Raw genomic sequence first — 71520 nt, forward strand, 5'->3', positions numbered from 1 at the left:
CCAGTTGTTGTATCTCCTGTGCTTTCTCCATCCACCACCTGTTCTTTAGGTCCCGGGGTTTTTGTTGGACCTGAGCCTTGAGCTGTCTGTAATGTTCTTTGCAGCTCCCGAGTTGGGTTGTTGCTTGAGGCTCAGAAATGTTCTACGCTTGCGATCTATTAGTTCTTGGATCTCCTGATCATTCTCATCAAACCAGTCCTGATGTTCTCTGGTTGAGTGACCAAGCGTCTCTTCACAGGCACTGGTTATAGAGGCCTGGAGGGCAGACCGAGCGCTGTGGGCATTCAGCATCTCAGGGTCATCAAGGCACGCCAGGTTAGCTGTGAGGTGCTGGCTGTATAGGGCTCTCTTAGCTGGGTCTCTAAGTACCCCGGCATTAACTTTTTAGCGGCACTGCTTCTGCTGTCCCCTCTGCTTTGGGGCGATGTTAATGTCAATGATGGATCGGATTAGGCGCTGGTCCGTCCAGCAGTTGTCAGCTCCTGTCATGGTGCGGGTGATGCGCACATCCTTGTGATCCCTGGCTCGGACGATGACATAGTCGAGCAGGTGCCAGTGTTTGGAGCGAGGGTGTTGCCACGATGCCTGGTATTTGTCCCTCTGGTGGAACAGGGTGTTGGTGATGAGAAGTTCATGTTCTAGACATTTTGTCAGGAGTAGGGTACCACTGGAGTTGGCTTTCCCTGCCCCCTCTCTGCCAATCACACCTCCCCAGAGGGCTGTGTCTTTGCCGACCCTGGCATTAAATCACCCAGGAGGATCAGTTTGTCGCCCGCGGGGACAGGGGACAAGGATGTCTCGAGGTTGGAATAAAACCCTCTTTAGCCTCATCCGTTGCATCGAGTGTTGGGGCGTACGCACTGATGACTGTGGCACATTGGTTCCGGGATAGGGTGAGACGGAGAGTCATGAGGCGTTCGTTGACCCCACAGGGGCAGTATTTGAGGCGGTTGACCAGCTCATTCTTGACGGCAAAGCCGACTCCATGAAGGCGGCGTTCTGCCTCTGGTTTCCCTTTCCAGAAAAAGGTGTAACCTCCACCTTGTTCCTTCAACTGGCCTTCCCCTGCCCGCCGGGTCTCGCTTAGGGCGGCGATGTCGATGTCAAAACATCTGAGTTCCCGGGCAGCTATGATGGTGCGGCGTTCCGGCCTGTCGCTGTTGGAGTTGTCCATGAGGGTCCTGACATTCCAGGTCCTGAACTTCATATTAGTGAAGTGGAAGATGCCTGTGCGTGAGTTCTTTTAACGTGGGAAGGCCGCTACACACCGGCAGCTACACGGGCTGAGCTGAGCAAGGTCTTGGTCCAGTGGCAAGGGGATCCAAGGCGACTGGAGACCAGGCACAGCTCTATGAGCCGAATTGCCTACGGCAAAGTGTTGGCCGCAAGCTCTGCGCCGTGTAGCACCATTGATGGGAGATGGCCCGAGGTCGGGAGACGGGCATTAGGAAGGTCAGCTGCCCGCTGGGGTTCCTAGGGATGTTTTGAAAAATTTCTTCCAAGGTTCAAAATTTCCCCAGAGGTTTCCAAGTTGTTTTAAAAGTTGCTAAGAGTTTAAAAGTATTTCCAAATTATTTTTTTTTTAAAGTTACACAGGTTGATTGAAGGTTTAATAGACAGATTAAGAGTTGGTTAAAAGCTATCGAAAAAAGTTCTACAAGTTGATTTAAAAAATGTAAAACTTTTCTCGAATTGTTTTAAGAAGTTTAAAAGTTGATTAAAAGTTTAAAAATTGAGTCCCTTCGGCCGGTTCAGGGCCGGGCCCCGGGCAGAATGTTTCACAGTACTGCCCATACACACAGCCCCATGCGCACGCACAGCCCCACAGCCCCATGCGCGCGCACAGCCTCATGCGCGCACACAGCCATCCCCATGCGCGCACACAGCCATCCCCATGCGCGCACACAGCCATCCCCATGCGCGCGCACAGCCACCCCCATGCGCGCGCACAGCCACCCCCATGCGCGCGCACAGCCACCCCCATGCGCGCGCACAGCCACCCCCATGCGCGCGCACAGCCACCCCCATGCGCGCGCACAGCCACCCCCATGCGCGCGCACAGCCACCCCCATGCGCGCACACAGCCATCCCCATGCGCGCGCACAGCCATCCCCATGCGCGCACACAGCCAGCCCCATGCGCGCACACAGCCATCCCCATGCGCGCGCACAGCCATCCCCATGCGCGCGCACAGCCATCCCCATGCGCGCGCACAGCCATCCCCATGCGCGCACACAGCCAGCCCCATGCGCGCACACACACACACATATGCACACTCTCACACACACACATGTTGGCACTTGGAAAAATACGGGTTAATAATTGAAAGCCAGCACAGATTAGTTAAAGACAAATCATGGTTGACTAAGTTGATTGCAATCTTTGATGAAGTAACGGGGAGGTAGGATGTAGGCGGTGTGGTTGATGTTATGTATATGGACTTTCAACAGACATTTGCTAAAGTACCACATAATAGGCTTGTTAGCGGGATTACAGGGGCGGTGGCTGTGTGGATACTAACTTGTCGAAGGGCCCGATAACAGAGTAACGGTGAAGGGTTGTTTTTCAGACTGGAGGGAGGTATACAGTGGTATTCCCCAGGGGTCAGTACTAGGACCACGGCTTTTTTTGATATATATTGATGACCCCTGGAGTACAGGGCATAATTTCAAAGTTAGCAGATGACACATAAGAACATCAGAAACAGGAGCAGGAGTCGGCCATTCGGCCCCTCGAGCCTGCTCCGCCATTCAATAAGATCACGGCTGATCTGATCATGGACTCAGCTCCACTTCCCCGCCCGCTCCCCATAACCCTTCACTCCCTTATCGCTCAAAAATCTGTCTATCTCCACCTTAAATATATTCAATGACCCAGCCTCCATGGCTCTCTGGGGCAGAGAATTCCACAGATTTACAACCCTCCGAGAGAAGAAATTCCTCCTCATCTCAGTTTTAAATGGGCCGCCCCTTATTCTGAGACTATGTCCCCTAGTTCTAGTCTCCCCCACGAGGGGAAACATCCTCTCTGCATCCACCCTGTCAAGCCCCCTCAGAATCTTATATGTTCCAATAAGATCACCTCTCATTCTTCGAAACTCCAATGAGTAGAGGCCCAACCTGCTCAACATTTCCTCATAAGTCAAACCCCTTCATCTCAGGAAACAACCTAGACACGAAACTCAGAAATGTAATAAACAATGAGGAGGATAGTGACAGACTTCAGGAGGACGTAGGTGAAACGGGCAGATACATGGTATAAGAAATTTAATGCAGAGAAGTGTGGAGTGATTTTGGTAGGAAGAATATTAATAATATTATTTTTTAACATCATTTTAAAAGGGATGCAGGAACAGAGAGACCTGGGGGTGTATGTACACACGTCATTGAACGTGGCAAGACACGTTGAGAAGGCTGTTAAAAAGGCAAATGGGTTACTTGGTTTTATAAATCGAGGCATAGAGTACAAATGCAAGAAAGTTAGCCAAGTCCCGCTCACCCATCACCCACTGTGCTCGCTGCCCCGTGTCCTAACTCGCACCGAGTCCCACTCACCCATCACCCCCTGTGCTCACTGCCCCGTGTCCTAACTCGCACCGAGTCCCACTCACCCATCACCCCCTGTGCTCGCTGCCCCGTGTCCTAACTCGCACCAAGTCCCGCTCACCCATCACCCCCTGTGCTCACTGCCCCGTGTCCTAACTCACACCCAGTCCCGCTCATCCATCACCCCCTGTGCTCGCTGCCCCGTGTCCTAACTCGCACCGAGTCCCACTCACCCATTACCCCCTGTGCTCACTGCCCCCGTGTCCTAACTTGCACCGAGTCCCACTCACCCATCACCCCCTGTGCTCACTGCCCCGTGTCCTAACTCACACCCAGTCCCACTCACCCATCACCCCCTGTGCTCACTGCCCCGTGTCCTAACTCGCACCCAGTCCCACTCACGCATCACCCCCTGTGCTCACTGCCCCGTGTCCTAACTCGCACCAAGTCCCGCTCACCCATCACCCCCTGTGCTCACTGCCCCGTGTCCTAACTCACACCGAGTCCCGCTCACCCATCACCCCACTGTGCTCGCTGCCCCGTGTCCTAACTCGCACCAAGTCCCACTCACCCATCACCCCCTGTGCTCACTGCCCCATGTCCTAACTCGCACCGAGTCCCGCTCACCCATCACTCCCTGTGCTCGCTGCCCCGTGTCCTAACTCGCACCGAGTCCCGCTCACCCATCACCCCCTGTGCTCGCTGCCCCGTGTCCTAACTCGCACCGAGTCCCACTCGCCCATCACCCCCTGTGCTCGCTACCCTGTGTCCTAACTCACACCAAGTCCCACTCACCCATCACCCCCTGTGCTCACTGCCCCGTGTCCTAACTCACACCAAGTCCCACTCACCCATCGCCCCCTGTGCTCGCTGACCTACATTGGCTCCCGACTAAGCAACGCCTCAATTTCAAAATTCTCATCCTTGTTTACAAATCCCTCCATGGCCCTCGCCCCCTCCCTATCTCTGTAATCTCCTCCAGCCCCACAACCCCCCGAGATGTCTGCACTCCTCTAATTCTGCCCTCCTGACCATCCCTGATTATAATCGCTCCACCATCGGTGGCCGTGCCTTCTGTTGCCTGGGCCCCGAGCTCTGGAACTCCCTCCCTAAATCTCTCGAACTCTCTCTCCTCCTTTAAGACAATCTTTAAAACCTACCTCTTTGACCAAGCTTATGGTCACCTGTCCTTGTATCTCATTAGTCTACTCGGAGCTACGTCTCAGGATAAGGGCTCGGCCATTTAGGGCTGAGATGAGGAGAAACTTCTTCACTCAGAGGGTGGTGAATCTTTGGAATTCTCTGCCCCAGAGGGCAGTGGAGGCTCAGTCGTTGAGTATATTCAAGGCAGAGATTAATAGATTGTTGGATATTAAGGGAATCGAGGGATATGGGGACAGTGCAAGAAAGTGGAATTGAGGTAGAAGATCAGCCGTGATCTCATTGAATGGCGGAGCAGGCTCGAGGGGCCGAATGGCCGACTCCTGCTCCTATTTCTTATGTCCTTGCGTATAACACAGCTCGGGAGGGAAAACTGGGGTTTGAGTGGGTGACGGGATACAGTTCAATCGGACCTCGTGTGTCAGGCCGCCCCTGGCTCCATGGGGGAAGGGGAGCCCGGGGACGCGGAGAGGCCTTCTCCTTGTGATCCCACTGTTACTAATAGCTGCCCTGCTCATTCCTTCTCATTTCAAGTGTCCTTCCCGTCCAGCAAAAGGCCCGGGGATGGCTTGGCCCACCTTGCTATTGGTGCCCTTGAGTGTGCTGATCTCCTCCGCCATTGGCTGCAACAAGGCTCTGTGCGCCAGTGATGTCAGCAAGTGCCTGTTACAGGTAAGGCTTTCGGCGCGAGTCTTTCCTCACTCCCCACCTCCTTCCCCGATGTTTCAGCTATGATAGTTCCCCCCCCCCCGCCCTCCCTCCCCTCCTTGACCGAGCCACATGGATGACAAGCGAGAACTGTTGGACCTCTTCTCAGGCAGTTCCCCCGAGTTGAGGATGACTTGCTCCCACACTAACACCAGTTCTCAGGTGACTGATGAGCCCAATGTGGGACCTCCAGTCTCTGTCACAGGTGGGGCAGACGGTGGTTGGAGGGACGGGTGGGTGGGGGGGGGGGCTTGGGTTGCCGTGCGCTCCTTCCGCTGTTTGCGCTTGGCTTCCGTGTGGAAGAGTCTCGAGGTGTTCGGTGCCCTCCCGGATGCTTCTCCACTTTGAGCGGTCACGGGCCAGGGATTCCCGGGTGTCGGTGGGGATGTTAAATTTTTTTCCAAGGAGGCTTTGAGGGTGTGCTTGAAACGTTTCCTCTGCCCTCCTGGGGCTCGCTTGCCGTGTAGGGGTCCCGAGTAGAACGCTTGTTTCGGGTGTCCAGCATCGGGCATGTGGCCCGCCCATCGGAACTGCTCGAGTGTGGTCAGTGCTTTGGTCGATGCTGGGGATGTTGGCCTGCGCGACAACACTGGCGTTGTGCGGTCTGTCCTGTCAACGGTTGTACCGAGCTCTGGTTACGCCCCACCTGGAAAACTGTGTTCAGTTCTGGCCACCGCCCCTCAGGAGGGTTATATTGGCCTCGAAGGGCTGCAGTGCAGACTCACCAGAATGATACTGGGGCTAAAAGGGTTCAATTATGAGGACGGTTTGCATAGCCTGGGCTTGTATACCCTTTCAAGTCTGCCATCGTCAGCCCCTCCTGAACAAATCCCCACCCTTGACCCCTCCGTCCTTGCAAACTATCGCCCCGTCTCCAACCTCCCTTTCCTCTCCCAAGTCCTTGGACGTGTTGTCTCCCAAATCCAGGCCCTTCTTTCCCGCAACTCTATGTTTGAGTCCTTCCAGTTCGCAAGTGACACCCTGTGTGACTGTGAGCGGGGTAACCTATCCCTCCTGGACCTGTCTGCAGCCTGTGACACGGTTGACCACTCTATCCTCCTCCAACACCTCTCCACCATGGTCCTGGGTGGGCCTGCACTCGCCTGGTTCCATTCTTATCCATCTCATCGTAGCCCGAGAATCTCCTGCAACAGCTTCTGTTCCCGCCCCCCGCACCGTTACCTCTGGTGTCCCCCCAGGATCTATCCTCGGCCCCCTCCTATCTCCCATCGACATGTTGCCCCTCGGTGACATCATCCGAAAACACAGCCTCAGTTTCCACATGTACCCTGACAAGAACACAAGAAATAGGAGCAGGAGTCGGCCATTCGGCCCCTCGAGCCTGCTCCGCCATTCAATACGATCACGGCTGATCTGATCATGGACTCAGCTCCACTTCCCCGCCCGCTCCCCATAACCCTTCACTCCCTTATCGCTCAAACATCTGTCTATCTCCACCTTAAATATATTCAATGACCCAGCCTCCACAGCTCTCTGGGGCAGAGAATTCCACAGATTTACAACCCTCTGAGAGAAGAAATTCCTCCTCATCTCAGTTTTAAATGGGCGGCCCCTTATTCTGAGACTATGTCCCCTAGTTCTAGTTTCCCCTATGAGTGGGAATATCCCCTCTGCATCCATCTTGTCAAACCCCCTCATTATCTTATCTGTTTCGATAAGATCACCTTTTGGAAAAGCAGAATCGGTCAGGCAGAGTCAGCATGGATTTATGAAGGGAAATCATGTTTGACAAATTTGCTGGAATGCTTTGAGGATGTAACGAACAGGGTGGATAAAGGGGAACCAGTGGATGTGGTGTATTTGGATTTCCAGAAGGCATTTGACAAGGTGCCACATAAAAGGTTACTGCACAAGATAAAAGTTCACGGGGTTGGGGGTAATATATTAGCATGGATAGAGGATTGGCTAACTCACAGAAAACAGAGAGTCGGGATAAATGGGTCATTCTTGGGTTGGCAAACTGTAACTAGTAGGGTGCCGCAGGGATCAGTGCTGGGACCCCAACTATTTACAATCTATATTAACAACTTGGAAGAGGGGACTGAGTGGAACGTAGCCAAGTTTACTGATGGTACAAAGGTGGGAGGAAGGGTAATGTGTGAGGAGGACATAAAGAGGCTGCAAAAGGACATAGGCAGGCCTCATAATCTTATACATTTCGATAAGATCACCTCTCATTCTTCTGAATTCTAATAAGTAGAGGCCCAACCTACTCAACCTTTCCTCATAAGTCAACCCCCTCATCTCTGCAATCAACCGCGTGAACCTTCTCTGAACTGCCTCCAAAGCAAGTATATCCTTTCGTAAATATGGAAACCCAAGCTGTCCGCAGTACTCCAGGTGTGGCCTCACCAATACCCTGTCTAACTGGAGCAAGACTTCCCTGCTTTTATACTCCATCCCCTTTGCAATAAAGGCCAAGATTCCATTGGCCTTCCTGATCACTTGCTGTACCTGCATACTAACCTTTTGTGTTTCATGCACAAGGACTCCCAGGTCCCGCTGTACTGCAGCACTTTGCAAACTTTCTCCATTTAAATAATGCTCTTTGATTTTTTTTCTGCCAAAGTGGATGACCTCACATTTTCCCACATTATACTCCATCTGACAAATTTTTGCCCACTCACTGAGCCTGTCTCTATCTCTTTGCAGATTTTTTGTGTCCTCCTCACAACTTGCTTTCCCACCCATCTTTGTACCATCAGCAAACTTAGCTACGTTACACTCGGTCCCTTCATCCAAATCATTAATATAGACTGTAAATAGTTGAGGTCCCAGCACTGATCCCTGCGGCACCCCACTAGTCACTGTTTGCCAACCTGAAAATGAACCATTTCCCGACTCACTGTTTTCTGTTAGTTAGCCAATCCTCTATCCATGCTAATATATTACCCCCAACCCCGTGAACTTTTATCTTGTGCAGTAACCTTTTATGTGGCAACTTATCGAATGTCTTCTGGAAATCCAAATACACCACATCCACTGGTTCCCCCTTTATCCACCCTGCTCGTTACATCCTCAAAGAACTCCAGTAAATTTGTCAAACATGATTTCCCTTTCATAAATCCATGCTGACTCTGCTCTATTGAATTATGCTTTTCCAAATGTCCAGCTACTGCTTCCTTAATAATGGACTCCAGCATTTTCCCAACGACAGATGTTAGACTAACTACTCTATAGGTTCCTGCTTTCTGTCTGCCTCCTTGTTTAAATAGTGGCGTTACATTTGTGGTTTTCCAATCCGTTGGGACCTCCCCAGAATCCAGGGAATTTTGGGAGATTACAACCAATGCATCCACTATCTCTGCAGCCACTTCTCTTAAGACCCTAGGATGTAAGCCATCAGGTCCAGGGGACTTGTCCACCTTTAGTCCATTATTTTACCGAGTACTACTTCATTCGTGATAGTGATTGTTTTAAGTTCCTCCCTCCCTAATAGCCCCTTGATTATCTATTATTGGGATGTTTTTAGTGTCTTCCACTGTGAAGACCGACACAAAATATTTATTCAACGTCTCTGCCGTTTCCCTGTTCCCTCGACAACACCCAGCTCTACCTCATCACCCCTTCTCTCGACCCCTCCACTGTCTCGAAATTGTCAGGCGGCTTGTTCCACATCCAGTACTGGATGAGCAGAAATTTCCTCCCAACTAAATATTGGGAAGACCGAAGCAAACGTCATCAGTCCCTGCCACAATGCTCCGTTCCCTAGCCACCGACTCCATCCCTCTCCCTGGCAACTGCCTGAGGCTGAATCAGACCCTTCGCAACCTAGCTTCTGTATTTGACCCTGAGATGAGCTTCCGGCCACATATCCATACCGTCACCAAGACTGCTTACTTTCACCTCCACGAAATCATCTGTCACCACCCTGCCTCAACTCCCCTGCTGCGTAAACCCTCATCCATACCTTTGTTACCTCTAGGCTTGACTATTCCAACGCTCTCCTGGCCGGCCTCCCAGCTCCCACACTTGAGCTCATCCAAAACTTGGCTGCCCCATGTCCTAACTCGCACCAAGTCCCACTCACCCATCACCCCCTGTGCTCACTGCCCCCGTGTCCTAACTCGCACCGAGTCCCGCTCACCCATCACCCCCTGTGCTCACTGCCCCCGTGTCCTAACTCGCACCGAGTCCCGCTCACCCATCACCCCCTGTGCTCACTGCCCCATGTCCTAACTCGCACCAAGTCCCACTCACCCATCACCCCCTGTGCTCACTGCCCCCGTGTCCTAACTCGCACCGAGTCCCGCTCACCCATCACCCCCTGTGCTCACTGCCCCCGTGTCCTAACTCGCACCGAGTCCCGCTCACCCATCACCCCCTGTGCTCACTGCCCCGTGTCCTAACTCGCACCAATCCCGCTCACCCATCATCCCCTGTGTTCGCTGCCCCGTGTCCTAACTCGCACCAAGTCCCGCTCACCCATCACCCCCTGTGCTCGCTGCCCCGTGTCCTAACTCACACCGAGTCCCGCTCACCCATCACCCCCTGTGCTCACTGCCCCGTGTCCTAACTCGCACCAAGTCCCGCTCACCCATCACCCCCTGTGCTCACTGACCCCGTGTCCTAACTCGCACCAAGTCCCGCTCACCCATCACCCCCTGTGCTCACTGCCCCGTGTCCTAACTCACACCCAGTCCTGCTCACCCATCACCCCCTGTGCTCACTGCCCCGTGTCCTAACTCGCACCCAGTCCCGCTCACCCATCACCCCCTGTGCTCACTGCCCCCGTGTCCTAACTCGCACCGAGTCCCGCTCACCCATCACCCCCTGTGCTCGCTGACCCGTGTCCTAACTCGCACCAAGTCCCACTCACCCATCACTCCCTGTGCTCACTGCCCCGTGTCCTAACTCGCACCAATCCCGCTCACCCATCACCCCCTGTGCTCGCTGCCCCGTGTCCTAACTCGCACCAAGTCCCGCTCACCCATCACCCCCTGTGCTCTCTGCCCCGTGTCCTAACTCGCACCGAGTCCCGCTCACCCATCACCCCCTGTGCTCGCTGCCCCGTGTCCTAACTCACACCAAGTCCCGCTCACCCATCACCCCCTGTGCTCACTGCCCCGTGTCCTAACTCGCACCGAGTCCCACTCACCCATCACCCCCTGTGCTCACTGCCCCGTGTCCTAACTCGCACCAAGTCCCACTCACCCATCACCCCCTGTGCTCGCTGACCCGTGTCCTAACTCACATCAAGTCCCGCTCACCCATCACCCCCTGTGCTCACTGCCCCGTGTCCTAACTCGCACCAAGTCCCGCTCACCCATCACCCCCTGTGCTCACTGCCCCGTGTCCTAACTCGCACCAAGTCCCGCTCACCCATCACCCCCCTGTGCTCACTGCCCCGTGTCCTAACTCGCACCCAGTCCCACTCACCCATCACCCCCTGTGCTCGCTGCCCCGTGTCCTAACTCGGTGTTTAAGATGGTTACAGGGGTCGATAGGGCAGAGCGAGAGAAACCATTCCCTCTGGTGGGGGGAGTCCAGAACAAGGGGCTATAACCTTAACGTTCGAGCCCGGCCGTTCAGGGGTGATGTCAGGAAGCGCTTCTTCACACAAAGGGCAGTGGGAATCTGGAACTCCCTCCCCCCCCCCCCCCACCCCAAGAAGCTGTTGAGGCTGGGGGGGGGCGTGTCAGTAGAAAATGTCAAAAATGAGATTGATCGATTTTTGAGAGATTAGAGTATTAAGGGTTACGGAACTGAGACTGGTAATTGGGAATACGAAACAGATCAGCCATGATCTAATTGACCGGTGCAACATGCTCGAGGGGCTGAATGGCCTCCTCCTGTTCCTGTGTAACAGGCTCGAGGGGCTGAATGGCCTCCTCCTGTTCCTGTGTAACAGGCCCAAGGGGCTGAATGGCCTCCTCCTGTTCTTGTGTAACAGGCTCGAGGGGCTGAATGGCCTCCTCCTGTTCCTATGTAACAGGCCCAAGGGGCTGAATGGCCTCATCCTGTTCCTATGTAACAGACTCGAGGGACTGAATGGCCTCCTCCTGTTCTTGTGTAACAGACTCGAGGGACTGAATGGCCTCCTCCTGTTCCTATGTAACAGGCCCAAGGGGCTGAACGGCCTCCTCCTGTTCTTGTGTAACAGGCTCGAGGGGCTGAATGGCCTCCTCCTGTTCCTGGGTAACAGGCTCGAGGGGCTGAATGGCCTCCTCCTGTTCTTGTGTAACAGGCTCGATGGGCTGAATGGCCTCCTCCTGTTCCTATGTAACAGGCTCGAGGGGCTGAATGGCGTCCTCCTGTTCCTGTGTAACAGGCTCGAGGGGCTGAATGGCCTCCTCCTGTTCCTGGGTAACAGGCCCGAGGGGCTAACTGGCCTCCTCCTGTTCCTGGGTAAGATCACCCAGTTGCCTGTCCTGGGGCTCACAGTTCTGTGTGCGGTTTGTCTCTCTGTGGGGATGTCTGGTAGGGCAGGCATTTCACCTGGAACACAACAGTGGAAGGAGAGGATGTCAGGACATTCTGCTGACCATCCGGATTCTCCTGACCCCTTTGTCGTCTCCTTCCCATCGATCCTCATCTCATCTCCGGGGTCACCTTGTCCTTCCTTTCACCTTTCATCCTTCACTCTGTCCTCATCTCCACCCGACCCACCTCCATCTTCCTCAGCCTCCACCTGACTCGTTGTCCTCCTGCCTCTCCCTCTTCTATCTCCATCGTCCTTGCCTCCCTCTTCATCATGTTCCAATGCTCCCAGGCCACAGGAGTTGTGCCAGAGGATTGGAGAACCACGAATGTTGTACCATTGTTTAAAACGGGAGGAAGGGATAGACCGAGTAATTACAGGCCAGTTCACTTAACCTCGGTGGTGGAAAAATGACTGGAATCAATTCTGAGGGACGGAATAAACCTTCATTTAGAAAGACACGGATTAATCAGGGACAGTCAGCACGGATTTGTTATGGGAAGGTCGTGTCTGACGAACTTGATTGAGTTCTCTGAGGAGGTAACCAGGAGGCTCGATGAGGGCAGTGCGTTTGATGCAGTTTACACGGATTTTAGCAAGGCTTTTGACAAGGTTCCACATGGCAGGCTGAGCAAAAAAGTAAAAGCCCATGGGATCCAAGGGAGAGGGGCAAATTGGATCCAAAATTGTGTGAGCAGCAAGAAGCAGAGGGTAACGGTTGAGGGGAGCTTTTGTGACTGGAAGGCTGTTTCCCGTGGGGTTCTGCAGGGCTCAGTACTCAGTCCTTTGCTGTTTGTGGTATATATCAATGATTTGGACTTAAATGTAGGGGGTATGATAAAGACATTTGCAGATGATACAGAAATTGGCCGTGTGGTTGACAGTGAGGGAGAAGCTCCAAGACGACAGGAAGATATCGATGTACTGGTCAGGTGGGCAGAAAAGTGGCAAATTTAATTCAATCCGGAGAAGTGCGAGGTAATGTATTTGGGGAGGGCTAACAAGGTGAGGGAATACACGTTAAATGGTAGGTCACTGAGAAGTGTAGAGGAACAGAGGGACCTTGGAGTGCAGGTCCACAGATCTCTGAAGGTAGTAGGCCAGGTGTATAAGGTGGTTAAAAAGGCTTACGGAATACATAAGAACATAAGAAAGAGGACCAGGAGTAGGCCATAAGGCCCCTCAAGCCTGCTCCGCCATTTAATATCATGGCTGATCTGATCATGGACTCAGGTCCACTTCCCCGCCCGCTCCCCATAACCCCTTAATCCCTTACCGGTTAAGAAACTGTCCATCTCTGTCTTAAATTTATTCAATGACCCAACCTCCACAGCTCTCTGAGGCAGCGAATTCCATGAATGCTTGCCTTTATTAGTCGAGGCATAGAATACAAGAGCAGGGGGGTTATGCTTGAACTGTATAAAACACTTGTTAGGTCACAGCTGGAGTACTGCGTGCACAGTTCTGGTCACCACATTACAGGAAGGATGTGATTGCACTGGAGAGGGTACGGAGGAGATTTACCAGGATGTTGCCTGGACTGGAGAACTTTAGCTACGAGGAAAGATTGGATAGGCTGGGGTTGTTTTCTCATCTTCCTTGTCTCCATCATCATAATCTTGCTCATCACCCTCCATCCTACTCATCATCTTCTTGAAGTCCAGAACCAGGGCTCACAGTCTAAGGATAAGGGGTAAGCCATTTAGGACTGAGATGAGGAGAAACTTCTTCACTCAGAGAATTGTGAACCTGTGGAATTCCCTGCCGCAGAGAGTTGTTGAGGCCAGTTCATTGGATATATTCGAGAGGGAGTTAGATATGGCCCTTACGGCTAAAGGGATCAAGGGGTATGGAGAGAAAGCAGGAAAGGGGTACTGAGGGAATGATCAGCCATGATCTTATAGAATGGTGGTGCAGGCTCGAAGGGCCGAATGGCCTACTCCTGCACCTAATTTCTATGTTTCTATGTTTCCTCACCTCTGACCTCCTCCTCATCCTCCTCATCGTTCAGTGCCATTGGCAACTCCTCAGACAATGAATCAGTCCGTGCCCACATGCAGCAAGACCCGGACAACGTTCAGGCTTGGGCTGATAAGTGGTAAGTAACATTCGCACCACACAAGTGCCAGGCAACGACCATCTCCAACAAGCGAGAGTCTAACCACCGCCCCTTGACATTCAACGGCATTCCCATCGCCGAATCCCCACCATCAACATCCTGGGGGTCACCATTGACCAGAAACTTAACCGGACCAGCCATAAATACTGTGGCTACAGGAGCGGGTCAGAGGCTGGGTATTCTGTGGTGAGTGTCTCACCTCCTGACTCCCCAAAGCCTTCCCACCATCTACAAGACACAAGTCAGGAGTGTGATGGAATACTCTCCACTTGCCTGGATGGGTGGAGCTCCAACAACACTCGAGAAGCTCGACACCATCCAGGACAAAGCAGCCCCGCTCGATCGACACGCTACCCACCACCTTCAACACTCACTCCCTCCACCACCGGCGCCCCCTGGCTGCAGTGTGCACCGTCTACAAGATGCACCGCGGCAACTCGCCAAGGCTTCTTCGGCAACACCTCCCAAACCCGCGACCTCTACCGCCTAGAAGGACCAGGGCAGCAGGTCCATGGGAACACCACCACCTCCACGTTCCCCTCCCAGTCACACACCATCCCGACTTGGGAATATATCGGCCGTTCCTTCATCGTCACTGGGTCACAATCCTGGAACTCCCTCCCTAACAGCACTGTGGGAGCACCTTCACCACACGGACTGCAGCGGTTCAAGAAGGAGGCTCACACCTTCGCAAGGGGCAATTAGGGGATGGGCAATAAATGCCAGGGGGCCTTGCCAGCGACGCCCACATCCCAGGAACGAATATTGAAAAAAGTGAGTATGCAGGTACAGCAAGTGATCAGGAAGGCCAATGCAATGTTGGCCTTTATTGCAAAGGGGGATGGAGTATAAAAGCAGAGAAGTCCTGCTACAACTGTACAGGGTATTGGTGAGGCCACACCTGGAGTACTGCGTGCAGTTTTGGTCTCCGTATTTAAGGAAGGATATACTTGCTTTGGAGGCAGTTCAGAGAAGGTTCACTCGGTTGATTCCGGAGATGAGGGGATTGACTTATGAGGAAAAGTTGAGCAGGTTGGGCCTCTACTCATTGGAATTCAGAAGAATGAGAGGTGATCTTATTGAAACTTACAAGTTAATGAGGGGGCTTGACAGGGTAGATGCAGAGAGGATGTTTCCCCTCGTGGGGGAATCTAGAACTAGGGGGCATAGTCTCAGAATAAGGGGCCGCCCATTTAAAACTGAGATGAGGAGGAATTTCTTCTCTCAGAGGGTTGTAAATCTGTGGAATTCTCTGCCCCAGAGAGCTGTGGAGGCTGGGTCATTGAATATATTTAAGGTGGAGATAGACAGATTTTTGAGCGATAAGGGAGTGAAGGGTTATGGGGAGCGGGCGGGGAAGTGGAGCTGAGTCCATGATCAGATCAGCCATGGTCTTATTGAATGGCGGAGCAGGCTCGAGGGGCCGAATGGCCGACTCCTGCTCCTATTTCTGATGTTCTCACCTCCATCTTCCTCCATCGTCTCCATCCAATTCCTCTGTCCCTATGAGTGAATGAGGAGCAGTTTGGCGGGGTTGGTTGCCGGGGGAGGGTGGGGTGAATGAGGTTGTGTCCCAAAGGTGTTTAATCCATTTCTATCGTTGTGCTAGGAGCTATGCCAGTGTCGGCCAATGGGGTCGGACTGCCCATGCTGTCGGGAATGTATGCTCTGCCTCGGGGTCCTGTGGGAACAGTGCTGTGGATGTATCGGTAAGTTATTGTTCGCCCTCCCTCCTACACCCCCTCCCCGTAACCCCGACACCCCCTCCCCGTAACCCCGACACCCCCTCCCCGTAACCCCGACACCCCCTCCCCGTAACCCCGACACCCCCTTCCCCATCCCCTCACCTCGCCTATTCCTTTCCCCACCCCTCCCTAGCCCCATGCCATTATCACATCCTCAACACACCTTCCTTACCCCATCCCTTCCTCATTCCCTAACCCCCCCCCCCTTTCCCTGATTCTATGTGTATTTGTGAGTGGGAGAGTAAGGCAGAGAGAACAATGAAGAAGCCACAAGGTCGCTGAGGTAACGAGGAGGGGCGATGAGGGTGGTGTGTTTGATGTAATATACATAGATTTTAGCAAAGCTTTTGATAAGGTCCCACATGGAAGTAAAAGCCCCTGGGATCCAGGGCAAAGTGGCAAGTTGCATCCAAAATTGGCTCAGTGGCAGGAAGCAAAGAGTAATGACCGATGGATATGTTTTTGACTGGAAGGCTGTTTCCAGTGGGGTTCTGCAGGGCTCAGAACTAGGTCCCTTGCTTTTTATGGTTTATATCAAAGTAGGGGGCATGATTAAGAAGTTTGCAGATGAGTCTAACATCGGGCGTGTGGTTGATAATGAAAAAAGCTGCGGACTGCAGGAAGATATCACTCAACTGGTCAGGTGGGCAGAGCAGTGGCAAATGGAGTTTAATCCGGAGAAGTGCGAGGTAATGCATTTGGTGAGGGCTCACAAGGCGAGGGAACACACATTAAATGGTAGGACACTGAAGTGTAGAGGAACAGAGGGACTGGCTGGAGAAGCTGTGGGGTTGATCTCCTTGGAGCAGAGGAGGTTGAGAGGAGATTTGATCGAGCTGTTCAAAATCATAAGGGGTCCGGACAGAGTAGATAGAGAGAGAGAAACTGTTCCCATTGGTGGAAGGGTCGAGAACCAGAGGACACAGATTTAAGGTGATTGGCAGAAGAACCAATCATCATCATCATCACAGGCAGTCCCTCGGAGTCGAGGAAGACTTGTTTCCACTCTAAAAGTGAGTTCTCAGGTGACTGAACAGTCCAATACAGGAATTACAGTCTCTGTCACAGGTGGGACAGACAGTGGTTGAGGGAAGGGGAGGGTGGGACCGGTTTGCCGCACGCTCCTTCCGCTGCCTGCGCTTGGTTTCTGCACGCTCTCGGCGACGAGACTCGAGGTGCTCAGCGCCCCTCCCGGATGCACTTCCTCCACTTAGGGGCGGTATAAGAAAAGCTTTTTTTACACAGCGAGCGGTTGGGATCTGCACTGCACGGCCTGAGAGGGTGGTGGAGCCAGACTCGATCTTGTTTTTCAAAAGGGAGTTAGATAAGTATCTGAAGGAAATTAATTCGCAGGGTTATGGGGAAAGGGCGGGGGGAGTGGGACTGGCTGAGGGGCTCTTGCAGAGAGCCGGCACGGGCTCAACGGGCCGAATGGCCTCCTTCTGTGCTGTAACTGTTCTCTGATTCCATGAACTTGGAGTGCAGGTCCACAGAACTCTTTTGGGAGGAACCAAAACATTAATTCTTAACTCGTGTCCCCCCGATCTGGGGGGCACACCAAACATTTACAAGGCCCTTTTTTTGTGTTTTTTTGGGGGGGGTTTTGTGTTTTTGTTTTTTCTTTAAAGTTTTTTGGGCACAAAATCATATTTTTTTCCTCCAAGTGCCCCCTATAAAAGGGGAGGGGGACATTAAAAACACCGGCAATTAAAACAAATTAAACTTTAAAACATAAAATCAAATTAAAATTGGGTTGCCGGGGGTTACGATGCACTCCAGTCCCTCCGGCGCCCACCTCTCGCGGAAGGCCGCGAGCGTACCGGTGGACACCGCGTGCTCCATCTCCAGGGACACCCTGGCTCGGATGTAACCGCGGAAGAGAGGCAGGCAGTCGGGGCTGAACGACCCCCTCGACCGCCCGCTGCCTGGACCGGCTGATGGCCCGCCTTGGCCGTGCCCAGGAGCAGTCCTATGAGGAGGCCCTCGGACCTACCCGCTCCCCTCCGCACAGGGTGCCCAAAGATCAGGAGAGTGGGACTGAAGTGCAGCCAGAATTTCAGGAGCAGCCCCTTTAAATAATAAAACAGGGGCTGCAACCTTGTGCATTCCATAAAAACATGGAACACGGACTCCTCCAGACCGCAGAAATTGCAGGCGGCCTGGGAGCCCGTGAACCGGCTTAAAAATTTGTTGCACGGCACTGCTCCGTGCACCACCCTCCAGGCCAAGTCCCCGATAAATAGTGGGAGGACTCCCGCGTAGAGTGCCCTCCATCGGGGACCCCCGCCCCCTCCGGACGGCAAGATGGTGCGCCATGGCGTGTCCGGACGGCCGGCGAGGATGGCAAAGTTGAGGGTGTGCAGGAGCAGCCCGTACAGGAAACCCCTCCGCGCGGAACTGAAAGGCACGGAGGGGATTTCCCCGAGGCGGCTCAAGTTGTGAGGCGCCGGCCCCCGAGGGAGGTTCCGGGGTTTGGCGCCGATGAGGAATTCCGTCCGGACGGGGGTCAGTTCGGACGGGATCTCCCCACGTGCTTGAGCCTCCTCGATGCACCGAACGGAGTCAGGGCCCAGAGCTGTTTTTAGCGACTCGATGGCATCGGCCGCGTGGCGGACGTTGGCAGAATTTAGGCGCCGCGCCAGCGTGTCTGGCGCCATCCAGCCCGCAATCCGCCATCGAGCAGGTCCCTGACCCTGGTCACCTCACCAGCCACAGCCCTCTCTTCCGACCGCCACATAAAGCCTCGGTCGTGGAGGTACGGATTCCCGAGCAGCGGCTCCTGCAGGACGGCCGCCACTCCAGCCGGTGGAGAGCTGCGCTTGGTGGAGACTTTGTTCCAGACCCTGGTGAGTTCCCTGTAAAAGACAGGCAGCTCCCGGAGGGCGGTCCTGGCACCCCCCAAGCTCACAAACAGGAGCTGCGTGTCGTAGTTGAGGCCGTGCTGCTGGCGGAAGAAATACCTCGCCAGAGCACACCACCTAGGAGGGGGCTCGACGTAAAGGTATCTCTGCAGGGTCTGAAGACGGAAAGTCGCGAGCTGGGCGATGACGCACACCAACGACTGACCGCCCTCCTCAAGCGGGAGACTCAAGACCGCAGCAGAGACCGAGTGCTTCCTGTTGTTCCAGAAGAAGTCCACCAGCTTCTGTATCTTGGCGACAAACGCAGGGGGAGGGGTCAAAGTGACCAGCCGGTACCACAGCATTGCGGCCACCAGCTGGTTTATGACTAGCGCTCGACCCCTGTAGGACAGCACTCGGAGCAGTCCTGTCCAGCGCCCTAGGCGAGCGGCGACCTTGGCCTCCAGCTCCTGCCAGTTCGCCGGCCAGGCTCCCTCGTCGGGGCTAAGGTAGACTCCCAGATAGAGGAGATGGGTCGTGCTCCAGGCAAAAGGCCTGAGCTCCTCCGGCAGGGAGTCCACCCGCCACTGACCCACCAGGAGTCCGGAACATTTCTCCCAGTTGATCCTGGCGGAGGACGCGGCCGAGTAAATCTCCTGGCACTCACGCATCCTCCGCAGGTCAGCGGGATCCTCTACCGCGAGGAGCACGTCATCGGCGTAAGCCGAGAGGACGACCTCCACGCCCGGCCCTTGCAGAGCCAGTCCCGTCAACCTCGTCCGCATGAGGCGCAGGAAAGGCTCCACGCAGACGGCATATAACTGGCCGGACATGGGGCATCCCTGGCGCACCCCTCTCCTAAAGCGAAGGGGCGCCATCAAGGACCCGTTAACCTTAATCAGACACTCCGCGGCGGCGTACAAAAGTCGGATCCGGGCGACGAAATGCGTCCCGAACCCGAAAGCGCGCAGAGTTCCGAGCAGATAGTCGTGATCCACCCTGTCGAACGCCTTCTCTTGGTCGAGGGATAGGAAGGCGACCGACAGACCAGCCTCCTGGGAATGATGGATGAGGTCCCGGACCAGATGGATGTTATCGTGGATTGTCCGGCCCGGGACCGTGTAGGACTGGTCGGGGTGGATCATGTGGTCCAGCACGGCACCAAGGCGAGCAGACATCGTCCGTGCTGAGGAGGGAGACTGGGCGCCAGTTCTTAAGGAGGCGGAGATCGCCCTTCTTAGGCAGCAGGACGATGACTGCCCTGCGCCAAGAGAGGGGCATCTCCCCGGTCGCCAGACTCTCCCCCAGGACCCGCGCGTAGTCGCCCCCCAGGACGTCCCAGAACGCCCTGTGGAACTCCACGGTCAGCCCGTCCAGCCCCGGGGATTTTCCCCTCGAGAGCCGGTCGAGGGCGCCGGTCAGCTCCGCCAGGCTTAGCGGAGCTTCCAGATTTTCGGCAGGTCCTCCCACAAAACTCTACGCGCTTCCTCGCTGGACGGCTCCGGAGAGAACAGAGCCCCGCCCACACCAGGTGGTGGTCCGAACACGGCACCGGCCGCATGGAGGCCGCCGGGACGCAGGAAACGTACGCCCGAGACACGTAAAGGCGGTCGACTCTGGACCATCCTACTCCAGGCCTCACCCAAGTAAAGGCGCTGGAGTCGGGGTGGAGATTTCGCCAGACGTCCACCAAGTCGAAGGACCCGACCAGGTCCCTCAACTTCTCCATCGCCGTCATGCACTGCGGGGCACCGGAGCGGTCCCTCGCCTCGAGGGTGCAGTTAAAATCCCCCCCGAGGACAATGCAGTCGCCGACGTCGACGGAGCCAAGAAGAGCGGACACTTCTTCGAAGAAGCGCGTTTGCTGCGGGCCGGGATGAGGGGCGTACACGTTCACGAGATGGAGCGGCACGTCCCCCAGGCGAACCGTTACGTGCAGCAAGCGGCCTGGCACGGGCTCCTCGACCCCCAAGATCTCCGGCTGAAAATGCGGGCCCAGCAAGATGGCCACCCCACAAGAAATGGCGGTGAGGTGGCTCATGCGGACCTCTCCTTGCCATTCCAGGAGCCACGTGGCTTCGTCTCCCGGAACGGTGTGGGTTTCTTGCAGGAAGCACACCGCATATTTCCCCTCCCGCAGGAGCGAAAAATTGTCAAATCTACGGCGTGCCCCTCTGCCGCCGTTGATGTTGAGGCTGGCTCTGGTTATCTTCATGACTAGAGCATAGTGCAACCTCTACCTAACCTATTGTGGCGAGGGGAGTGGAGTCGTTTGTTGACCTCCACTCCCTCAGCAGCCCAGCGAGGAACCTTTTGAGCCGGCGCAGCTCAAGGCCTTGCGCCTTTGATAAGGGACCGCCCGCGGCCATGGTTTTAGCGGCGGTGCGGACGGACGCGATGAGCAGCCCCGGCTCGGACCATTTTTCCCGGGCCAGATGGGCTCGGTCGCGGTGACCCTGGCTCTGGACCAAAAAGTCCCGGAGTTCCTTTGCAGGAATGAGGGGGGACTCAGCGGCGGGCACGAGGAGATCCACCGCCTCACTGGCGATGGACTTGAGATCTTCTCCCTCGTCCCCCACCGAGTCCCCGTCCCGCACCGGGAGTTCACTGCCAGCAGCCGGCCCGTCGACCGCACGAGGTACGGCAAACGGCCCGGCCGCTCCATTCGACCCTGGCTCTGTCCCGATCCCACCCCCAGGATCGTCGGCAGAGGAGTCCCCACTGGGCTCTTTTAAAAGCGGTGCTGGGTCAGGAAGCGACAGCGGAAGGGGTTCCTCCTCCGCCCCAGGAGCCGGGGAACACGGAGAGACCCGGTCAAAGAAAAGTTCCAGGTCCTCCAAGTACCCCAGCTCCAGAGTAGGGGGCGAGGGTTGTTGTTCTTCCCCCTCCCCGCCGCCACCCCCCGGCCCAGCGTGTACAGAATCGTTAAAATTGTTAACATTTTCAGTTTCCGCCGGGCCGAGCGACTCCCGGGGGAAGTTGGTTAATAGCTGGACGGGCTCAGGTTCGGCCTTTTCGGCCCCGCCCGCCTCAGTCCCCGGGACGCTCGACCCGGCCGCTACGCATTCTTCCACTGGCCCCACGCCCCCCACGACAGGCAGATCTTCCACGCCATCCCCGGGAGGCAGAGGCTGGGCAGCCTCGACTGCCCCACCCTCCCCGGGGACAGACTCCTCTCGCCTACGGCGCAGTTTGGGGGCGCTGGTGGGGGACGCGGGACACGCGGCGGGCACCGACTCCTCCGCGGAGGGATGTTGTTCCCCCTCCGCCTCATTGGAGCGGCGCCTCCTTTTGTTCCTGGGGGGGGCGCGGAGGGAGGGAGACCTCCATGTCTGCCGAGGCCTCCCGCTCCGCCCCCCCCTTTTTCTTATCTTGCCCGCGCCCGAGCCCCTCTGTGATATTGGTCAAGGGCTCGGGCACGGGCTCAGGGCACCCCGCGCTCGCCGGTGACAGGGTTGGGCCGAGCGCGGTGATCAAATTGTCTGGCGCACTGAGGGGACCCGCCTCGAGATGTTTCGCCTTCCTCCGCGCCTTCTTTCCGCTCGGACGCTCTCCCTCCCCCCCGCCGGAGGCCCTGAAAACAAAGGCCTCCGACGATGCCCGCGCACCCACAGCTCCCGGCACGCGGACGCAACTAGGGGGAGGGGTGGCGGCGGCGCCAGCCTTGGCCGCCTTCGGTGGTTCGGCGGCCTTGGAGGCGGGGCAGTTTTTACGAACATGCCCCACCTCCCTGCAGGCATGGCACCGCACGCCGTCCGACGTCCAGAAGACGCGGTAGGCAGTCCCCTCGTGCACCACATTAAAACTACCCTCCGTCGTCTCCTCCCGCGCCAGCCGGACAAAGAGCTGGCGGCGGAAGGAGAACACGTGGCGCAGGCTGTTCTCCCTGAGGCCGAGCGGTATGGGGTTGATCCCTGACCTTACCTCCCCCAGTTGTTGTAGGTGAGGGAGGAGGAGCTCAGCGGGAACAAAGGGCGGGACGTTCGACACGATGACCCTCTGCGCGGTGGCCTCGAGAGGGTCCACCGGCAGGAACGTCCCGCCCACCGTGAGCCCCTTTTCGAGGGCCAGGGACACCGCCCGCTCCGACCCCAGGAAGAACACGGCCTTCCCAGACATCTTGGAGGCTGCGACAATGGCCGAGGGGCCGACTACCCCAGCCATCGCCCTCACGCACTCCTCAATGGTCATTGTGGGGTGAGTGTAGCTCTTGACCCCGTGTTTTTTTGTTATAAGTTTGAATGGTGGCAGGGCAGCGGGTGGCGCAGGAGGTGCCGTGGATGTGGACGCCGCCTGCGCATACGTCCTTGCTGGCCCTGCCACCGGTGTGGATGGGGTCGCCATCACGGGGTCCCTTTAAGGGCTACACCCACCCCAAAGTCACAGGCCTTAATGTTCTTTAATTGGCCTCGTTGGTGTTTTGAGCAGAGGGAGCTCTCGATGAGGCACACCTCTCGCCTAGTTAACGAATGGGGAGGGGCCTTGCTCCCTCTGCTCAGTTGTCGTAATTTAACTTTAATTTAAGGAGGAAAGGGGCTCTCAGAGAGAGAGGGGAGAGACAGAGAAAGTGAGAGAGAGAGAGAGGGAGGGTGGGAAAGAGGGAAGCTGTGAGGGCTGGTCTCCCCTCACAGCGATGGGTGGGTGTTTCTTGGGGTGCACTCCCCAGATGGCAAGAAAAACGCAGTCTTTGTAGATGGTCTTCGGGTGGGGGGAGAAGATGTCTTCACCTGGGGCAGCTGGAGCCACCCAGGCACACACTCCCAACGATGTTAAATAGGGTGATTAGTAATACTTCAGCCAGGTAGCTCCAGCTATCCCAGGCTAGGCAATGGGGGAGGGGTGCTTCAGTGGTGTGTGGGGCCTAGCTGTAAGCAAGACCCCCACACACACTTCCACACACACACACCCCCCGCGATGTTCCGGCACTCGAATGGTCTTCTTTCCTCCCCCCACCGATACAACAAAGTCTTTCGGGGAATGCACCAAAACACACCCACCTTTAGTTGATGAAGTTTCTCCCTCCTTCCACACTGGATAGTTGTTTATTTTTCCCCTCTCTCCAACTCTCTGTAGCAGTATTAAAGGTTGTTGAGTTTTCTGCTCTCCTCCTCTCCCTCTGGATGGATTGGAATGTAGAAAGCCCCCTCCTCCTCTTCCTGGGCTGTTTCCCAGGGCTCACTCCAGGCTTTCCAGACAGGAGCAACAGCAGGGAGTTCCTTCTCTCAGAACAGCACAGCGCCAACTGAATAGGCCACGCCTCCAAAGCTCCACCATTGGTCCACAGAACTCTTTTTGGGAGAAAATTAAAACATTAAATCATTAAATCGTGTCCCCCCGATCTGGGGGGCGCACCAAACATTTCCAAGGCCCTTTTATTTGTGTTTTTTTTTTGTTTGTTTTTTTGTTTTTTTTTAAAGTTTTTTTTTGGGGCACTAAAATCATATTTTTTTCCTTCAAGTGCCCCCTATAAAAGGGGAGGGGGACACTAAAAACACCGGCAATTAAAACAAATTAAACTTTAAAACATAAAATCAAATTAAAATTTGGTTGCCGGGCGTGATGATGCACTCCAGTCCCTCCGGTGCCCACTTCTCGCGGAAGGCCGCGAGCGTACCGGTGGACACCGCGTGCTCCATTGGTCCACAGATCCCTGAAGGTAGCAGGCCAGGTGGATAAGGTGGTTAAGAAGGCGTATGGAATACTTGCCTTTATTAGCCGAGGCATAGAATACAAGAGCAGGGAGGTTATGCTTGAACTGTATAAAACACTGGTTAGGCCACAGCTGGAGTACTGCGTGCACAGTTCTGGTCACCACATTACAGGAAGGATGTGATTACACTGGAGAGGGTACAGAGGAGATTTACCAGGATGTTGCACTAGAGAGGGTACAGAGGAGATTTACCAGGATGTTGCACTGGAGAGGGTACAGAGGAGATTTACCAGGATGTTGCACTGGAGAGGGTACAGAGGAGATTTACCAGGATGTTGCACTGGAGAGGGTACAGAGGAGATTTACCAGGATGTTGCACTGGAGAGGGTACAGAGGAGATTTACCAGGATGTTGCCGGGACTGGAGAATTTTAGCGATGGGGAAAAATTGGATAGGCTGGGGTTGTTTTCTTTGGAACAGATGAGGCTGAGGAGAGACCTGATTGAGGTGTATAAAATGATGAGGGGCCTGGATAGAGTGGAGAGGACGGACCTGTTTCCCTTAGCAGAGGGGTCAACAACCAGGGGGCAGGGATTGAAAGTAATTGGGGGGAGGTTTAGAGGGGATTTGAGGGAAATGTCTACACCCAGAGGGTGGTGGGGGTCTGGGGCGGAACTCACGGCCTGAAAGGGGGGTAGAGGCAGAAACCCTCACCACATTTAAAAAGTACCTGGATGTGCCCCTGAAGTGCCGTAACCCGCAGGGCTACGGACCCAGAGCGGGAAAGTGGGATTAGGCCGGGTAGCTCTTTGTTGGCCGGTGTGGACACGATGGGCCGAATGGCTTCCCTCCGTGCGGTAAATGTCTGTGGTTCTATGGTTCTCTCCTCAGGACTATGCAGTGAACAGAGTCGTCAGCAGTCTCAGCCGGCCTCTCGCAGCTCGGTGGAAGATCTGCCTCTCCCGATCCCATCCCTGTTCCGGGCATTGAGCACGGTGTCGGAGAACGACCAGCAAATGGATTGGACCATTGTCAGCATCAGTGTGCAGGAGGAGCTGAGACACCGTCACCACCCCCAGCACCTGGTACTGGGCCCCAGTAAAGGTAAGTGTGTGAGAGGCTGGCCCATCCCCTCGTCCCCTCCATCCTCCTCGTCCCCTCCATCCTCCTCGCCCCCTGCATCCTCCTCGTCCCCTCCATCCTCCTCGTCCCCTCCATCCTCCTCGTCCCCTCCATCCTCCTCGTCCCCTCCATCCTCCTCCGTCCTCCTCGCCCCCTCCATCCTCCTCGTCCCCTCCATCCTCCTCGTCCCCTCCGTCCTCCTCGTCCCCTCCATCCTCCTCGTCCCCTCCATCCTCCTCGTCCCCTCCATCCTCCTCGTCCCCTCCATCCTCCTCGTCCCCTCCATCCTCCTCGTCCCCTCCATCCTCCTCGTCCCCTCCATCCTCCTCGTCCCCTCCATCCTCCTCGTCCCCTCCATCCTCCTCGTCCCCTCCATCCTCCTCGTCCCCTCCGTCCTCCTCGTCCCCTCCATCCTCCTCGTCCCCTCCATCCTCCTCGTCCTCCTCGTCCCCTCCATCCTCCTCGTCCCCTCCATCCTCCTCCGTCCTCCTCGTCCCCTCCATCCTCCTCGTCCCCTCCATCCTCCTCGTCCCCTCCGTCCTCCTCGTCCCCTCCGTCCTCCTCGTCCCCTCCGTCCTCCTCGTCCCCTCCGTCCTCCTCGTCCCCTCCGTCCTCCTCGCCCCCTCCGTCCTCCTCGCCCCCTCCATCCTCCTCGCCCCCTCCATCCTCCTCGTCCTCCTCCATCCTCCTCGCCCCCTCCATCCTCCTCGTCCCCTCCATCCTCCTCGTCCCCTCCATCCTCCTCGTCCCCTCCATCCTCCTCGTCCCCTCCATCCTCCTCGTCCTCCTCGTCCCCTCCATCCTCCTCGTCCCCTCCATCCTCCTCCGTCCTCCTCGCCCCCTCCGTCCTCCTCATCCCCCTCCGTCCTCATCCCCCTCCGTCCTCATCCCCCTCCGTCCTCGTCCCCCTCCGTCCTCGTCCCCCTCCGTCCTCGTCCCCCTCCGTCCTCGTCCCCCTCCGTCCTCGTCCCCCTCCGTCCTCGTCCCCCTCCGTCCTCATCCCCCTCCGTCCTCGTCCCCCTCGTCCCATCCTCCATCCTCCATCCTCCATCCATCCTCCATCCTCCATCCTCCATCCTCCATCCTCCATCCTCCATCCTCCATCCTCCATCCTCCATCCTCCATCCTCCATCCTCCATCCATCCTCCATCCCCCTCGTCCCCCTCGTCCCCTCGTCCCCTCCTCCCCTCGTTCCCTTCCATCATCCTCATCCCCCTCGTCCTCCTCATCCCCCCTCCTCCCCTCGTCCGCCTCACCCCCCCTCGTCCTCCACATCCCCCTCCTCATCCCCTTGTCCCCCCCACCCCTCGTCCCTCTCCCTCCCCTCCCTCTCCCTCCCCCTCGTCCCTCTCCCTCATCCCTTCCCCCTCGTCTCCCTACCCTCCCCATCCCCCTCCCATGTTAGCCGACATTGTTAACGGTTCCCTCTGTCCCCCTCGGTTACTCTCCCCCTCTCCCTCAAATCTCCCGTCATCACCCCTCCCCTCAAAAAACCAACCCTTGACCCCTCCGTCCTTGCTAACTATCGCCCCATCTGCAACCTCCCTTTCCTCTCAGGTCCTTGTCCGTGTTGTTGTCTCCCAAATCCGGGCCCATCTTTCCCACAGTTCGATGTTTGAATCCTCCAATCCGGTTCCCGCCCCCGTCACATTACCGAAACTGCTCCCATCACAGTCGCAAGTGACACCCTGTGTGACTGTGAGCGGGGTAACCTATCCCTCCTGGACCTGTCTGCAGCCTGTGACACGTTGACCACTCTATCCTCCTCCAACACCTCTCCACCATGGTCCTGGGTGGGCCTGCACTCGCCTGGTTCCATTCTTATCCATCTCATCGTAGCCCGAGAATCTCCTGCAACGGTTTCTCTTCCCGCCCCCGCACCGTTACCTCCGGTGTCCCCCCAGGATCTATCCTCGGCCCCCTCCTATCTCCCATCTACATGTTGCCCCTCGGTGACATCATCCGAAAACACAGCCTCAGTTTCCACATGTACGCTGAGACACCCAGCTCTACCTCACCCCCCCTTCTCTCCACCCCTCCTCGGTCTCTCAATTGTCAGGCTGCCTGTCCCACATCCAGTTCTGGGCGAGCAGAAATTTCCTCCAGTTGAATGTTGGGAAGACTGAAGCCATTGTTTTCGGTCCCTGCCACAAACTCCGTTCCCTCGACACTGACTCCATCCCTCTCCCCAACTCCTGTCTGAGGCTGAACCAGACTGTTCGCAACCCAGGTGTCGTATTTGACCCTGAAATGAGCTTCCCACCACATAACCAGCATAACTAAAACCGCCTATTCCCACCTCCGTAACATCGCCCGTCTCCATCTCCTGCCTCAGCTCATCCGCTGCTGAAACCCTCATCCATGCCTTTGTTACCGCTAGACTTGGGGAGTAAAGGGTTATGGGGAGCGGGCGGGGAAGTGAAGTTAAGGCCAGGATCAGATCAGCCATGATCTTATTGAATGGTGGAGCAGGCTCGAGGGGCCGTATGGTCTACTCCTGCTCCTATTTCTTTTGTTCTTTTGTTCACTCCTGGCCGGCCTCCCACATTCTACCCGACGTAAACCAGAGGTGATCCAAAACTCGGCTGCCTTGTGCCCTAACTTGCACCGAGTCCCGCTCACCCATCACCCCCTGTGCTCACTGCCCCGTGTCCTAACTCGCACCGAGTCCCGCTCACCCATCACCCCCTGTGCTCACTGCCCCGTGTCCTAACTCGCACCGAGTCCCACTCACCCATCACCCCCTGTGCTCGCTGCCCCGTGTCCTAACTCGCACCGAGTCCCACTCACCCATCACCCCCTGTGCTCGCTGCCCCGTGTCCTAACTTGCACCAAGTCCCACTCACCCATCACCCCCTGTGCTCGCTGCCCCGTGTCCTAACTTGCACCAAGTCCCGCTCACCCATCACCCCCTGTGCTCGCTGCCCCGTGTCCTAACCCGCACCCAGTCCCGCTCACCCATCACCCCCTGTGCTCACTGCCCCGTGTCCTAACTCGCACCGAGTCCCGCTCACCCATCACCCCCTGTGCTCGCTGACCTACATTGGCTCCTGGTTAAGCAACGCCTCGATTTCAAAATTCACATCCTTGTTTACAAAGCCCTCCATGGCCCTCGCCCCTCCCTATCTCTGTAATCTCCTCCAGCCCCACAACCCCCCCCGAGATGTCCGCACTCCTCTAATTCTGCCCTCCTGACCATCCCTGATTATAATCGCTCCACCATCGGTGGCCGTGCCTTCTGTTGCCTGGGCCCCAAGCTCTGGAACTCCCTCCCTAAACCTCTCCACCTCTCTACCTCTCTCTCCTCCTTCAAGATGCTCCTTAAAACCTACCTCTGTGACCAAGCTTTTGGTCACCTGCCCTAATTTCTCCTTATGTGGCTCAGGGTCAAATTTTTACCTCAAAATGTAGGAAAATGTGAGGTTAGTCACTTTGGTCGGCCGAATTAAAAAAACAGAATATTTTTTAAAAGTTAAGAAACTTTGAAATGTTGGTGTTGAGGGAGATTTGGGGTGTCCCTTATGCAAGAAACACAGAAAGCGAGCATGCAGGTACAGCAAGCAATGGGGAAGGCACATGGCACATTGTCCTTTACTGCAAGGGGGGATGGAGTATCAGAGTAAGGAGGTCTTGCTACAATTGTACAGGGCCCTGGTGGGACCACACCTGGAGTATTGTGCACAGTGTCGGTCTCCTTACCTAAGGAAGGATACACTTGCCATAGAGGGAGTGCGGTGAAGGTTCACCAGACTGATTCCTGGGATGGGGGGATTGTCCTATGGGGAGAGATTGAGTAGACTGGGCCGATATTCTCCAGAGTTTAGAAGAATGAGGTGATCTCATTGAAACATACAACATTCTTACAGGGTAGATGCAGGGAGGGTGTTTCCCCCCCCCCGGGCTGGGGAGTCTAGAACCAGGGGTCACAGTCTCAGGATAAGGGGTCGGCCATTTAGGACTGAGATGAGGAGAAACTTCTTCACTTAGAGGGGGGTGAATCTTTGGAATTCTCTGCCCCAGAGGGCTGGGGAGGCTCAAGACAGAGACCGAGAGATTTGTGGGGTCCAGGGGAATCAAGGGATCGGGCGGGAAAGTGGGGTTGAGGTCGAAGGTCAGCCGTGATCTCACTGGATGGCGGAGCGGGCTCGAGGGGCCGAATGGCCGACTCCTGCTCCTGTTTCTGATGTTATTAATACAGGTTGAACCTCCCTTTGTCCGGCACCCTCAGGACCCTCAGTGCCGAATACGGGATTTTGCCGGATAGAGGGAGGTCAGCCCGAGGTCGGGGGAGGCGTGAGGGGGTCAGTGCCCTGAGCGGGCCCGAAGTGCCGGCTGGCCGCGAGGTGGGGGTTGAGTTTGGTCGCGTTCTGCGCATGCGCTCCCCCTCCCCCCCCCCCCCCCCCCCCCCCCCCCCGCCCCCTGGCCACCAGGATCATGCCGGACGAGGGAGGTCCAACCCTGCACGAGATGTTTGTTTATATCGGGAGCGGTAAACGGGCACCTACCGTTCCTGTGCGGTTAACCGCTGTCCTCTCTCTCTCTCTCGCAGATGTGGAGCCCGGCCCAGACCCCGGGGGGCATGCGACGGCCCCTTGCACCGTGGTCTACTTCAACGCCTGCATGTCCATCAACCACTGCAAGCACTCGTGCGAGTCGATGGGCGCCGCCAAGTACCGCTGGTTCCACAACGCCTGCTGCGAGTGCGTGGGCCCTGACTGCCGGGGCTACGGCAGCAAGGAGGTCGGCTGTGCCCGCTGTAACACCTGAGGGCCGGGGCAAGGCCGCAGCCTGCCTGCCGGGGGGGGGAGGGGAGGGGGGGGCGTTGTGTGTAGGTGCTGGGAGCGAGGGAGGGTAGAGCGGTAGGTTATAGTCAATGTAGGATTGTGTAGGCCGGTGTGTTAGTTTTGTGGGCCCCCCCCCCCCCGTGCCTGCGATCGCTTTTATCGGGACCGAGCTCCTGACTAGAATAAAACCCTGCGTTCATGTAGCCCCCTCACCCCCGTCACTCAGAAATCCTTTTGCATAGAATGAAACCGTCTCAGCGGGCAGCCGCTGTTGCCATGTTGAATTTGGCGGCCATTTTGCGTCCAAATGATTTGTCAGCGGCCATTTTGCGTCCTAGCGATGTGCCACGGCGGCCATTTTGCGTCCCAACGATTTGCCACGGCGGCCATTTTGCGTCCCAACGGTTTGCCACGGCAGCCATTTTGCGTCCCAACGGTTTGCCACGGCGGCCATTTTGCGTCCCAACGATTTGCCACGGCGGCCATTTTGCGTCCCAACGGTTTGCCACGGTGGCCATTTTGCGTTCCAACGGTTTGCCACGGCAGCCATTTTGCGTCCCAACGATTTGCCACGGCGGCCATTTTGCGTCCCAACGATTTGCCATGGCAGCCATTTTGTGTCCCCGCGATTTGCCCGGAGCAACAGTGAGATAACGATCTGTTTTTTTTTTGTGTGGGGCTGTTGATCGAGGCAGGAAATATCGGCCTCGGACACCAGGAGAACTTCCTGCTCTTCGCTCAATAGTGGCCGTGGGATCTTTAACTTCTACCTGAAGAGACAGAAGGGGCCCTTGGTTAAACATCTCCTTCTGACAGTGCAGCATTCCCTCAGTGTTGGCCTAGATTATAAGCTTGAACCCTAATTATATACAGATTCTGCCCCTCCGACTAAATTCCTGTCTGCTCCCAAGAGACTTCCTTCCAGGCAGTTTAGTTCTCCATGCCAGGGTTCCAGGAAAAACCTGAGGCCGATAGTTAATAGCCCACTCCGACACTCTGGGGAAGGGTGAGGCTAGCGCACCCTACAGTCCAGGAAGACCATTTTGCCCGATGTCCCACACTCCGGGGGACCGGTGTAACGGACGCACCCCACGCTCCGGTGGACCGGTGTAACAGACGCACCCCACACTCCGGGGGACCGGTGTAATGGACGCACCCCACACTCCGGGGGACCAGTGTAATGGACGCACCCACACCCAGGGGGACCGGTGTAACGGACGCACCCCACGCTCCGGTGGACCGGTGTAACAGACGCACCCCACACTCCGGGGGACCGGTGTAATGGACGCACCCCACACTCCGGGGGACCAGTGTAATGGACGCACCCACACCCAGGGGGACTGGTGTAACGGACACACCCCACACTCCGGGGGACCGGTGTAACGGACACACCCCACACTCCGGGGGACCGGTGTAACGGACGCACCCCACACCCCAGGGGACCGGTGTAACAGATGCACCCCACACCCCAGGGGACCAGTGTAACAGATGCACCCCACACTCCGGGGGACCGGTGTAACAGACACACCCCACACTCCGGGGGACCGGTGTAACGGACGCACCCCACACCCAGGGGGACCAGTGTAACAGATGCACCCCACACTCCGGGGGACCGGTGTAACCGACACACCCACACCCCAGGGGGACCGGTGTAACAGACGCACCCACACCCCAGGGGACCAGTGTAACAGATGCACCCCACACTCCGGGGGACCGGTGTAACGGACGCACCCTACACTCCGGGGGACCGGTGTAACGGACACACCCCACACTCCGGGGGACCGGTGTAACAGACACACCCACACCCAGGGGGACCGGTGTAACCGACGCACCCACACCCCAGGGGACCGGTGTAACTGACACACCCCACACCCCAGGGGACCGGTGTAACCGACACACCCCACGCTCCGGGGGACCGGTGTAACGGACGCACCCACACCCCAGGGGACCGGTGTAACAGACACACCCCACACTCCGGGGGACCGGTGTAACGGACGCACCCTACACTCCGGGGGACCGGTGTAACGGACACACCCCACACTCCGGGGGACCGGTGTAACGGACACACCCCACACTCCGGGGGACCGGTGTAACCGACACACCCCACACTCCGGGGGACCGGTGTAACCGACACACCCCACACTCCGGGGGACCGGTGTAACCGACACACCCCACACTCCGGGGGACCAGTGTAACCGACACACCCCACACTCCGGGGGACCGGTGTAACCGACACACCCCACACTCCGGGGGACCGGTGTAACCGACACACCCCACACTCCGGGGGACCGGTGTAACCGACACACCCCACACTCCGGGGGACCGGTGTAACCGACACACCCCACACTCCGGGGGACCGGTGTAACGGACGCACCCCACACTCCGGGGGACCGGTGTAACCGACACACCCCACACTCCGGGGGACCGGTGTAACGGACACACCCCACACCCAGGGGGACCGGTGTAATGGACGCACCCCACACTCCGGGGGACCGGTGTAACGGACACACCCCACACCCAGGGGGACCGGTGTAATGGACGCACCCCACACTCCGGGGGACCGGTGTAACGGACACACCCCACACCCAGGGGGACCGGTGTAATGGACGCACCCCACACTCCGGGGGACCGGTGTAACGGACACACCCCACACCCAGGGGGACCAGTGTAACGGACGCACCCCACACTCCGGGGGACCGGTGTAACCGACACACCCCACACCCAGGGGGACCGGTGTAACCGACACACCCCACACTCCGGGGGACCGGTGTAACGGACACACCCCACACTCCGGGGGACCAGTGTAACGGACACACCCCACACCCAGGGGGACCGGTGTAATGGACGCACCCCACACTCCGGGGGACCGGTGTAACGGACACACCCCACACCCAGGGGGACCGGTGTAACCGACACACCCCACACCCAGGGGGACCAGTGTAACGGACACACCCCACACCCAGGGGGACCGGTGTAACCGACACACCCCACACCCAGGGGGACCAGTGTAACGGACACACCCCACACCCAGGGGGACCGGTGTAACCGACACACCCCACACTCCAGGGGACCGGTGTAACTGACACACCCCACACCCAGGGGGACCGGTGTAACGGACACACCCCACACTCCAGGGGACCGGTGTAACTGACACACCCCACACCCAGGGGGACCGGTGTAACGGACACACCCCACACTCCAGGGGACCGGTGTAACTGACACACCCCACACCCAGGGGGACCAGTGTAACCGACACACCCCACACTCCAGGGGGACCAGTGTAACCGACACACCCCACACTCCAGGGGACCGGTGTAACTGACACACCCCACACCCAGGGGGACCGGTGTAACGGACACACCCCACACTCCGGGGGACCAGTGTAACGGACACACCCCACACCCAGGGGGACCGGTGTAATGGACGCACCCCACACTCCGGGGGACCGGTGTAACCGACACACCCCACACCCAGGGGGACCAGTGTAACCGACACACCCCACACCCAGGGGGACCAGTGTAACGGACACACCCCACACCCAGGGGGACCAGTGTAACCGACACACCCCACACTCCAGGGGACCGGTGTAACTGACACACCCCACACCCAGGGGGACCGGTGTAACCGACACACCCCACACTCCGGGGGACCGGTGTAACCGACACACCCCACACTCCGTCCCTACAAAGGCCGCGTCAGCCGGTACTCAAGATGGCCGCCGCGATGAACCACGCTATCTTCTCTCTGTCTCCTCCGTAGTCTCATGTCGTGCATAAATTTAGTGTTTTTTTTATACGTGCTGAATAAATATTTTTCTCCAATAAAAAAATGAATGAGGCTGAATCGTGATTGTTTTTCCTCAATAGGCCTTGGGGCTGAAATTGGCCCCTCCTTAAGTCCCATAAGGCCTTTCCGACCCATGGGGGTGCAGAACACCCGTTACCCCTGGGCCGGGGGGTGGCGGGAACGGGTTACCGACCCCCTTAAGGTCGCCGCGAGTGACACTGTCTCGCGGGAGGGCAGTTGCCGGAGCCCCCCCGACACCCTTGCCCGGCAGGCAGGGCACTCCGCCGCGGCCGCCATTTTATTTTAATTGGTATGACCGTGGCGGCCACGGTTACGAAGCTCGCTGAATGGGAGCGACGTGATGACCCGCCAGCATCGCGCTGATGACAACGCCCGCCTTCCGCCCTGCTCCCGACGTATTTCCACCCCAACACGTTGACAAAGAAAAAGAGGAATTTCGCTCCCCTCCCCTTGAACTCTGCCATTTGACCCCTGACCTCGGCCTCCTGTCCCGTCGGCCCTTTCGGCCTGTGTTTGTTTTCTTTCGATTCCAAAATGAATCGCTACAGCTTTTTATTCTTCCCGCCCCCTCTTGCAGTTCCCCTCCCTCCTCGCCCTGGCAATTGCCCTACCCCCCCCCACCCCACAGCACCCGAGCATTTCCCTTCTCACCTCCCCCATCCCCCGTCACCCTGGGTTCCACTCCCCTCCCTCTCGCTGGGTGCAGGGGGGGGGCAGTGTGACTGGCCCTGGCAGAATCTCCAGAAGCTCACATCAGTGGCTTAATCTTCCCGTGTGAGCCCACACAGGGAGCGCAGGCAGGAAATCGACTGCTACAGGCATCTTACTGAGCCCAAACCTGCCTTCTGTAGACACACACACTCAGACACACACACACTCAGACACACACTGACACACTCACACTCAGACACACACACTCAGACACACACACTCACTCACACCCAGACACACACTGACACACTCACACTCAGACACACACACTCAGACACACACACTCACTCACACCCAGACACACACTGACACACTCACACTCAGACACACACACACTCACACTCAGACACACACTCACACTGAGACACACACTGAGACACACTCAGACACACACACTCACACTCAGACACACACTGACACACTCGCACTCAGAAACACACTGAGACACACTCGGACACACACACACTCACTCACACACTGACACACTCACACTCAGACACACTGACATATCCCTCACACTGACACACTCACTCACACTCAGACACGCACACTCAACACAATCTCAGTCTCACACTCAGACATACACACACTCAGACACACTCACACTCAGATAGTCTGACACTAACTGAGACAGACACACTCAGACAGATACTCACACTCAGACACACACACACACTCAGACATACACACACACTCAGACATACTCACACTCAGACACGAACTGAGACAGACACAGACTCACACTCCGATACATACACTCACATTCAGACAGACACTCACAATCAGAGAGGCTCACACTCAAGACAAACATTCATTAAGACATTTACACTCAGACACTCACACTCACACACACTCAGACACACAAACACACAGGCAGACAGTCAGACATTCACACACCCAGACGCTCACACGCCCGGAGACTCACACGCCCGGAGACTCTCACGCCCAGAGACTCTCACACACCAAGACACTCTCACACACACACCAGACACTCTCACACACACACCAGACACTCTCACACACACACCAGACACTCTCACACACACACCAGACACTCTCACACACACACCAGACACTCTCACACACACACCAGACACTCTCACACACACACCAGACACTCTCACACACACACCAGACACTCTCACACACACACCAGACACTCTCACACACACACCAGACACTCTCACACACACACCAGACACTCTCACACACCCAGAGACTCTCACACACCAAGACACTCTCACACACACACCAGACACTCTCACACACACACCAGACACTCTCACACACACACCAGACACTCTCACACACCCAGAGACTCTCACACACCAAGACACTCTCACACACACACCAGACACTCTCACACACACCAGACACTCTCACACACCAAGACACTCTCACACACCAGACACTCTCACACACACCAGACACTCTCACACACCAGACACTCTCACACCCAGACGCTCACACGCGTAGACACACACACACACTCAGAAACACAGACATTTGCAGACAGACAGATACACATACACAAGGTGCACACAGACACAACAACAACTTGTATTTATATAGCGCCTTTAACGTAGTAACACGTCTCAAGGCGCTTCTTTAAGACAACACAAACAAATTTCACTCCGAGTCGCTTGAGAAGAAATTAGGGCCTGTAACCAAAAACCTGGTCAAAGAGGTAGGTTTTAAGGAGCGTCTTAAAGGAAGGAAGAATGAGAGGCGGAGAGGTTTAGGGAGGGAGTTCCAGAGCTTGGGGCCCAGGCAACAGAAGGCACGGCCACCGATGGTGGAGCGATTATAATCAGGGGGGCAGAATTAGAGGAGTGCAGACATCTCGGGGAGTGCTCAGGCTGAAGGAGTTTACCATTATAAAACTTACATTTGTACAAGACACAGACCCAAACACACTGGCATATACAACAGCCACCCCACATTAAAAGAATTCACGCACCATTTGAATTAAGTTCCTCAGTCACCGGAGTACGCATTTTTTATTGTGGAAGCAAGTTAGCCTTGACCCCGTGGGACTGCCTATGATGATGATGGTTTGACTGAGTGTGGCATCAAGGAGCCCCCGAGTCGAACAGAAGTCAATGGGAATCGGGGGGGGAAATTCTCCACTGGCTGGAGTCATACCCAGCACAAAGGAAGATGGTTGTGGTGGTTGGAGGCCGATCATCCCAGCCCCAGGACATCGCTGCAGGAGTTCCTCAGGGCAGTGTCCTCGGCCCAACCATCTTCAGCTACTTCATCAATGACCTTCCCTCCATCACAAGGTCAGAAGTGGGGATGTTCGCTGATGACTGCACAGTGTTCAGTTCCATTCACAACTCCTCAGACAATGAATCAGTCCGTGCCCACATACAGCAAGACCCGGACAACGACCAATGCAAAAGGCAAGTGGACCGGACCGTGAAGGAGAGAACCTGTGTCTGTGCAACACCCCGTCAGTCCTTCGGGACCTCCCGCAGCGCCTCACAGCCAATCAAGTGCCTTTGAAGCGCTGTCACAGTCGGTATGTTTTGCACAGCAAGATCCCACAGGCAGCAATGAGATGTAAGACAGCAATCCGATGGGTTTTTTTTTGGTGATGTTGCTTTGAGGGATAAATCTTGGCCCCAGGACACCGTGGGGTGGCGGGGCGGGGGGGGGGGGGAAGAACTCAAATAGTTCCGCGGGATCCTTCATGTCCACCTGAGAGAGGGCAGCCGGCTCCCTCGTAAGGACGGCACCTCCGACAGACCAGCGCTCACAGGTTGCACAGATTAGGCTTGGATTCCCTCGAGGATAGCAGGTTAAGGGGCGATCTAATCGAGGTGTTTAAGATGATTACAGGGGTCGATAGGGTAGAGCGAGAGAAACTACTTCCTCTGGCGGGGGAGTCCAGAACAAGGGGCCGTAACCTTAACGTTCGAGCCCGGCCGTTCAGGAAACACTTCTTCACACAAAGGGCAGTGGGAATCTGGAACTCTCTCCCCGCAAAAAAAACTGTGGATCAATTGAAAAATTCAAGACTGAGATTAATAGGTTTTTGTTAGGTAAGAGTATTAAGGGATCTGGAGCAAAGGCTGGTCGATGGATTTGAAATCCAGATCAGCCATGAACTGATTGAATGGGGGACAAACTCGAGGGGCTGAATGGACTCCTCCTGTTCCTGTGTAACAGGCCCGAGGGGCTGAATGGACGACTCCTGTTCCTGTGTAACAGGCCCGAGGGGCTGAATGGCCGCCTCCTGTTCCTGTGTAACAGGCTCAAGGGACTGAATGGCCTCCTCATGTTCCTAATGTAACAGGCTCGAGGGGCTGAATGGCCTCCTCCTGTTCCTATGTAACAGGCTCGAGGGGCTGAATGGCCTCCTCCTGTTCCTATGTAACAGGCCCGAGGGGCTGAATGGCCTCCTCCTGTTCCTGTGTAACAGGCTCGAGGGGCTGAATGGCCTCCTCCTGTTCCTGTGTAACAGGCTCGAGGGGCTGAATGGCCTCCTCCTGTTCCTGTGTAACAGGCTCGAGGGGCTGAATGGCCTCCTCCTGTTGCTATGTAACGGGTTCGAGGGGCTGAATGGCCTTCTCCTGTTCCTGTGTAACAGGCTCGAGGGGCTGAATGGCCTCCTCCTGTTTCTATGTAACAGGCCCGAGGGGCTGAATGGCCTTCTCCTGTTCCTGTGTAACAGGCTCGAGGGGCTGAATGGCCTCCTCCTGTTTCTATGTAACAGGCCCGAGGGGCTGAATGGCCTCCTCCTGTTTCTATGTAACAGGCCCGAGGGGCTGAATGGCCTCCTCCTGTTCCTATATAACAGGCTCAAGGGTCTGAATGGCCTTCTCCTGTTCCTGTGTAACAGGCTCGAGGGGCTGAATGGCCTCCTCCTGTTTCTATGTAACAGGCTCGAGGGGCTGAATGGCCTCCTCCTGTTCCTATATAACAGGCTCAAGGGTCTAAATGGCCTCCTCCTGTTCCTACGTAACAAGCTCGAGGGGCTGAATGGCCTCCTCCTGTTCCTGTGTAACAGGCTCGAGGGACTGAATGGCCTCCTCCTTCTCCTGTGTAACAGGCTCGAGGGGCTGAATGGCCTCCTCCTGTTCCTATGTAACAGGCTCGAGGGGCTGAATGGCCTTCTTCTGTCCCTATGTAACGGGTTCGAGGGGCTGAATGGTCTCCTCTTGTTCCTATGTAACAGGTTCGAGGGGCTGAATGGCCTCCTCCTGTTCCTATGTAACAGACTCGAGGGGCTGAATGGCCTCCTCCTGTTCCTATGTAACAGGTTCGAGGGGCTGAATGGCCTCCTCCTGTTCCTATGTAACAGACTCGAGGGGCTGAATGGCCTCCTCCTGTTCCGATGTAACAGGCTCGAGGGGCTGAATGGCCTCCTGTTCCTATGTAACAGGTTCGAGGGGCTGAATGGTCTCCTCCTGTTCCCTCAGTACTGGAGTGTCGGCCCTGGATTCTGGGGTAGGACTGGAACCCCCGACCTTCTGACTCAGAGGGGGAAAGTGCGAGACCGACCGAGGCTGAAGAGATGGCCTCATGGACAGCCTGTGGGGGCTATGTTCTCTGCGTATGTTGTAGAGATTCAATTTGTGCAGCCAATGCTGGTGGGGGGGAGGGAGAAAACTAACAGAAAACTGTGATGTCACAGATCCCTGAAGGTAGCAGGCCAGGTGGATAAGGTGGTTAAAATAGCACAAGGAATACTTGCCTTTACTAGCCGAGGTATAGAATACAAGAGCAGGGAGGTTATGCTTGAACTGTATAAAACACTGGTTAGGCCACAGCTGGAGTACTGCGTGCAGTTCTGGTCACCACATTACAGGAAGGATGTGATTGCACTGGAGAGGGCACAGAGGAGATTTACCAGGATGTTAAGAACATAAGAAATAGGAGCAGGAATCGGCCATTCGGCCCGTCGAGCCTGCTCCGCCATTCAATACGATCACGGTTGATCTGATCATGGACTCAGCTCCACTTCCCCGCCCGCTCCCCATAACCTTCCCTCCCTTATCGCTCAAAAATCTGTCTATCTCCACCTTAAATATATTCAATGACCCAGCCTCCACAGCTCTCTGGGGCAGAGAATTCCACAGATTTACAACCCTCTGAGAGAAGAAATTCCTCCTCATCTCAGTTTTAAATGGGCGGCCCCTTATTCTGAAACTATGCCCCCTAGTCCTAGGACTTGAGAACTTTAGCGATGAGGAAAGATTGGATAGACTGGGGTTGTTTTCTTTGGAGCAGAGGATTCTGAGAAGAGACCTTATTGAGGTGTATAAAATTATGAGGGGCCTGGATAGAGTGGATAGGAAGGACCTATTTCCCGTAGCAGAGGGTCAACAACCAGGGACATAGATTTAAAGTAATTGTGGGGAGGTTTAGAGGGGATTTGAGGGGAAATGTCTTCACCCAGAGATCTGGAACTCACTGCCTGAAAGGGTGGTAGAGGCAGAAACCCTCACCACATTTAAAAAGTACTTGGATGTGCCCCTGAAGTGCCGTAACCTACAGGGCTACGGACCAAGTGTTATGTATGTAACTATGTAATACTTGCCACCAGAGGGCGTGACTGTTGGAGTCCTAAAGGTCACCTGCACACACGTGCAGGGCCAGTATAAAAGGTCGGCTGCCATGTTGTTTAGGCACTCTGGAGTTGTGATAAAGAAGACTAAGTTTAGCTCACAGTACTCAGCCTCATGGAGTTCTTCTATGCACCACAATTGGCGACGAGCAACAGAATACGAACCTTCACACAACCATGGCTGCCGTTGGAATATGAGAGAGATTCGTAGAGGGTGATGATTGGGAAGCCTTCGTCGAGCGTCTCGATCAGTACTTCGTGGCCAACGAGCTGGAAGGAGACACTAACGCGGCCAAGCGCAGGGCGATTCTCCTCACCGTCTGCGGGCCTAAAATATACGGGCCTCGTCAAGAATCTGCTCGCTACCGACAAAACCAACGGCGAGGGAATATACCGAGCTGTGCATGCTGGGTCGGGACCACCTCAAGCCGAAGGAGAGTATCCTCATGGCCAGGTATCGTTTTTACACGCACCATCGCTCCGGGGGGCCCAGGACGTGGCGGATTATATCGGCGACCTGAGACGCCTCGCGGGACCTTGCGATTTTGGAGCTGCGTTGGGGCAAATGCTGCGGGACTTTTCCGTGCCGGGCACCGGCCACGAGGTCGTTCTTCGAAAGCTGCTGGTTGCCGAAGACCCTAGACCTGAGCAGGGGGGGCCATCGCGATCGGCCAGGCGTGCATGGCCACGGACAGTAACACCCAAACAGATATCTTCTCAACATCGAAGCTCACCGGGCAAGTACTGTGCATAAAATGGCGTCGCTGGCAGGCCGAACTGCACATGGCAGGGCCTACACGTCTGTGGCTGCAAGGGTCTGTGATGACTCAGAGTCCGCCATCGGGGGTGAGTGTGAATCCATTGGCACCGTGTTGGTGCTGCGGGGGTAATCATCGGGTCCATCAATGTCGATTCAAGCACTACGTGTGCAAAGGCTGCGAAACAATGGGGCACCTCCAGCGAATGTGCAAGAGTGCTGCGACTGACCACGCGGCAGAGGATGATCGATCTGGCGGGGATCACGCAGCACAGGCAACTCGACCCGAGGAAGAAGTTCACCACCAAGAGCCCTCCTCTAATGCTAAAAGTCAAATTAAATGGGGTTCCAGTATCCACGGAGTTGGACACGGGGGCGAGTCCGTCAATAATGAGCCAGAAGGCTTTCGAGAAACTGTGCAGCAATAAAGGCCCAAACTGAGCCTGATTAATGCAAAGCTGCGTACCTACACCAAAGAGCTCATACCAGTCATTGGAAGTGGGGCAGTGAAGGTATCGTATGATGGAGCTGTGCAGGACCTATCATTGTGGATTGTTCCAGGCAATGGCCCACCGCTGTTTGGCAGAAGCTGGCTAGAAAAGATTAGAAGGAATTGGAACGACATCAAAGCACGATCTTCAATGGATGACGCCTCGTGTGCTCAAGTGCTGAGCAGGGAAATGTTTATACGTGACCTACACAGCACCCACCCAGGCATCGTCATGATGAAGGCTATCGCCAGGTCGCATGTTTGGTGGCCCGGCATTGACTCGGACTTGGAGTCATGCGTGCATCAGTGCAACACGTGCTCACAACTGAGCAATGCACCCAGGGAGGCTCCACTGAGTCTGTGATCATGGCCCTCCAAACCGTGGTCCAGGGTCCACGTAGATTTTGCCGGCCCCTTTCTAGGCAAAATGTTTTTAGTAGTTGTGGACGCTTACTCCAAATGGATTGAATGCGGACCATGTAATCCAGTACGTCCACAGCCACCATTGAAAGCCTCCGGGCCATGTTCACCACCCATGGTTTGCCTGACGTCCTTGTCAGTGACAATGGACCGCGTTTCACCAGCTCGGAGTTCAACGACCCGCAATGGCATCAAGCATGTCAGGTCTGCTCCGTTTAAGCCCGCGTCTAAGTGGTCAAGCGGAGCGGGCAGTCCAAACCATCAAGCAGAGCAAGAAACGTGCGACGGACGGCTCCCTGCAGACCCGCTTGTCTCGCATTCTGCTCAGTTACCGGACGCGACCCCACTCGCTCACCGGGGTTCCCCCGACAGAGCCCTCAAAACCCAGGCTCTCCCGAGTCCACCCGGATCTTAATGATCACCGTGGAAACCCGGCGACACCGGCAGAACATGTACCACGATCGCGCGGCTGTTTCACGTGACATTGACGTTGACGACCCTGTGTTTGTCCTGAATTACGGTCATGGTCCCAAGTGGGTTGCTGGCACTGTTTTGGCCAAGGAAGGGAACAGGGTGTTTAGAATCAAACTGTTAAATGGCCACCAACGTGCAGAAAGCATTTAGATCAGACCAAATTACAATTTACTGACAACCAGGAACGATTTGAAGAGGACATTGTTATGTCCTTAGATGCTCTGATAATGACTCCACGAGGCAATGTGTTGGACTTCAACTATAGTGACCTTAGTCCTTTATTAGATAATTCCAGAGTGAGGATCACACCTGGTGGCCTGCCTTTTATACTGGGCCTGGCACACCTGTACAGGTAACCTACAAGTCTCCCACTGCAGTGCCCTCTGGTGGCACACCTTAGTGACCATACAGCTGGTGTACAAGTTTCCCAGAGTAGTGCCCTCTGGTGGCACATCATATGTAATAGTACACATGTTTGGATACACGACATTACTCTCCCCCAAGACCTTAAGTGAAAATCGCCTTCATGCATTGCCTGTGCTCTGGGCTTAGCTCTATCTGGTTGACCCTTGGAGGGTTGTTTCCATCTTGGGTGAGTAGGTGGTGTTTCATTGGCAGTAGAGATGCTGGTGGTTTCTGTTTGTGAGTCCATGGCCACTCCATTCTCTCCTCTCCACATATCGATTATGCCGGTGGCTCATTACATTCATATACATTCACACAGAAAAAACTTTGCAGTTACATCATTACATTTGTGGTATAGTTGTGAGGCAAGTCCATTTGACCGGTGAGGTACGTCCTTGATATATACTTGGAATCAGTACTGGTGTGTGAGGACAAACTAGTGCCAGAACTGCTGGGTGGTGTCCCTGCTGTCTGGTGGTGGCACGGTGCCCGGTGCCCGCAGCGGGAACCCGGTTGGCTCAGGTTGCCCGCTCTCGGGGCCTTTGCCGCTGCTCCTGGCGTCGGGCGGGTGCACAGATGCCCTGTGACCCCCCCCTGACCTCTCCTTGCACCCTGGGTCACTGCTGTTCCCTGAGGAGCCGTCGTCTGGCAGTGCGCAGGGAACTCCTGACTCGCTTGCCCGGGCGTTGTTTGGTTGGGGATCCTGGCTGTTCCCGGTCCCCTTTGGGAGAAGCGTTGCTGGTGACCCTTCGTTCCCGGGTGTGGCCTTGGTGGCGATAGGGTCTGGGGGCTGCTCCTTAGCGCAGTTTGCTCTTTCAGGCTCGTGGCGGTTGTTGCCATCGGGTGCCTGAGAGGTGGAGCCGATCAGGGGCAGGGGATCGATACCGGAGCCGTTGCCCTCCTGAGATCGCTTGCTCAGCGGCTTGTACGTATTGGCTCCTTGTGGCCACACTCCATGATGCATAACTCTGGTCCCAGGGATGCAGGCTACTACATTGGGTAGCTCGCTGGACCTGTGCGCTCCCGATGGGTGTCTGCCCGCTGCATTGACTGCATGCAGTTGAAATCCTACATCGCACAACGTTTCATTACTCGTAGTAAATAACCTGTAGCTCCGATCGCGATCACACGACTTTTCTTTGCTTATTATTACATGTACACAGCTCTGACCATCAATTACACGCTTTACATTTGACTCACAGTTGCTATTACATTGATTGAGTGTGTGGAACTGTCCCTTTAAGTGTGGAGAGTTGCAGGTCTCCTTTAAGAGAGCCTTGCTTGCTTTACCCCAATCCTCTTCTTCGCTTGGCATCACATTTTGCTCCCATCAGCGCTGCACCTCTTGGTTCGGACGCCACCTTTCTTCCATCCACGATGTCGACTGCGGTGATCCTCTTCTCCCCGGGCTCTGCCACCGAGGCTGGGAAGTCGCCTTTGGATCCGATTTTCTTCCTCCGGAGTCCTGCCACTGGAGCCTGGAAGGTGCGTTCGGGACGTCCCAGCTGGATCATCTCCACGCAGTGGTGCTGGGCGGTCTGTGCCTCGGGTGCTGTGCTGGTCTGCTCCCTCAGGTGAGGGCTTGCTTTGCCAGGGGCCTTGCCAGCGATGCCCACATCCTGAGAATGAATAAAAAGAATTCAACTGAATCTTGGCTTCACCCTTTAATGATTAACCAACTGCTCTCCACAGACCAAAGAAAGAAAGACTTGCATTTATATAGCGCCTTTCACAACTACCAGACGTCTCAAAGCGCTCCACGGCCATTGAAGTACTTTTGGAGTGCAGTCACTGTTGTAATGTGGGGAAACACCAATTTGCGCACAGCAAGCTCCCACACACAGCAATGTGATAATGACCAGATAATCTGTTTTTGTTACGCTGATTGAGGGATAAATATTGGCCCCAGGACACCGGGGATAACTCCCCCTGCTCTTCTTCAAAATAGGGCCATGGGATCTTTTACATCCACCTGAGAGAGCAGACGGGGCCTCGGTTTAACGTCTCATCCCTCAGTACTGCCCCTCCGACAGTGCGGCGCTCCCTCAGTACTGCCCCTCCGACAGTGCGGGGCTCCCTCAGTACTGCCCCTCCGACAGTGCGGCGCTCCCTCAGTACTGCCCCTCCGACAGTGCGGCACTCTCTCAGTACTGCCCCTCCGACAGTGCGGCACTCCCTCAGTACTGCCCCTCTGACAGTGTGGTGCTCCCTCAGTACTGCCCCTCCGACAGTGCGTCACTCCCTCAGTACTGCCCCTCCGACAGTGCGGCACTCCCTCAGTACTACCCCTCCGACAGTGCGCCACTCCCTCAGTACTGCCCCTCCGACAGTGCGTCACTCCCTCAGTACTGCCCCTCCGACAGTGCGTCACTCCCTCAGTACTGCCCCTCTGAGAGTGCGGCGCTCCCTCAGTACTGCCCCTCCGACAGTGCAGGGCTCCCTCAGTACTGCCCCTCCGACAGTGCGTCACTCCCTCAGTACTGCCCCTCCGACAGTGCGGCACTCCCTCAGTACTACCCCTCCGACAGTGCGCCACTCCCTCAGTACTGCCCCTCCGACAGTGCGTCACTCCCTCAGTACTGCCCCTCCGACAGTGCGTCACTCCCTCAGTACTGCCCCTCTGAGAGTGCGGCGCTCCCTCAGTATTGCCCGTCCGACAGTGCATCACTCCCTCAGTACTGCCCCTCCGACAGTGCGGCGCTCCCTCAGTACTGCCCCTCCGACAGTGCGTCTCTCCCTCAGTACTGCCCCTCCGACAGTGCGGCGCTCCCTCAGTACTGGCCCTCCGACAATGTGTCTCTCCCTCAGTACTGCTCCTCCGACAGTGCGGCGCTCCCTCAGTATTGCCCCTCCGACAGTGCAGGGCTCCCTCAGTACTGCCCCTCCGACAGTGCGGCGCTCCCTCAGTACTGCCCCTCCGACAGTGCGTCTCTCCCTCAGTACTGCCCCTCCGACAGTGCGGCGCTCCCTCAGTACTGGCCCTCCGACAATGTGTCTCTCCCTCAGTACTGCTCCTCCGACAGTGCGGCGCTCCCTCAGTATTGCCCCTCCGACAGTGCAGGGCTCCCTCAGTATTGCCCCTCCGACAGCGCTTCACTCCCTCAGTACTGCCCCTCCGACAGTGCGGCACTCCCTCAGTGCTGCCCCTCCGACAGTGCGGGGCTCCCTCAGTACTGCCCCTCCGACAGTGCTTCACTCACTCAGTACTACCCCTCCGACAGTGCGGCGCTCCCTCAGTACTACCCCTCCGACAGTGCGGTGCTCCCTCAGTACTGCCCCTCCGACAGTGCTTCACTCCCTCAGTACTACCCCTCCGACAGTGCGGCGCTCCCTCAGTATTGCCCCTCCGACAGTGCGTCACTCCCTCAGTACTGCCCCTCCGACAGTGCGGCGCTCCCTCAGTACTGCCCATCCGACAGTGCGGCGCTCCCTCAGTATTGCCGCTCCGACAGTGCGGCGCTCCCTCAGTACTGCCCCTCCGACAGTGCAGCGCTCCCTCAGTACTGCCCCTCCGACAGTGCGGCGCTCCCTCAGTACTGCCCCTCCGACAATGCGTCTCTCCCTCAGTATTGCCCCTCCGACAGTGCGGGGCTCCCTCAGTACTGCCCCTCCAACAGTACAGCGCTCCCTCAGCACTGCACTGGAGCATCAGCCTAGATTTATGTGCTCGAGTCCCTGGAGTGGGACTTGAACCCACAACCTTCAGTTTCAGAGGCGAGAGTGCTGCCCACTGAGTCACAGCTGACTAGTTCTAGGTCAAAAAACAGCACCCTTACTTTCCCTCCCTCTTCCCTTCCTCCTTTTCTCTCTCCTTCCCTCTCTCTTCCTGTTATGTATGCACTAACGGTACACACTGAGTACTGTTTAACTGAACAAGGTACACCCTTGGCTCTGCTTTAATACGGCCCAAAGTGCCTGACTCACACAATGGCTGGCCTTTTATACCAGAGCAGCACCATGTGCGTGCTGCTAAGTGGTCTCCAACAATTACACCATCTGGTGGCTACAAACAGCATGTACATACATGACACTACCCTCCTCTGAGATCTTATCACAGTCTTTCACAGGTTGAGACGGTCCGGTGCTTTACGCTCCCGGGTTGATTCCGGCCTTGGGTGCGTGTGCGGGGTCTGTTGTGGCTGGTGGCTGGATGGCTGACTTGTTGGGGGTGGCAGTGGCCATGTCAGGAATTGCAAGTCCATTTTTATTGAACAAGTCCGTGATGGAAATTCCGGGTTCACTGATGACCCTTGAACCCACTGAAGGCTGCTGGTAGGTTGGTTGGTCGTCGACGGTTTCTTCATCCGACTGCTCTGGCTCGTCTGTGTGCCTCAGCTTTGTCTGATCCATGTGTTTCCTGCAAGTTTGCCCGTTCTTGAGCTTAATAACAAATACTCTGTTGCCCTCCTTGGCCATGACCCTACCAGCGATACATTTGGGACCCTGACCATAATTCAACACATATACAGGATCATTAACAGAAATCTCGCGTGACACAGTTGCACGATCGTGGTCCCCTTGTTAACTCTGTCTTCTGTATTCAACATGATTTACTTAACTCCAGGTGTACCAGAGATAACTTGGTCTTAAGACCTCTTTTCATCTTGAGTTCAGCAGGCGAGACCCCTGTGAGTGTGTGGGGTCTTGTCCTGTAACTCAGCAGTATGCAGGACAAGCGGGTCTGCAGTGACCCTTGGGTTACTCTCCTCATGCGTTGCCTGATAATTTGTACTGCACGTTCTGCTTGCCCGTTGGACGCAGGCTTGAACGGTGCTGACCTTACATGTTTTATGCTGTTAAGTTTTACAAACTCCTGAAACTCCTGACTGGTGAAGCACGACCCATTGTCACTCACCACTATGTCAGGCAGACCATGTGTTGCGAACATGACATTGAGATTCTCTATGGTTGCCGTGGACGTACTGGATGACATGATTATGTATTCTAACCACTTCGAATAAGCGTCCACCACCACTAAAAACATCTTGCCCAGGAAGGGACCTGCAAAATCTACATGGATCCTGGACCAAGGTTTGGATGACCATGACCACAGACTCAGTGTCGATTCCGCTGGTGCTTTGCTGAGCTGCATGCAGGTGTTGTACTGATGCACGCATGCTTCCAGCTCAGTATCAATTCCTGGCCACCATACGTGGGACCTGGCGATGGCCTTCATCATCACTATACCAGGGTGTGTGCTGTGTAACTCACGCACAAACTTCTCTCTCCCTTTCTTAGGCATTACAACTCGATTGCCCCACAATATGCAATCTGCTTGAATAGACAGTTCGTCCTTGCGACGAATGTACGCTTTGGCCTCCTCGCACATTTGTTTAGGTATGGCAGACCAATCCCCTTTGAGGATGCAACCCTTTACCACCAATAATATCGGGTCCTGGCTGGTCCAGGTCTTAACTTGTTGAGCCGTGACAGGGGTTCCTTCACTCTCGAAAGCATCCACGATTAACATTAAATCTGCCGGTTGTGGCGTTTCCACCTCTGGTGTCATCAAGGCACGCCAGATTGGCTGTGAGGCACTGGCTGTATAGGGCTCTCTTAGCTGGGTCTCTAAGTACCCCGGCATTAACTTTTTAGCGGCACTGCTTCTGCTGTCCCCTCTGCTTTGGGGCGATGTTAATGTCGATGATGGATAGGATTAGGCGCTGGTCCGTCCAGCAGTTGTCAGCTCCTGACATGGTGCGGGTGATGCGCACATCCTTGCGATCCCTGGCTCGGACGATGACATAGTCGAGCAGGTGCCAGTGTTTGGAGCGAGGGTGTTGCCACGATGCCTGGTATTTGTCCCTCTGGCGGAACAGGGTGCTGGTGATGAGAAGTTCATGTTCTAGACATTTTGTCAGGAGTAGGGTACCACTGGAGTTAGCTTTCCCTGCCCCCTCTCTGCCAATCACACCTCCCCAGAGGGCTGTGTCTTTGCCGACCCTGGCATTAAAATCACCCAGGAGGATGATTTTAATCCAAGCTCCCCGCTGGAGTGGAATTAAACTACAGAACCAGTGGGAAGCTGTTTAACCTACACCGCCTCCAGGCCAGGTCCAAGATCACCCCAACCTCTGTCGTTGAGCTGCAGTATGTGTCTGTGCACATTCTGAGGCTGAACTCCAGGATATAGTCGATGTATTCACTGAGGCATGTGAAAGCATGGGCCTTACGCTTAACATCCGTAAGACAAAGGTCCTTCACCGGCCTGTCATCGCCGCACAGCACTGCCCTCCAATCATCAAGATCCACGGCGCGGCCCTGGACAACGTGGACCATTTCCCATATCGCGGGAGCCTCTTATCAACAAAGGCAGATATTGATGCGGAGATCCAGAGCACCAGCGCAGCCTTCGGCCGTCTGAGGAAAAGAGTGTTTGAAGACCAGGCCCTCAAATCTACCACCAAACTCATGGTCTACAGGGCTGTAGTGATACCCGCCCTCCTGTATGGGTCTGAGGCATGGACGATGTATAGAAGGCACCTCAAGTCGCTGGAGATATATCACCAACGATGTCTCCGCAAGATCCTGCAAATCTCCTGGGAGGACAGGCGCACCAACATCAGTGTCCTCGACCAGGCCCAACATCCCCAGTATTGAAGCACTGACCACACTCGATCAGCTTCGCTGGGCAGGCCACATAGTTTGCATGCCAGATACGAGGCTCCCAAAGCAAATTTTTTTTTTTTAATTTTTCGTTGCCAATCTTTCCAATTCTTTGTCAAATCACAAACGCCAGAGGTCACCTTGCACACATCAAGGATCACTCTGCGCCAATGCTCTTAGCCAAAAGGCCGAGAGCCACTGCACCGTTCCTGGAAGTACTGCAATACCAGGTTCGTGCCATGGAGGTGGATGGGTCAGGCCCCCCACACACCTCCGTGGAGGTGGATGGAGACTCCCTAAGCAAATGCTTTATGCGGAGCTCCCTCGTGGTAAACAAGCCAAAGGAGGACAGTGGAAACGTTACAAGGACACCCTCAAAGCCTCCCTGGTAAAGTGCGACATCACCACTGACACCTGGGAGACCCTGGCCGCAGACCGCCCGAGGTGGAGAAAGTGCATCCGGGCAGGCGTTGAGCTCTTTGTGTCTCAACGCAAAGAGCATGAAGAGGCCAAGCGCAGGCAGCGGAAGGAGCGCGCGGCAAACCAGCCCCACCCACCCCTTCCCCCGTCGAATGTCTGTCCCACCTGTGACAGGGTCCGTGGCTCTCGTATCGGACTGTTCAGCCATCAAAGAACTCACTTTGGGAGTGGAAGCAAGTCCTCCTCGATTCCGAGGGACTGCCTATGATGACCTCTGGTGTGGGCAACGGCAACCGGCTCAAAGCATCGGCACAATTCTCTGTGCCAGGTCTATGGTGAATGACATAATCATAGGCAGATAATGGATGCGGGATGAAGCATTGATATTGATACCTTTGCTCTCAGAAAACAACGAAATGAACAGCTTGTGATCGGTCTCTAATTCAAACCTCAGACCGAACAGGTATTGATGCATCTTTTTAACACCATACACACACGCTAAAGCTTCTTTTTCTACCATACTGTAGGCTCTTTCTGCTTTAGACAGGTTGAAGTTTCCCCGACTCATGAGCTTCTTGTAACATGCAACCAATTCCATATGACGATGCGTCACAGGCAAAAACTAAACGTTTACATGGGTCATAATGTACCAGCAGCTTGTTCGAGCAAAGCAGATTGGTGGATTTCTCGAAAGCTCTGTCTTGCAATGCGCCCCACACCCAGTTGTTGCCTTTTCTCAATAGCATGTGCAGTGGTTCAGTAAGGTGCTCAATTTAGGTAGGAAGTTACCAAAGTAGTTGAGTAGACCCAGGACCGAATGCAGCTCCATCACGTTCTGCAGCTTGGGTGCATTCTTGATGGTCTTGGTTTTCACGTCAGTGGGTCTGATGCCATCAGCGGCGATTTTCCTCCCGAGGAATTCAACCTCCGGTGCCATGAAGACGCACTTCGAGCATTTAATTCTGAGTCCCACTCTGTCCAAACGCAGTAGAACCTCTTCCAGGTTGTTCAGATGTTCCTTGGAGTCACGAGCGGTGATCAGGATGTCTTCTTGGAACACGACGGTTCTGGGAACGGACTTCAGTAGACTTTCCATATTCCTCTGGAATATTGCTGCAGCCGAGCGAATTCCAAACGGGCACCTGTGGTAAATAAACAGTCCTTTGTGCGTGTTAATGCACGTAAGTCTCTTCGACATCTCGACCAACTCCTGCGTCATATAGGCCGACGTCAAGTCCAGTTTTGTGAACTACTTCCCTCCGGCTAGCGTCGCAAACAAGTCATCAGCCTTCGGTAACGGGTACTGATCTTGTTTCTGAACCCTGTTGATTGTAGCCTTGTAGTCTCCACAGATTCTGACTGTGCCATCACTTTTCAGCACAGGAACAATGGGGATGGCTCATGCATTAAATTCGACCAATGATATGATCCCTTCACGCTGGAGTCTGTCCAGTTCAATTTCGACCTTCTCCCTCATCATACGGCACTGCCCGAGCTTTATGATGGACGGGTCTTGTATCTGAGACCACGTGGATCTGCACCTTGGCTCCCGTGAAGTTGCTGATACCCGGTTCGAACAGCGAGGGGAACTTGCTCAATACTTGGGCACATGTATCTTCCTCCTCCGATAATGCCTTTATGTCATTCCAGTTGCATCTGATTTTCTGCAACCAGCTCCTGCCGAGCAGTGTTGGGCCATTGCCTGGAACAATCCACAGCGGGAACTCGTGAACCGCATCGTTATATGACACATTAATTTGTGCACTGTCAATCACCTTTATCAGTTCTTTGGTGTACGTGCGCACCTTGGTGTTAACAGGGCTCAGCCTGGGCCTCACAGTCTTCGTATCCCACAGCTTATTAAATGCCCTCTCGTTCATGATCGATTGACTCGCCCCTGTGTCCAGTTCCATCGATACCAGTATCCCATTAAACTTCACGTTAATCAAAGTTGGTTTACTCTTGGTTATGAAAGAGTACAGTCCATACACTGCCTCCTCTGGTATCTCGGATTGCGTATCCGGATCAGCGCTAGTCTGACTCTCATCCTCCACGTGGTGTGTCGCAGCACGCTTGCTCATCTGCGGACACTTGCGCTGGTGATGCCCCACTCTCAGACAGCCTTTGCAACTATATTGCTTAAATCGGCACTGCTGGTGCCGGTGATTTCCCCCACAACGCCAACACGGAGAAATCGGATACATTCCCACTGGCGGACTTTGGGCAGCCACAGGTTTCGCGAACGCAGCCGGATAGGCCCTGCCATGGGCCGCTCTGCCGAACGCCGAATCAATCGCATTTACAGTACTTGCCGCGGTTCGGTTCTTCACCGCTATTTGCTTTAAACTCCTGTCCGTGGTCATACATGATTGAGCGATCTGGATGGCCCTTTTTAAATCCAACTCCTCCACCGCCAGAAGTTTGCGCAGGATCACCTCGTGGTTGATACCGATAACAAAGAAGTCCCGCAGCATGTCTGCCAACACCGTCCCGAACTTGCGTGGTCCCGCTAGACGTCTCAGGTCAGCAACGAATTACGCCGCGCTCTGGCCCTCTGATCGAACGTGTGTATAAAACCTGTATCGAGATGATGATGATGCCATTGTCTGGTTTGAGGTGCTCCCGTACCAAAGTACACAACGCCCATACGTTTTCTGATACATATGCTTATCACAATGATAAATCACTCGCGGTCCAATGTAAACTCCAAAAGTGAGCACCGCAGGGGGAGCCTGCTTTATGTAGGGAGGCAGCACGAGGTGCAGTAATGTGTGCCTCCCGGGCTTACCCCATCTGTTGGCTGTTACATGTAATTACATGGTACAGAGCATGACTGAAAATACCTCACAACACTCCCCCCCAAGCCTTAGATGCGGTTTACAGGTCGAGCCTGACTGGGGGTCTGCGCTCTCTGGCTGAGCATCTGAGTTGGACGCTGGGTGTGGGTGACCTGACCGGAGTGTCGCTGCCTTGCGCTGCTGCGGCTCTGGACTATCCGGTGCGACGGTTCTGTCTCTTGGTGAACCGCCGGCTCTGTTGCTTGTGGTCGGAAGTCGATGTCACTGTCGTCATCCAGCGGGTCTGGATCATCGGGGAACCTCAATTTGGTTTGATCGATGTGCTTCCTGCAGGCTTGGCCATTGGTGAGTCCTACCACAAATCCCCTACTCCCCTCTTTAGCTACGACAGTGCCTGCGAGCCTAGGTTTAGCACGAAAACAGGGTCATCGACATTGATACAACGCGTTAGAGAGTTGCGGTCATGAGATGTACATTGCTTAGGACGCCGGTTTTCAACAATCTCACTTAAAACCGGGTGCACGAGGGACAACCTTGTTTTGAGGGTCCTCTTCATGAGGAGTTCAGCGGGTGGAACCCCTATGAGTGCGTGGGGCCTCGTCCGATATGCAAGCAGCACGCGAGACAGAGGGGCCTACAAGGGGCCTTCCGTCACTCGCAGCATGCCCTGCTTTATGATCTGTACTACCCGTTCAGCTTGGCCATTGGAGGCTGGTTTGAACGGGGCCGCCCTGACATGCTTTATGCCGTTAAAGTACGTAAATTTGTGAAATTCGGAACTTGTAAAGCACGGTCCATTGTCACTAACAAGGACGTCGGGCAGGCCATGGGTGGTGATCATTGTCCGAAGGCTCTCTATTGTGACGGTGGATGTGCTGGAGGACATTATAATACGTTTGATCCGTTTAGAATAAGTAGCAATTACAACTAGGAACATTTTTCCGAGAAAGGGGCCCGCGTAATCTACGTGGATGCGGCACCAGGGTTTGGAGGGTCAGGACCACAGGCTCAGGGGGGCTTCCCTGGGTGCGTTGCTGAGTTGCGCGCACGTGTTGCACCGGCGTACGCACGACTCTACGTCTGCTTCGATGCCGGGCCACCACACGTACGATCTCGCAATGGCTTCCATCATTACAATGCCGGGGTGTGTGCTATGGAGATCCTTGACAAATAAATCTCTGCCCTTCTTGGGCAGGACTACGCGATTTCCCCACAAAATGCAGTCGGCCTGGACGGATAACTCATCCTTACGCCGGTGAAACGGCTTAAAATCACCACGCAACTCTCCACAAGTGGTTGCTCAGTTTCCACTTTGTAACGTCCTTACACAATACCACAAATCCACACGAGGCACACTCTATGGACAAGGTCACTCCGTGACCTGAACCTTTATTCACAGGACCAAGAAGTGATGATCCTGCGTGGGACCTCCCTTTATATACCTGGGTGACCAGGTGAGGAGTGTCTCCCACAAGTTCACCCCCTGGGGTCAAGGTATGCATTTCTTACGTATATACAGTATTGCAGTGTTGTTACATTGTGGTTACATACATGACATCACCTTCCCCCCCCCCCCCCCCCCCCCCCCCCCGCCCAACGTCTTATTGGGATCACAGGTTAAGTCTCTCGGGTGGTCTGCGCTCTCTCGTGGAGCGCCGCAGTTGGGGCTCTGGTTGTTGAGCCTTGGCGTGAGTGTCTGTCCCCTGTGATGACTCCGGCCTGTCCGGGCTGACCGCCAGGACTGTGTATGCTTCTGAATGTTCTTGTTGCTCATTCACTGGCGGTGGTGTGAGCACCATCTCATGACCTTCCTCGGGTTCCTCAGTGTCCATGAGGAACCTTTTTTTTTTACTTGGTCCAGATGCTTGCGGCATATCTGCCCATTGTTAAGTTTAACCACGATGACCCTGTTCCCCTCTTTCTCTATTACAGCACCCTCAAGCCATTTGGGCCCCAAAGCGTGATTGAGAACAAATACGGGGTCACCAATTTCTGTACATCTCCCCCTTGAATTACGGTCATGGTACTCATTTTGGGACTGGCGCTTGCCTTCAACAATGTCGGACAAGACAAAATGAATGAGGGACAGCCGAGTTTTGAGTGTACATTTCATAAGGAGCTCCACGGGCGGGACCCCCGTGAGCGAGTGCGGGCGGGACCTATAGGCCAGCAGGAGGCGTGATAGGCGGCATTGAAGGGAGGGACCTTGAATGCTGAGCATGCCTTGTTTTATGATTTGGACCGCACGTTCTGCCTGGCCATTGGAGGCCGGCTTGAACGGTGCTGTCCTGACATGGTTGATGCCATTGCCCGACATGAACTCCCGGAATTCGTAGCTCGTGAAACATGGGCCATTGTCGCTCTCAATGATGTCCGGCAAACCGTGGGTCGCAAAGACCGCACTCAGACTCTCCACAGTGGTAGATGTCGTGCACGAATTCAAAATGATGCACTCGATTCATTTCGAGTACGCATCAACCACGATGAGAAACATTTTACCCATGAACGGACCCGCGTAGTCTACGTGAATGCGTGACCATAGCCTGGTGGGCCAGGGCCACGGGCTGAATGGGGCCTCCCTGGGGGCATTTCCCAGCTCAGCACACGTCGTGCACCTGCAAACACAGTGTTCCAGGTCTGAATCAATTCCCGACCACCAAACATGTGACTGGGCAATGGCCTTCATCAGCACGATGCCTGGGTGCTCGCTGTGGAGTTCCCTGATGAAAGCTTCCCTGCCCCTCTGCGGCATGACTACCCGGCTGCCCCATAGTAGGCAGTCGGCTTGGATGGAGAGCTCATCCATCCGTCTGTGGAACGGTCTGACCTCCTCGGGGCATGCTCCGTGTGCGGGCGCCCAATCCCCAGTCAGGACACATTTCTTAATCAGAGATAGGAGGGGATCTCTGTTGGTCCAGAGTTTGATCTGGCGGGCTGTGATGGGGGAGCCTGCGCTGTCAAAGGCTTCGACGGCCATGACCATCTCAGCGCTTTGCTCCGCTGCCCCCTCAGTGGTGGCCAGTGGAAGCCTGCTGAGTGCGTCAGCGCAATTTTCAGTGCCAGGCCGGTGCCGTATGGTGTAGTCATACGCAACCAGCGTGAGAGCCCATCGCTGTATGCGAGCTGACGCATTGGCATTGACAGCTTTGCTGTCGGACAACAGGGATGTTAACGGCTTGTGGAGCGTTTCTAATTCGAACCTCCTGCCAAAAAGGTACGGGTGCATCTTTTTCACCCCATAGACACACGTGAGTGCTTCTTCTCAACCATCCCATATCCCCGTTCTGCTTGAGAGAGCTTTGGTACCTTTGAACGTCCCGACGCCAGGTTGGAATAGCGACTCAAATTGCTGTAAGACCTGTGAGCATGAACTTCGCTCCACAGATGACACTGCGTGCACATCCCCCCAGTTCCAGTTCATCTCAGCTAACCAGCTCCTCCCCAACAGTGCGGGACCATTGCCCGGGACAATCCAGAGCGGCAGCCGGTTCACTGATCCATTGTGTGTGACAGCTAACATTGCACTCTCTAGCACTGGAATGATTTCTTTCATATACGTCCGTAATTGAGTCTCAATACGTTCTAGTTTGGGTCTGTTGGCTTTGAGTGGCCATAGCTTTTCGAATCGTTGAACGCTCATGAGTGACTGGCTGGCCCCCGTGTCCAGCTCCATGCATACCAGGATGCCATTTAATAGAACCTTCGTCATCATAGGTGGCGTTTTGGTATATGAGCTATGAATGTTTGCCACATGAACCCGCTGAACTTCATGATTTGGCCCATGCGTCATCCTGTCTCGCAGACCCCTCTTCTGGTCCATCCATCTCGTAAATTAGCCTGGTCGCAGGCTTCCTGCACATTCTGGCTAAATGGCCAGTGAGGTTAAAATTTCTGCAGGCGAACTGTTGAAACCTGCAAGTCCTGGCAGCGTGTCTGCCCCCACACCTCCAGCATGAACTGAGATTCCCATTATTGTGAACAAAAAGCTGTTACCAGGCATTCCTCACTGATTGTCCCTTTGACTGCCCTTGAGCACCTTGTTAGTGGGTGTCAATGGCCCCATCCTGGGCCGCATTGTCCATTGTGAAGCCTGCCATTGTCTGTGTTGAAAACCTGTTCTGGGGTCTATTGCTGCCTGGGCTGTGTCGAACTGCCCTTGCCTGCCTGCTGGGCTCTGAGTCGCGTTTATGATATTGACCCCCTGATCCATCGCCACGTTGGAGTCAGGGTTGCGTGCATATATTATCTTGGTTTCCTCCTCCCCCGCCATAAATGTCTGAGCCAGCAACGCCGCCGCTTCCAAGGTCAAGTCCTTGGTCTCAATTAACTTTCTGAAAATCCTGGCATGACCGATGCCCTCAATAAAGAAATCCCTGAGCATCTCCCCCCTGCAGGCGTCTGTGAACTTACAGAGGCTGGCCAAGCGCCGGAGGTCCGCAACGAAGTCCGGTATGCTCTGTCCTTCACGACGTCGGTGGGTATAGAATCTGTGTCGGGCCATGTGCACGCTGCTCGCCGGTTTGAGGTACTCACTGATTAGCTTGCTGAGCTCTTCAAAGGTTTTGTCCGCCGGCTTCTCGGGTGCTAGCAGGTCTTTCATGAGCGCGTAAGTCTTCAGTCCACAGCTGGTCAGCAGATGAACCCTTCGCTTGTCGGCCGCTGAGTCTCCCAGCCAGTCCTTCGTGACAACCCTCTGCTGGAGCCTGTCAATGAAATCGTCCCAGTCCTCACCAACACAGTACTGTTTCTCTGTGCTATCAGTTTCTCTCGTGGGTCGTTGATTCCCGTTTCTCGTCGCCACTGTAAAGTTCTTACACAATACCACAAATCCACACGAGGCACATTCTATGGACAAGGTCACTCTGTGACCCGCACCTTTATTCCCAGGACCAAGAAGTGATGACCCTGCGTGGGACCTCCCTTTATATACCTGGATGACCAGATGAGGAGTGTCTCCCAAAAGTTCACCCCCTGTGGTCAATGTGTGCATTTTTCATGCAATGTTGTTACATGAAGGTTACATACATGACACACTTAATATACAGTTTTTCACCTGGGACAGCAGTGGGTCTTATTTGGCACGCCGTGACAGGTGACCCTTCGCCCTCAGAGGCTTCCATGGCCATGATCAGTTCCGCGGGCTGCTCTGCTTCACCCTTGGTAGTGGCGAGCGGGAGCCGGCTGAGCGCATCTGCGCAGTTATTGGTGCCTGGTGTGTGGCGGATCGTGTAGTCGTAAGCGGACAGCGTTAATGCCCACCTCTGAATGCGAGCTGAGGCGTTGGTATTAATGCCTTTTCTCTCAGAGAATAACGGCGTGAGTGGCTTGTGGTCGGTTCTAGTTCGAACCGCCGGCCAAATAGGTACTGGTGCATCTTTTTTACCGCGTACACACAAGCTAGGGCCTCCTTTTTGACCATGCAGTACCCCCTTTTGGCCTTGGAAAGGCTGCGGGATGCATACACTACAGGTTGGAGCTTACCCAACACGTTCGCTCACTGAAGCACACACCCGATCCCGTAGGATGACGCATCGCACGTTAGAACAAGATGCCCGCAGGGATCATATAGCGGCAGTAGTTTGTTTGAGCACAATAAGTTTCTGGCCTTCTCGAACGCCGTTTCTTGATTTTTACCCCAGAACCCAGTCATCACCCTTACGGAGCAGTACATGTAATGATTCAAGCAAAGCGCTCAGCCCAGGCAGGAAGTTACCAAAGTAGTTCAGTAGTCCTAGGAACGAGCGCAGCTCCGTCGTGTTGCGTGGTCTCGGGGCCTTCTGGATCGCCTCCGTCTTGGAGTCTGGGGGTCTGATGCCATCTGCTGCAATTCTCCTTCCCAGGAATTCCACCTCTGGTGCCAAGAAGACACATTTGGTTCGTTTCAATCTTAGACCTCCTCGATTTAGTCGGCGTAGCACCTCTTCCAGATTATGGAGGTGTTCATCGGTGTCGTGTCCGGTGATCCAGATGTCGCCTTGGAAGACGACAGATTTCAGCAGGCTCTCCATGTTTCGTTGGAAGATCGCAGCCGCTGAACGGATCCCGAAGAGGCACTGGTTGTATACGAACAGCCCCTTGTGTGTGTTTGTGCACGTCAGCTTCTTGGACGATTCCGCCAGCTCCTGGGTCATGTACGCCGAGGTGAGGTCCAATTTCGAAAACAGCTTTCCGCCCGACAGGGTCGCGAACAAATCCTCTGCCTTGGGTAGCGGGTACTGATCCTGTAACGATACTCGGTTTGTGGTTACTTTATAATCTCCACAGATTCTAATTGTCCCATCACTTTTAAGAACGGGGACAATGGGACTGGCCCAGTCATTAAATTCCACTGGCGATGTAATACCTTCGCACTGAAGCCGATCTAGCTCGACTTCTACTTTTTCCCACATCATGTAAGGGACCTCTCTGGCCTTGTGGTGAACGGGTCTCGCGTCTGGGCTGAGGTGAATTGTCACCTTGGCCCCTGTGAAGCTGCCAATGCCAGGCTTGAACAGTGACGTAAACTTGTCTAAGACCTGCTCACACGTGGCTTTCTCCACCGACGATAATGCTTTTACATCGCCCCATTTCCAGTTAAAATTCCGTAGCCAGCTTCTGCCAAGCAGCGTGGGCCTGTTACTGGGAACGATCCACAGTGGCAATTTATGCACAGAACCATCATACAGCACCTGAACCAGTGCACTTCCGAGGACCGGGATAATCTCTTTAGTGTAGGTGCGCAGCTTTGCGTCGATCGGGCTCAGCTTGGGCCTGTGTGCCTTGTGTGCCCATAACTTCTCGAAGGCCTTCTGGCTCATGATCGATTGGCTCGCACCCGTGTCCAGTTCCATCTGTACCGGTATGCCGTTCAGTTTAACGTTCATCATAATCGGGGGACTCTTGTTGGTAAAGGTGTGCACTTCATGCACGTGCACCCCTTGTACCTCTTCCTCCTCGGTCATCTCTGCGCGATCCTCAGGATCTACGCTTCACCTCCCATCCTCCGCTACGTATCGAGTTGTAGTACCTTTACACATTCGTTGGAGGCGCCCCAGCATTGAGCAACTCTTGCAGACATATTGTTTGAACCTGCACTGGTTTGCACGATGAGCCCCTCCACAGCGTGCTGATGGACTTGCATTCACAGGTACTGATCCCTTCGCATTGGTCCATTGTTGTGGTGAGTGAGTCATCTCAGGTCGAGCAGAGGTGGCATTAGCCCAGCTGGGGGCACTTCTCCTGTCTGCCGACGAAGTTAGCTTATTCACGGTGTTTGGCCCCGGGTGATTCCCAAGTTGTGAGTAGAGTAGCTTTGTTTCTTCCTCTCTGGCCATGTACGCCTGAGCAATCAGGGTGGCTTTGGCTCGGTCCAAGTCGTCCTCCGCTAGCAATTTGCGGAAAATCCCTTAGTGCCCTGTTTCCCAAAGCAAAGAAGTCTCTGAACATTTCTTCAAGAACTGTCCCAAATTTGCAGGGCCCAGCAAGACGCCTCAGCTCAGCGATGAACGCTGCCACATCTTGGCCTACTCCGCGCCGGTGGGTGTAGAAATGGTACCTCGCCGTGAGCACACTGCATTTCGGCTTTAGGTGATTTCGAACCAGCCCGCACAGTTCTTCGGAACTTTTCTCAGCGGTTTCCATCGGGGCCAGTAGGTCCTTGAGCAATGCGTATGTCCATGATCCGCAGACCGTGAGGAGGACAGCCCTGTGTTTGCTGGCATTCGCGGCCCCCTCTCAGAGTCTTTCGCGACAAAGCATTGATCCAGCCGGTCAATGACGTCATCCCAGTCTTCCCCGATGCAATATCGCTCGATGTAGTCAACTGTGGCCATAGCTGCGTGTTAGTATCCTATTCTCGTCGCCAGTTGTTACGTATGCTTATCACAATAATAAATCACAAGTGGCCCATGCTGGAGCTGATCACCTTGTGACCTTTAGGTTTGATGTAAACTCCAAAAGTGAGCACTGCAGGGGGAGCCTGCTTTATATAGGGAGGCAGCACGAGGTGTAGTAATGTGTGCCTCCCGGGCTTACCCCATCTGTTGGCTGTTACATGTAATTACATGGTACACTGTATGGTACAGAGCATGGCTACAAATACATCACATTTTCTCTGTTGGATACTAGGCAGGAGTAGATTCTTTATCAGACCGTAGGTCTTTGAACCGCACACAGTGAGGAACACGGCCCGGTGCTGATCTGCATCGTTGAACCCCTTCTGGTGTTGTTGAATCATTTGTTGGGCCCTCGCTGGGCTGCTGTGCAGCTGGCCTTGCTGGGCTGCCTGGTGTGTTGGGCCCTGCAGTGCTGCTGTGGATGATGGGTTCTACTTCGTGGTCAACCGTGGTGCCGGTTGCCACTGGTGTGTGTGTTGGGGGATCAAAAAAGGTAGGGTCCAAGGTGTGTTGCTCAGGGTAGTCCGTGAATCTGAGTTTGATTTGGTCCAAGTGTTTCCGGGTGAATTTAGCGGCGCCTCCCTGGGTACATTGCTTAACTGCGAGCATGTATTACATCTGTGAACGCAAGACTCTAAATCCGCATCGATACCGGGCCACCACGTGTGGGATCTGGCTATCGCTTTCATCATTATGATGCCTGGGTGGGTACTGTGGAGGTCATTGATGAAGGTGTCTCTTCCCTTCTTGGGGACCACTAGTCGATTGCCCTACAGAAGGCAGTCTGCCTATAGACATTTCATCTTTGCGCCGCTGGAACGGCTTTATCTCTTCCTGCATTTCCACTGGGACACTGGACCAGCGCCCATGAAGCACACAGCTTTTGTCTAGAGATAATAAGGGGTCCTGGCTTGTCCAGGTTTTGATCTGCCGGGCAGTGACGGGTGATTGCTCACTCTCAAATGCTTCCATAACCATGGCTAGATCTGCGGGCTGCGCCATTTCCACCCCCGTGGTGGGCAATGGCAGCCTACTGAGAGCATCGGCGCAGTTTTCTGTGCCTGGCCTGTGGCGGATGGCATAATTGCATGTGGACAACGTGAGCACCCATCTTTGGATGCGGGCCGATGCGTTGGTATGTATCTCTTTACTCTCGGAAAACAAGGATATAAGTGGCTTATGGTCAGTTTCCAATTCGAATTTTAGCCCAAACAGGTATTGATGCATTTTCTTTACCCTATAGACACACACTATTGCTTCTTTATCAATCATGCTGTAGGCTCTCTCAGCCTTAGACAGACTCCTGGATTCATAAGCAACCAGTTGCAGTTTTCCGAAATCATTAGCTTGTTGCAATACATACCTGATGCCATATGATGACGTATCACATGCTAGTACAAAACGCTTACATGGATCATACAACACAAGCAATTTGTTTGAGCATAACAATTTTCTTGCTTTTACAAAGGCATTTTCTTGGCTTTTGCCCCAAAACCATTCGTCCCCTTTTTGTAGTAAGACATGCAGTGGTTCTAACAGTGTGCTGAGACCCAGTAAGAAATTACCAAAGTAATTCAAGAGTCCCAGAAATGACCGCAGCTCTGTCACGTTCTGTGGCCTTGGTGGGTTCTCGATTGCCTCCGTCTTCGCGTTGGTGGGCCTGATGCTGTCCACCGCAATCCTCCTTCCCAAGAACTCCACTTCAGGTGCCAGGGAAACGCACTTCGAGCGTTTTAACCTGAGCCCCACGCAGTTGAGTCGACTAAGAACCTCCTCTAGGTTCTGCAGATGCTCGACTGTGTTCCAACCTGTGTCCAAGATGTTGTCCTGGAAGACCACGGTGTGCGGGACCGACTTCAGTAAACTTTCCATGTTTCTCTGGAATATCGCCGCCGCTAATCAGATTCTAAACGGGCATCTGTTATAAACAAAAAGACCTTTGTGCGTGTTGAAGCAGGTGAGGGCCTTTGATGATTCCTCCAGTTCCTGCGTCATGTAGGCTGAAGTCAGATCCAGCTTCGTGAATGTCTTTTCTCCCGCGTTGCAAAAAGGTCGTCAGCCTTTGGTAGTGGGTATTGGTCCTGCAGGGAGAAACGATTGATAGTTACTTTGTAATCGCCACAGATTCTAATGGTGCCGTCTCCCTTGAGGACTGGGACAATAGGACTGGCCCACTCGCTGAACTCGATCGGTGAAATGATGCCCTCTCTTTGCAGCCGGTCTAGCTCGATCTCTACCCTTTCTCTCATCATGTACGGTACTGATCTCGCCTTGTGATGGATGGGTCGCGCCCCCAGAATTAGGTGGATCTGCACTTTTGCTCCTTGGAATTTCCCGATGCCTGGTTTGAACAGTGAAGGAAATTTGTTTAAGACCTGGGCACACGAAGTGTCGTCAGCGGGCGATAGCGCTCGGACGTCATCCCAGTTCCAGCGTATCTTACCCAGCCAGCTCCTGCCGAGCAGCGTGGGACCATCACCCGGTACCACCCAGAGTGGTAGCTTGTGCACCGCTCCATTGTAGGAGACCTTTACGATAGCACTGCCGATTACAGGAATCAGTTGTTTAGCGTAAGTTCTTAGTTTTGTGCAAACTGGAGTTAAGACTGGCCTTGAGGCCTTGTTGCACCACAACCTTTTGAAAGTCTTTTTGGCCACGATGGACTGGCTCGCGCCCGTGTCCAGCTCTATTGACACCGGGAGTCCATTTAGTTCAACATTCAGCATTATCGGGGGACAATTCGTGGTGAATGTGTGCACTCCATGTACCTTTGCCTCCTCGATCTGAGGCTCTGGTTCATCATGATCCTCTGTGGATCTGTCCTCCTCTGCAACATGGTGGTTTGCAGGTTTAACAGGCTTTGCAGCTGGAGGTGTCCCATTGTTCCACAGCCCTTGCAAACATACTCTTTGAATCGGCATGAATGGAAACCCCCACAGCGCCAACAAGGTGCTAATGGCCTTGCATTCATCAACCTTGATGGTGGACTCTGAGTCATCTGCGGATGTGCAGCTGCAGGTATGTGTGACCTGCCCTGTATGTTATGAATTGAAAACAACATCACTTTGTTCACAGTACTTGTAGCAGCACTTGTGTGCTGAGAGATTTGCTTCATATTGTCACTGGTGGCAATGAATGCCTGGGCTATCGCTATGGCCTTACTCAAGGTTGGGGTCTCTACAGTCAAAAGTTTGCAAAGTATGGTTTCGTGACCAATGCCAAGTACGAAAAAGTCTCGAGTACGTGCTCCAAATGTCCTTCAAATTCGCAATGTCCTGCAAGGCGTCTTAGCTCGGCGACATAACCCACCACTTTCTGGCCTTCAGACCTTTTGTAGGCGTAGAACCGGTAACTCGCCATCAGAACACTTTCCTTCGGGTTCAACTGCTCTCAGACCAGTGTGCACAAATCATCGTACGATTTCTCTGTGGGTTTCGCTGGAGTGAGCAGATTCTTCATGGACCATACGTTGGTGTCCCACAGACGGTGAGGAGGATCGCCCTTCGATTGGCAGCGCTCTCTTCCCCATCTAGCTCGTTGGCCACGAAGTATTGGTCGAGTCGCTCCACAAAAGTTTCCCAATCATCACCCTCCAAAAATTTCTCCAGGATGCCCACTGTTCTCTGCATCTTTGGGTTCGCTATCTGTGTCTCATCGCCAGTTGTTGTGTATGGAGAAAGAGTCAGACTGAACACTATGAGCTCAAAGTAAGTCTTTTATTGCAGTCTCCAGAGTGCCTCTCCAACCTGTGAAGCCTCCTTAAATACCTGTGCTCCCAAGGAATTATGGGATCCCTTGGGACTCCAGGGGATGAGCCCTCTGGTGGCTGTACAGGGTATATATAAGTCCAAATATATAACTCCCTCCCGCTGCCCTTCCTCCCCTTCTTCCCTTCCTCCCTCTCTACCATTACTCTCTCTTTCCCTCTCTGTCTTTCCCTCCCTCCCTCTTTCCTTCCTCCCTTCCCTACCCTCCCTTTTTCCTTCCTCCCTCTCCCCTCCTTCTCTCCCTTTCCTTCCCTCCCTCTCCTTTCTCCTCCCTCCCTTTCCCTCTCTCCCTTTTCTCTCTTCCCCTCCCTCCCTCTTTCCTTCCTCCCTCCCTTTCCCTCTCCCCTCCCTACTTCTTCCCTTCCTCTCCCTCCTTTTACCTCTTCCCCTCCCTCCCTCCCTCCTTTTTTCCTTCCCTCCCTCTTCCCCCCTCTACCCTCCCTCCCTTTCCCTCTCCCCTCTCCTACCCCTTTTCCCTCTCCCCTCCCTCCCTTTCCCTCTCCCCTCTCTCCCTTTCCCTCTCCTCTCTCTCCCTTTCCCTCTCCCCTCTCTCCCCCTTCCCTCTCCTCTCTCTCCCCCTTCCCTCTCCTCTCTCTCCCTTTCCCTCTCCCCTCTCTCCCCCTTCCCTCTCCTCTCTCTCCCTTTCCCTCTCCCCTCTCTCCCCCTTCCCTCTCCCCTCTCTCCCTTTCCCTCTCCTCTCTCTCCCTTTCCCTCTCTCCTCTCTCCCCTTTCCCTCTCCTCTCTCTCTTTCATTACTTCCCTCCTCCCTCCCTTCCTTTTCCCTCTCCCCCTTTCCCTCTCCCCCTTTCCCTCTCTCTCTCCCTTTTCCCTCTTTCCTCCCTTCCCTTCCTCTCTCCCCTCCTCCCCGCCCGTGTGAATTTCATGAAACATGACCCGACTCTCCGTTACACTTTATTAAAACAAACAAACATCTTTTTTTGGTCAAACACCACCTCCATTCTGGTTTGGCTTTTTTTTTTGGCAAGCGGTTAAGATTTCAGAATCAATCAGTCGTCTCAAGATGATCCCTCCCAGAGAGAGAGAGAGAGAGCGAGAGGGCGGGGGGCATCAAAACCAGGGCTCGCTCTCAAAATACAAAAAAAACCTGGGAGAGGTGAGTGTCCAGGTCGAAATGTCAGAGAATTATTAACACGAAGTTGTACAGAGGAGTAGGATTGCTTCTAGATCTGTCGCACACAGAAATCCCCCCCCCCCGCCTCATCCGAGCAAAGGCAGTCAATCAAAACACATTTATTAAATCAAATGAAGTGAAGGAATGGATGGAAATAATGCAACGTGCCTTTAAAGACTGACGAGAGGTGTTTTATTGGACAAGTAGAGTTGCTGTTTGTGTGTGAGATTTATTTCTGTGTGTGTCTGTCTCTCTCAGTCTCTCTGCCTCTTTCTATGCTAATTCTGCCCTCTCTTGGAGAGCGTGTCGCCCTGGGATCCCTCTGAGAGACTGACTTTTCCATGAATGCAGAGCCCCATTCAATTCCCTGTTTTTTAAAGAGAGAGAGAGCAAACTACAGTGTGTGTGTGTGAGAGAGAGAAAAAAAAACAAGGGCTAAGAGCAGCCAACAAAAAAATCCCCCCCCCCATAAACCAGCGCCTTTCCAAAATTAAAAGCAAAACTAAAGACATTGTTTTAACAAACAACCTCAAACCTTCAGTCAGATGGACAGAGGCAGAAAAAGGGACATTTAATTGGGTGCGAATTTTTTGCTGAGACCTCCTCGGCACTCACAAGGTAAGACCCTGTTTATTTTTTCTTCCTCGCTGATTTCCTTCTCGAGAATGTTGTTTCAATCCAGGACTGTTTAGGAGGGGGGCTTTCTTTTTAAACTCCTCGCAATTAAAATGCACATTTCAGGGAGAGAGAGAGAGAGAGAGAGCGAGCTAGAATATAAATAAATCTCCGCTGAAGATGGCGACTGTTTGGGGGGGTTGGTGGGGGGTTGGGATGGTCAGTGGAGATTTAGGAGGAGGTTAATGTCCGACTGGAGGAAGGAGGGTTGTGGAACAGCGTTCACTCTCACACACGCTGTAAGCTTGCCCAAGATACAATGTGCGCACCTTCAAATTCACAGTAACTTCTCTCATTCCTGCTCTCGTTCTTTCTCTCCTCCCTTGCTCTTTCCTCGTTCTTTCCTTCTCCCATTCTCTCTCTTTCCTTCTCTCTCGCTCTCCTTCTGTTCCTTCTCACATTCTCCCTCTCTTTCTATCTCTCTCTTTCCTGCTCTCTTTTCTTCCTTCCCTCTCGCTCTCCTTCTCTCCTGCTCCCATTCTCTCTCTTTCCTTCTCTCTTTTCTTCCTTCCCCCTCTCCTTCTCTCGTTCCTTCTCTCCTGCTCCCATTCTCTCTCTTTCTATCTCTCTCGTTCCTTCTCTCTTTTCTTCCTTCCCCCTCTCCTTCGCTCGTTCCTTCTCTCCTGCTCCCATTCTCTCTTTCCTTATCTCTCTTTTCTTCCTTCCCCCTCTCCTTCTCTTGTTCCTTCTCTCCTGTTCCCATTCTCTCTTTCCTTCTCTCTCTTTTCATCCTTCCCCCTCTCCTTCTCTTGTTCCTTCTCTCCTGTTCCCATTCTCTCTTTCCTTCTCTCTCTTTTCATCCTTCCCCCTCTCCTGCTCCCATTCTCTTTCCTTCTCTCTTTTCTTCCTTCCCTCTCTCTCGCTCTCCTTCTCTCCTGCTCCCATTCTCTCCCTTTACTTCTATCTCTCTCTCTTTCGTTCCTTCCCTCTCTCTTTCCTCTCGCTCTCCTGCTCCCATTCTCTTTCCTTTCCTCTTTCCTTCTCGCTTTCTTTCCTTCGCTTTCCTCTCTCGCTCACTTTCCTTCTCTCTTTCTTTCATCTCCTCCCGCGCGCTCTCTCTCTCCCCGTCCCTCTCTTGCTCTCCTTCGCTCCTCTTTCTTCTCTTCTCTCTTTCTTGCTCTCCTTCTCTCCCTCTCTCCCTTGCCCAGGGACTCCCAGAGGCTGAGGATCGTCAGTTTCCGCTTGAAATTGACCTACGTTTCCTCCTCCTCTTTCCCATTTGATATATTTTTTGTTGTTATTAATTTGCGAGTTTTCACCGGCCTCTTTCAGCTCGCCTGCAGGGGCGGGGAGGAGTTTGGACAGGGAGGTGAGGTGCTGCGAAAGATCTTTCCTCTGTGCAATGTAGCTCGTCTTTAAATGTCCATTTCTTTCTTATCTCCCTTTTAAACTTAGCATTTTAATCTCAAACAAGGGAACTTTTAAGCTTCATTCATTTTGTTCTTGCAAAACCAACTTTTTATATACATAGATTTTCTAGCCCTGGAAAGATTTTTTTTGGAAGTCTTCAGAAATTTGCAATGGCTTTTATTTTCAATTTCCCCCTCTGTGCTCAAATGCAGCAAGCGATTCACCCCATGTGATGGCAGCTAATGGTAGCGCCCCCTCCCAGCAACAAGAATTAGAGGGCAGACACTGTTTAAAGGGGCAGTGCTTTAAAGGGGAAAGCTTTACAATAAAATTTGGGTTGGAATTTATTTCATAAGGCTCCTTTCTCCCGCAGATCGAAGCCTCACATGCTCCCCACCCAGATTTAATTCAGGAAATAAAAGACTTGGGTTTATATAGCGCCTTTCACGACCACCGGACGTCTCAAAGCGCTTTACAGCCAATGAAGTACTTTTGGAGTGTAGTCACTGTTGTAATGTGGGAAACGCGGCAGTTAATTTGTGCACAGCAAGCTCCCACACAGCAATGTGATAATGACCAGATAATCTGTTATGTTGATTGAGGGATAAATCTTGGCCCCAGGACACCGGGGATAACTCCCCCGCTCTTCTTCGAAATAGTGCCATCGGATCTTTTACGTCCGCCTGAGGCTAACTTTTTAGTTCTTATTCACATTTTACTTCAATTACTGAAGTTAAAAAATTACGGGTCTCTTTCTTTTTTAACATCTCGGTTTAACATCTCATCCAAAAGATGATGTGCAGAGTATAAGAAAGAACTTGCCTTTTATAGCACCTCTCACCACCTCATAAGAAATAGGAGCAGGAGTCGGCCATTCGGCCCCTCGAGCCTGCTCCGCCATTCAATAAGATCATGGCTGATCCGATCATGGACTCAGCTCCACTTCCCCGCCCGCTCCCCATAACCCTTCACTCACTTATCGCTCAAAAATCTGTCTATCTCCACCTTAAATATATTCAATGACCCAGCCTCCACAGCTCTCTGGGGCAGAGAATTCCACAGATTTACAACCCTCTGAGAGAAGAAATTCCTCCTCATCTCAGTTTTAAATGGGCCCCTAATTCTAAGATTATGTCCCCTAGTTTTAGTCTCCCCTATCAGTGGAAACATCCTCTCTGCATCCACCTTGTCGAGCCCCCTCATAATCTTATACGTTTCGATAAGATCACCTCTCATTCTTCTGAATTCCAATGAGTAGAGGCCCAACCTCCTCAACCTTTCCTCATAAGTCAACCCCCTCATCCCCGGATATACTGCCTTCAAAGCAAGTATATCCTTTCGTAAATATGGATACCTTATATAACTGTAGCAGGACTTCCCTGCTTTTATACTCCATCCCCTTTGCAATAAAGGCCAAGATACCATTGGCCTTCCTGATCACTTGCTGTATCTGCATACGATCCTTTTGTGTTTCATGCACAAGTACCCCTAGTTCCAGCTGTACTGCGGCACTTTGAAATCTTTCTCCATTTAAATAATAACTTGCTCTTTGACTTTTTTCTGCCAAAGTGCATGACCTCACACTTTCCAACATTATACTCCATCTACCAAATTTTTGCCCACTCAGTGAGCCTGTCTATGTCCTTTTGCAGATTTTCTGTGTCCTCCTCACACATTGCTTTTCCTCCCATCTTTGTGTCGTCAGCAAACTTGGCTACGTTACACTCAGTCTCTTCTTCCAAGTTGTTAATATAGATTGTAAATAGTTGGGGTCCCAGCACTGATCCCTGCCGCACCCCACTAGTTACTGGTTGCCAACCAGAGAATGAACCATTTATCCCGACTCTCTGTTCTCTGTTAGTTAGCCAATCCTCTATCCATGCTAATATATTACCCCCAACCCCATGAACTTTTATCTTGTACAGTAACCTTTTATGTGGCACCTTGTCAAATGCCTTCTGGAAATCCAAATACACCACATCCACTGGTTCCCCCTTATCCACCCTGTTCGTTGCATCCTCAAAGAACTCCAGAAAATTACAGGGATCAATCTAGTGAACCTCTGTTGCACCGCCTCCAAGGCAGGTGTTCTTTCTCAGATAAAGAGACCCGAACTGTGTACGGTACTCCAGGTGTGGTCTCACCAAGGCCCTGTACAATTGTAATAAGACTTCCTTATTCTTGAACTCCAACCCTATAGCAATAAAGAACAACAAGTCATTTGCCTTCCTAATTGCTTGCTGTACCTGCATGCTAACTTTCTGTGCTTCCTGTACGAGGACCCCCAAATCTCTCTGTACACCAACATTTAATAGAGTGAGACCCACGGAGCCACGGCTAGAAGGAATTGTGTGAGATGTACAGGTCAGTATAGGTGGTCCTGGAGAAATAATGTGAAGTGATACATAGGAACAGGAGTAAGCCACTCAGCCGCTCGGGCCTGTTAGATAGGAACAGGAGGAGGTCATTCAGCCCCTCGAGCCTGTTACATAGGAACAGGAGGAGGCCATTCAGCCCCTCGAGCCTGTTACATAGGAACAGGTGGAGGCCATTCAGCCCCTCGAGCCTGTTACATAGGAACAGGAGGAGGCCATTCAGCCCCTCGAGCCTGTTACATAGGAACAGGAGGAGGCCATTCAGCCCCTCGAGCCTGTTACATAGGAACAGGAGGAGGCCATTCAGCCCCTCGAGCCTGTTCCATAGGAATAGGAGGAGCCCATTCAGCCCCTCGAGCCTGTTACATAGGAACAGGAGGAGGCCATTCAGCCCCTCAAGCCTGTTACACAGGAACAGGAGGAGGCCATTCAGCCCCTCGAGCCTGTTACATAGGAACAGGAGGAGGCCATTCAGCCCCTCGAGCCTGTTACACAGGAACAGGAGGAGGCCATTCAGCCCCTCGAGCCTGTTACATAGGAACAGGAGGAGGCCATTCAGCCCCTCGAGCCTGTTACACAGGAACAGGAGGAGGCCATTCAGCCCCTCGAACCTGCTTCACCATTCAATCATATCATGGCTGATCTCAACTCCATTACCCTCCCTTGCTCTACATAACTTGATACACTTACCCAACAAAAATCTATCCATCCCAGTCTTGAAAGCTCAAATTGACTCCCCCCCCACTAGCATCCACAGCCTTTTGGGGAAGAGAGTTCCAGATTCCCACTACCCTTTGTGTGAAGAAGTGCTTCCCGACATCACCCCTGAATGGCCTGGCTCTAATTTTAAGGTTATGCCCTCTTGTTCTGGACTGCCCCGCCAGACTTGCATTTATATAGCGCCTATAACGACTATCGGACGTCTCAAACCTTTACAGCCAATGAAGTACTTTGGAGTGCAGACACTGTTGTAATGTGGGAAATGCGGCAGTCAATTAGTGCACAGCAAGCTCCCACAAACAGCAATGTGATGATGACCACATAATCTGTGTTTGAGGGATAAATATTGGCCCCAGGACACCTCTCCTGCTCTTCTTTGAAATAGCAGCCGTGGGATATTTTACATCCACCTGAGAGCAGACGGGGCCTCGATTTAACATCTCATCCAAAAGACACCACTTCCAACAGTGCAGTGCTCCCTCAGCATTGCACTAGAGTGTCAACCCGGATTTATGTGTTCAAGTCCTGAAGCAGGATTTGAACCCACAATCTCAGACTCCAAGGCAAGAGTGCTACCCACTGAGCCACAGCTGACATGTAGCTTTGACCTCATTGAATTCTTTAATCACCTTAAACACCTCGATTAGATCACCCTTTAATCCTCGATACTCGAGGGAATACAAGCCCAGTCTATGCAGCCGGCCCTCATAATTTAACCCTTTTAGCCCCGGTATCAGTCTGGTGAATCTGCACTGCAGCCCCTCCAAGGAGTAGGGGCCTGAATTTGCGGTCAGCAGGAGTCTTCGTCTTCTTAGACGGTCCCTCGAATCGAGGATGACTTGCTTCCACGCCAAAAAGGGATGAGTTCAATGAGTTCACCGGTGTTTCAATGAAGGACCTAATATTCCAGATCCCAAACTACATGTTGAAGGGTGGAACTTGCCTGTGGGTGGATTTGTTTAACGTGGGGTGACCGTTGCACACCAGCCACCACACGGGGCTTGACAGAGCGAGGTCTTGGTCCAGTGGCAAGGGTTAACCAGGACGA

The 71520-nt window shown here is 54.3% G+C and overlaps 2 protein-coding genes across 2 annotated transcripts in view; both read left to right on the plus strand.

Annotated features, from left to right (window-relative positions):
* Positions 1–5242: 5242 nt before the first annotated feature.
* Positions 5243–33949, plus strand: LOC139235594 (twisted gastrulation protein homolog 1-like). Its single transcript, XM_070866627.1, has 4 exons — positions 5243–5378; positions 15585–15684; positions 25102–25314; positions 29882–33949. Exons 1-4 carry the CDS (start codon positions 5271–5273, stop codon positions 30097–30099), a joined length of 639 nt encoding a protein of 212 aa, XP_070722728.1. The 5' UTR covers positions 5243–5270; the 3' UTR covers positions 30100–33949.
* Positions 33950–65531: 31582 nt separating this feature from the next.
* The window catches only part of LOC139235675 (elastin-like), a 27205-nt gene continuing 21216 nt past the window's right edge, over positions 65532–71520 (plus strand). The window contains exon 1 of the mRNA XM_070866715.1: positions 65532–65970. The gene's annotated coding sequence lies outside the window, so the exon portion shown is untranslated. The remainder of the gene's footprint in view (positions 65971–71520) is intronic.

This window comes from Pristiophorus japonicus, chromosome 23, assembly GCF_044704955.1.
Source record: "Pristiophorus japonicus isolate sPriJap1 chromosome 23, sPriJap1.hap1, whole genome shotgun sequence".
Lineage (NCBI taxonomy): Eukaryota > Metazoa > Chordata > Chondrichthyes > Pristiophoridae > Pristiophorus > Pristiophorus japonicus.

What these genes read in the sequence shown, in the direction of transcription:
- LOC139235594 (XM_070866627.1), top strand. Translation starts at nt 5,271, where the DNA reads ATGGCTTGGCCCACCTTGCTATTGGTGCCCTTGAGTGTGCTGATCTCC. An exon ending in ACAGTGCTGTGGATGTATCG is followed by an intron (nt 15,685 to 25,101) that starts GTAAGTTATTGT and finishes TTCTCTCCTCAG; the next exon opens with GACTATGCAGTGAACAGAGT. An exon ending in GGTACTGGGCCCCAGTAAAG is followed by an intron (nt 25,315 to 29,881) that starts GTAAGTGTGTGA and finishes TCTCTCTCGCAG; the next exon opens with ATGTGGAGCCCGGCCCAGAC.